The sequence below is a fragment of the Cygnus atratus genome, chromosome 3, assembly GCF_013377495.2.
Source record: "Cygnus atratus isolate AKBS03 ecotype Queensland, Australia chromosome 3, CAtr_DNAZoo_HiC_assembly, whole genome shotgun sequence".
Lineage (NCBI taxonomy): Eukaryota > Metazoa > Chordata > Aves > Anseriformes > Anatidae > Cygnus > Cygnus atratus.
Window position 1 is genome coordinate 11692845 of NC_066364.1, and position 72089 is coordinate 11764933.

The 72089-nt window shown below is 36.5% G+C and overlaps 1 long non-coding RNA gene across 1 annotated transcript; it reads right to left on the bottom strand.

Moving 5' to 3' along the window:
• Positions 1–28077: 28077 nt before the first annotated feature.
• On the bottom strand, positions 28078–49127 carry LOC126913257 (uncharacterized). Its single transcript, XR_007708067.1, has 3 exons — positions 49066–49127; positions 47802–47886; positions 28078–29322 (listed from the first exon to the last, which is right to left on the bottom strand). It is a non-coding gene; the product is annotated as an uncharacterized LOC126913257 (long non-coding RNA).
• Positions 49128–72089: the final 22962 nt, after the last annotated feature.

Sequence of the window (72089 nt, forward strand, 5' to 3'; positions counted from 1 at the left end):
CTCAAATTCATGATAGTTTCGTATTTTAAGTAGATTTTATTTTTATGCTAAAAAAAAAGCATAAAATTTCCAGTCAGTTTTGATTTTTGTTGCTTTTTCCCATATTTTAGTGTTCATCATAGAGATGAGAACTGTAGCTGAATCATCTTGATAAGGAAGTGCATTTAAGAATTTTGATAAGACTTTAACATATATGTAACAATATGTATATAGTACATAGGGAGACCTTTCTTCCCAGTTATCTATTAGGATATTGTGAAAATGATTTGTGCAGTTATTTTAGATTGTTTTAGTTTTCATGCTCAAATTTTCATGGTGTTCCTCCTGTGCAACTTTTCAAATTAACTCAGTAAGAGGTACTGGAATATGTTGTGTTCCACTAGTAGACAGCACACAAGTGTAGTTGCCCTACATATTGATACCTAATATACTAATATATCGAGATAGTTTAGCGATTACTCTTAAATTACACTGACCCAAAGGATGGTATAGCTTCAAAGAGAAAATGTCATTTGGGGTTAGAAGAACTGAAAAGAAACATTTCATACCACAGTAATCTCTTCTGTGTCTACAGATATATATTTCAGATATTGGAGAAATAATAATGACAGGGGCTTCTTCCTGGGTGAATCTAAGCAGCTATTAGAAGGCTAATTCACTCTTCAAATACTCCAAATCTGTTTCGCAAAAGACTTTCCTCTCCAAGGACAAAAACAAAGGTAATAAATAAATAAATAACAAATTTAAAATAATAATAATAATAATAAAAAGACTGTGAATTTACAAATACATAAATTTTAATAATATCCTTGACAAAATGATTGAATTCTGTTCCAAGTTTAAAAGATTTTTTTAGACCTGACGTTCAAGTGATCCAAATGGAAAGTTAAGAATTGATAGAATTTTAAAAGGAAAAATGCTTATGTAGATTATTTTGGATTCATAGCAAAGCAATGCTAAATTGAATTTTGGAGATTATTTACCACAACCTTGGAATAAGTTATATTCCATTGTCTTGTTAAGGGGTATAGGCTATTAACTGTTATGGGTCCGGTCGGGTTCAGGGTACTGAACTATCACAGTCACGGGTTCATCAACAACATAGCACACCCTCACTCTCATCGTGTTCAATGAGAACTATCATGGCTAGCAGCAAAGCAATTAAGTGCAATTTATTACAGCAACAGGTACACAGGTTCTTTGGATTGCCGGCAATAAATTCACTGTCTGCAAAATCAAGCTAGCATGCATAAAATGCACAGGTACACAGCCTGGCTATTAATGCATTAAAAGGCACAAAGACTCTATAGAGATTTCTAAGTTTCCCAGGGAGTCACTCGGTATAACCAAGTGCTGAAATCTTACCCCATGGAGTCCCACTGGGGGGGAAAAGAGACTGAGCCTGTCGACTGATTCCAGAAGTCACAATGATATCTTCCATCACATCCCCTCTTTCTTAATCCAATTTATATCATTTTCTATCTTTTAGGTGGAGCTTGAGTGACTCTAGTCAAGCATATCTTGGTTATGATTGGTAAAAATTTTCTCACTTTCATTAAAAGGTATAGGCTCCGAGAAATTCAGAGCGCGTGCTCAGTGAGGGGTGGTCACACCTTGGAGGCAGGTAGCTTTTGGGATGTAGGTGTGTTTTGGTATTATAATGATATTATAATGAGGAAAAGTTCACTAGAGTACAGCATTTTGGCAAAAACATGACAGCTTGTTGGCTCAAAGCAGCAAATGTGCAGCTTATCGGCCTTGGTGTGCACAAGAACAATTGAGTCCCCACCTGGTCACAGAGCCTAGCCACGGTGTCCCCACTCCTCTCTACGCTCCATACTGTTCCTTAAAGTCAGCATGCCAAGTTCTCCCACTGCAATAGCATCTAAGGTTGGAGGCCTAGGGAATGCTTAGGTAATGCAGCTACATTCCACCCTGAAAGCTTCTTCAATATTGTACATTTTCTCTAAAATGTGAATATCAGTTTAATTTTCTAAGTCACCTTATGCAATTATTCCACACTCATCTTACCAAATACCTACAAATATATTCTCTTATTTTTTAAATTATTCTCTGCAGTCCCCATATATCGGCTATGGCACAATATATGAAAAAGTGTAGCTCAGTCAGGATTTTCATTATATGCAAATAATTTTATAATTAAATTTAAATAAAAGGGTTTCTTTGGTTTGATAGTTTCAGTCTAGACCATCATTTTGATGAAACATCTAGGGAGGTTTCTTTGTGATTGTGTATGTTGTTGAGTGTTAGACAATGCAAAGTTAAAAAAACACATCTCTAGTTTGAAGATGTTAACATCAGTTCTCAACTATTACTCCTGCTTTCTGGAGTTGCATCCAAGAAAGATTTCTCTTTTTTCTTTTTTTTTTTTTTTTTTTACAGATGATCTACTTCTTTCTAAAATGTTATTTTTGACAGTTCAACAGAGCTATGAGATGAATCTTCACCTCAGTCTTTCGAACTGTCTGTTAGATAACTGAATTTTAATCTATAAGGCAATTCAAAGGTAAAAACTGAGAATCCAAAAACTCTATGGGAAGCTGAAACAAGCATTCTTATAGCTTGTCTAGGGGGACATACATACTCTAACTTCACAGGAATATCCTGACGATAAAAGACATCAAGGATATGTATTGCTATGTAAATTTTAGATACCTACAGTCAATAGTTAAATACATATTAGGCTTCTGATGGAGTCAATAGAAAGAAGCAGCTTCCTGAAGGTGCTTCAGACTCTTTCTGATGATCTACTGCTCTTTTTAGAGGTATATATTTCTACTCATTACACACAAAGAACATTGAGTATGAGCTGATTAATATTGTATGCCAGAAACCAGGGTGAATCCATCTCTTTGTTTTAAGCCCAGGTACATCACAATGCTGGGAGGTGATGAAAACATGAGTTACTGAAGACAAACAATTTGCAGTGGGAGTGAAATGGTGTTCATTGTCTCACTGCTGGCACAAGACTGCAGTGTGTCTAGGTTGTAGCTCAGTGTCAACAAGAAATGCAGGCACCTTCCTGTATGTCCTACATGGCACATCTGTCTATTCTGAGAAGGGGAGATGCAGTATCTGGGATGATTTGACTTTCTCATCACTGGTGCGACTTCTACTCTTGCTGTGTTCAGCTTCTGTAAATATGTTAGCCCACAAAGTACTGGGCTATGTTAATTGGATCCATGTCATCATTTTCAGGGAATATTTACTTGGGATTTGTGTGTCATTTACCTCTAATTGCCATTCTACTCTGATGAATTTTTACAGTTATTGCCTTAAAGGCTGAAAAGGACAAGAAAGCTCATTTGTCACTGTGGGGTTCTAAAATTAACAGTTATGGAGATGCATTTTCTCATGTAAGCCCATTAAGTGTGAAGATGTCACCAAAGAATATGATGTGGTCACTATTCTTGAAGATATGATGTATTGGACTTATATGGCTAAGATCTGGTAGCAGGGGGGCTGCAGGGGTGGCCTCTGTGAGCAGAGCCCAGCTGCTGCCCCAGGTCAGATCAGAGCCAGCTCCAGACAGCTCCAAAGTGGACCCGTGGCTGGCCAGAGCTGAGCCAGCGAGCAATGCTGGGTGAGACTCTGGGAAAGCAGACTGAAGAAGAATTAAAAAAGAAAAAAGAATTGCCGCACAACAGCAAATGGGAGAGAGGAGTCAGAAAGTGTGAGAGACCCAGCCCCGCAGCCCCCAGTGTCAGTGCAGAAGGAGGGCAGGAGGTGCTCCAGGCACACAGCAGCAGTTCCTCTGCAACCTGTGGAGAGGCCCCTGGTGGAGCAGGCTGTCCCCCTGCAGCCCATGGGTCCCACATGGAACAGATCTCCACGCTGCAGCCCATGCAGGAGCCCCCGGTGGAGCAGGTGGATGTGGCCTGGATGAGGCTGCAGCCCATGGAGAGCCCCCGCAGGAGCAGGCCCTGGGCCGGAGCTGCAGCCCGTGGAGAGCCACTCAGGAGCAGGGGGGTCTGGGGGGAGCTGCCACCCGTGGGGGACCTGTGCTGGAGCAGTTTGCTCCTGACGGATGGACCCTGTGGTATGTACCCATGCGGGAGCAGTTCTTGAAGAGCTGCTGCGTGTGGGCAGCCCCCGCAGGCTCAGTTCTGGAAGGACGGCATCCCATGGGAGGGACCCCATGTGGATCGGGGGCAGACAGTGACCATGAAGGTGCAGCAGTGACAAAGCATCATGGACTCACTGCAACCCCTCTTCCCCGTTTCCCTGCTTTGCTCAGGGAAAGGAGGTAGAACAGGGTGAATGATAGGGAAGGGAGTGGAGGGGGTAGTTTGTTTTTAGATGTCACTGCTTTATTCTGTTAGCAGTAGGCAATAAACTCCATTAATCTCTCTTATGTCTGTTTTGCCCATGATGGTAATTGGTGAGTGACCTACCTGTCCTTATCTTAATGCATGAGCTTTTTATTCACCATTTTTTTCTCCTCCTGTTCTTTTGAGGAGGGGGAGTGAGAGAGCAGGACTAGACACTTCTGGAGGTCTCATCCAACGATCATGTGATTCAGTGATTATATCATCCTCCGTTTCCAGGATTCTCTCTCTCATAACAAACTAAAACACGTTGTGTCATTCTTTTTTAAAAAGCCACAAAGTCCAAATCTTGGCTCAACACACCAGTAACAGGAGAGACAGTCTGATCTCCAAATAGCTTTTTCTAAACCTCTTCTTCTATCAGATAAAGAATTGTTGTGGTTTAACCTGGCATCACACAACCCTTAATTATTTGAACTTATAGCCATTTAAAGGGTAGATCTTGTGCAAGAATTTTCAAGATTAGGAATATGATTGACTCTAAGCAGGAACTGGCTATAGCAAGCACTTTCATTATGCTAAGGCACATGGAAAATAAGGAGATAATTGGTGGCAGCCAGCATGGTTTCACTAGTGGCAGATTCTGCCTGACAAATCTGGTGGCCTACTACAACAAGCTTACGGCATTGGTGGAGAGGGGAAGAGAACTGACATCATCTACCTGGACTTCTGCAAAGCATTTGACACTGTTCCCCTTGATATCCTTATCAAGGAGAGACAAGAGATGAGGAGAGATATCCTTATCAAATTGGAGAGACATGGATTTGATGGATGGACCACTATGTGGGTAAGGAATTGGCTGGATGGTCATATTCAAAGAGTTGTGATCAACAGCTCAATGTCCAAGCAGAGATCAGTAATGAGTGGTGTTCACCAGGAGTCATTATTGGGCCCAGCACTGTTTAATATCTTTGGTAGTGACATAGACAGTGGGATTGAGTGCCCCCCAGCAAGTCTGCTAGTGACACTAAGCTGTGTGGTGCTGTTGACGAACTGGAGGGAAGGGATACCATCCAGAGGGACCTGGACAGGCTTGAGAGGTGGGCCTGTGTGAACTTCATGAGGTTCAACAAGGCCAAGTGCAAGGTCCTGTATTTAGGCCGGGTCAATCCCAAGCACAAGTATAGGCTGGGTGGAGAATGGATGCAAGAGACCGCATGGTCAAGGACCTTTAAGATATTCAGAAGTTGTTTATGAGTGACTGCACACAAAATTCTTAGAAGGTAGAAGCTTTGCTGGTTGCCAGGGACAGGATGATCTGACAGCTGATTTGAAGAAGTAAAAACAAAACAAAACAAAGTAAAACAAAATTAAAAAAACAAACAAACAAACAAATAAAACAAAGCAAAACACATACACACAAAATGTCCTCAGTATTTCATCTATAAAAGTAAATGGAAGTAATACTGTCATAATAGGCACTTTGTGCCATGCCAGTTTTGATTGATGTATCTTACTAATTTCCTTTTATAAAGAATTAATTCACAGTTTATGGCACATAAATGTCACCAGCTGTGCAGTTGCTCTTTTTTTGTTGGTGTAGTGCAAACATTATTTGTAACTTATGACAGAATGGAGAATGTCTTGTTTTAATACGGAACTAGATGAAGAATGCTTGAAATATTAATCTATGTAAATAATATATAACACTGATCTTCTTAGCAGTCTTGAAATTTAGAAAACAAAAATAATAAATGATATTTGCAACATAAATAGAAGATAATAAAGTACCTTAACTCCTCAAGCTAAGTTATTAGCATATGAAGATGTATGCATATTCTGTATGTGTTCATGTGTATGCCACCTGATTTTATGATAAATTAGGACAATGATATTATTGTGATTCTTGGTTATGAATATGTTGAAAAGATCTAAAGAGGAGCAATTGTACATACTGGGTGGATAGTCAGCATTTGAAAATAAGTGACTTCTAATGGCTCTATTTTGCAAAATTGCCAGATGTCACCATCACAGTTAAATTCATTTGACTAAGCCACACTAAGCCAACAATAGCAAGAACAGAATTTATCAAGTCCCCCTGCCAAGGCACTCATAACCTTGGCAAGACTGTTAAAATCCAATAAATAAACACTAATGGAAACCTCCAAAAATATACCAATAATAAATAAGACAGAAGGAAATCTTGGACAAAGTGCACGTTGTAAAAAGAGGTTGTTTATATAAGCATCAGGAAGAGTGAAACTGTCTAGAGCACTTTCCAAGTACAAGCCTGAGCTTAACTTAAGTCCACAGTCTTATCTCATGTGTGTTTTATGGACAAAACTCCATGCTTTCTAGGCTCTCCAGAGGATACGTTCATGAAATACCAAAAAGGAGAATTTAATCATATTACTCCTTAAAAAAGGTCAAGGCAACCATTCATCCAGCTATCCAGCTCACTGCAAATGTCCTAGCCCAGATTCCTATACTCCATTTGCTCCTATAATAACACAAACTAACCAGAAGTCCCTTTTTATCCACCCTCAAAACAGATGGGAACTGTAGCCCTACCTGAGCCTACAGAATAATAAGACCTACAACAAAACTGCAATATTGTCATCTAATATTGGAAAAGTGAGTACACTGTGCTGATCTCATACGCTGTGCTGGTACATTCACGCCTATTAGACACAATCTTTAAAACAACAACAACGACAACAACAAAATTAAAAAAAAAGTCTTCTGGAAGAGAGGTTGTTTCAAAGTGAGGCAGGCTACAGATAACCAGAAAAGAATACAAAGCCTGATGTGCTATCACATAGCTCTGAATCCCCAAACAAAGCAACACCAGAGAAGAGACTACTTTTATTTATGTTTCTTTAAAGTAATCTTATGAAGTATTTAAAGTAGTGGTATTTATTTTCTGCTACAGAGGATTCCCGGATATTGTGTATGCAATCCCATTACTGTATACAGTGTACCCCATGAAATGGACCCCAGCACTTATTGCTTGTCTAATTATGCTTGACATGAGCAGTTACAGTAGACAATATTAGAAAGTGTAAAACTATGACACCAAGAAAACAAACTAAATTGAGTAGAAGAACCATTGTTTCAACAATTTAATTGTAGATATACATTTTGAGAGGCTGCTGTCTTGTTCCCTATTTTAGCTTAAATTGCAGTGAATAACCCAATTGATTTCATATTTTCCTTAACCATGAGAAAATTACTTATTTTGGATGAATCCTAACCCATGCTATCCTAAGCACTTCAAGGCTACTTTGCTTTTTTTAACTGTTTGTTTGTTTGTTCTAAACATAGAACGTGAAGACAACTGGAAAGAGCTCAGAAATTCAGATACTCAAAAGGGGCCCTAAATAGGATCACATAAGTAGATGTGATCAGTGTGAGTATCAGTTTCAAGGTCCTGTTGTGTTTTTCACGTTAAACTCTGTGTTAATTACAGAAAAAAAAAATAAAAAAAATGAAATAAAATAAAATAATAAAATAAAAAGCTCTTCATGCTTTTCCTGAGCACTTCCACTTACATATTACACCAGTGTAGACTTCCTAGTAAGCTTTAATAACTTGTATTTCATACATTGCAATAACCAATCCATAACATTGGAGAAAAATCTCTTGGGAAATATTTTGCCCATTAGGAGGACAGCAGATGGCACTACAGCCACTTTTCCAAAAGCATGAGATCAGGACAAAGGATGTAGTCTAGAAAGTGACAATCTACTTTCATTGCTGTTATTTTACAGTTGTTAATCAATCACTAGAGCTCCCACCAACTATTAAGCTAAAGCTCATCCATTGTGTCTGAAGTTGGAGTCTCAGTAATGCTGTGACATGTCTTGAGCCAAAAAATAAAAAAATAAAAAAAATCCATGCAATTATGAACTATTGATAGCCATTCGGATCAATTAAATATCCATGAATTTAAGGAGCGAATTGTTTCTTTCAAGCAAGCGGTGTTAGGTGTTTTATATCTTTAAACTAAATGAGATTAGGGGTGGTGGTGGAAATATGTTTATGTCAACCAGCGGAGCCTGTTAATTTTCAAACCTTTCTCTCTCACTGAAAGACTTTGAGTGAAAAGCATTTCGAAAGAATGGATGTTTGACCCATCTTTTCTGGCACTATGAACACTGATTTATTGATCATGTCCAATCCAAAGCTCCTTGTCCTTATCCAATGCTAAACTTAATCAGGTAAAATCCATCAAGACTAGACTGTGCCATTCTTTTGTTTCTGAATAACCTACAATCACAAGCTCAGTTGCTATTTCCATTAGTGCATTGATGTGTTTCATGCAAAGAGGAAAAGATTTGTCTTTTTTAACATAGACACCTAGTGACAGACATCATATGAAATGAATAAGAATCCTGCCAGAATGAGACACAGCTCTGCACAAACACCTTCTGCCTATGGAGAAGATGAAATAGGAAGCACAACACATGCTTTTTTCTGTCATTCCTAAATTTTCTCATGTCATAGAATCAGAGAATCCTGAATCATTTAGCTTGGAAAAGACCTTTGAGACCATCAACTCTAATAGTCAACGTGACCTATGGAGTCCCATCGCTAAACCATATCTGTTAGTGCCACATCCACATATCTCTTAAATAGTTTCAGGGGTGAGTACACCACCACTTCTCTGGACAGTCCCTTCCAGTGTTTGACCACTCTCTGTATGAAGAAATTCTTCCTAATATCCAATATAAAGCTCTCCTGGCACAGCTTAGGACAAACCAAACCTCCTCCAGTCTCTTTGAAATCACTTCATAAATATCTATTCTATGATCTATTCTATGATTCTATCCATTCTATGACTCTATATCAAGAATAATGTCTGAAATGCAGTGTTCAATATATTTCCACCATCCTCTCTTCTCACTCTTCTTGGTGATTCTTTGTTTAAATCTATGTCAAAAATGAGTACATTGTTCCAAGACAAAATTGAAAAATAAGGTCTTCACTATGAATCCACATGCAGACCTCTTCTCAAATTACAGCAGTGTTTCTGCAACCTCCTTTTCTCTGGCAGAAGCCACTCTGTACCGCCACACCCATTCAAAATATTCAGGCACTGCATTGTTCTACTTCAAGCTCACAGATTTTATATTATTGTTTTCATGGAGAAGATTGTTACAAATAACCACCCCTGGCAGGAGAGATTGGAGACATTATTTAGTGAAAGAAACATGAAAAATAAAGAGTATGAGATGTAGTAATGGCAAGCGGTAGGTATACAGTAACAAAGAAAAATGTCCATCTACTTGTCAGTATATTGAATTAAGATTCATGGTATGTATTTGTTACTTGCAGCCTCGGGCTTTGTTTTGTACAATGCAGTGTATAAAAGACACAAGTAATATAATTCAATCAAACAATGATGGTGCTCAATCAGCTAATTGACAATCAAGGAATCAGCTGCTGTTTTTTTTCATGACTTTAAACATAAAAAAGGCACCTGTAACTGCATAAGGTGTGTTTGACATTCTTAGCTGATGATGTGAGCTGTACTTAGCTTCCAGGAGTGGCAGCAGACAAAGTCCGTGTTACACAGTAACTCACAGTGCTGCAACTGTGGTGATGCCTGTCCTGACCAACTGAGCTCAGAAAAATGCAGCAGCTCTTGCTTGAGTTGAAGCCCAGCAACAAGGACTGGAATTAATTCCTCTCCACTTTTCCTCAGTGCTGACTGGTGGGAGAGGTGGGATTTGCCTCTGGCCCTGGTGCTCCTCAGGATTTTCTAGGACTGGAATGACGCAGGATTGGACTCAATGACTCCAGTAACATTAAAAAAAAAATAAAAAAATTAAAAACTTTTGCAGTAATCGGGGAATCAAGGATGACAAAAATACTGCAGTTGTAAGGGGAGATAACCTTTGAGTTTTGTTTTGTTTTCTTTTTATATATATATACTCACCACTCAGTAAACCTCCTGAGAATTTAGTTCTCGTCAAACTGTAATTGCCTTTTTTTGGGAAACAGGAGCTAATTTGTAACTGGAATTACAACAGGATTGTAGCAAGCATTTTTGTGGGCTCTAGTTTAGTTTTAACTGATTAAACCAATTTTCCAAACTTGTCCAAGTCAGTTAGAACATGCTGACAGTACAAGCTGGTTCTCCAGTCTCATCCCAGTATCTTTGAGAAGCATATTGAAATGAATCTGGAAACCAGCCACACTTACCCAGCTGAGAGTGCTACTTGGATAAGACAACTTTCAGCTTGTGGAAAACTGATCAAAACCGTTTTCTGGCTGTTCTCAGCCAGAATGGAGCTCTGCCCATTTAAACTTGTGAACAAGCTCATGCTGACCTCCTAGCCTGTCCTAAACTGTAGCAGGCTGAGGGCCACATGATTTTGGCTGAAAACAGTGATGAAAGTCATTGAGTTGCAACATGTACCAATCCAGCACTGCCTAACAGATAATGTAGTACTAACTTCTGATTTTCAAATAAAATTATTCTTTTGGTATCTCCTTTAACTAGTTCTATTTGTATATTAGTATCAGTTTAAGAAAGCCACATCATATAAATATAATATCTAATTGGCAGAGCCAAATTTTTAAGGAAAAAAAAAAAAAGTTCCAAGAAGTTATTTGATTCATGTGGATCATCAAATGCTTTGAGATAAATGAGAGGAGTCTTTCCAGTCATCTCATCCTTTTCAAACTTTGGTTTTATAGAATACACGGAGCGGTGGAGTTCCCAAACTGATCAAATAAAAACTCTGGATTTGTTAGAATATGCAGAAGTTGTTAAATTTCTATTGACAAGTGTACCCTCCCCAACTCCTATGTGTCAGAAAGTTGACATAAGACTGGCTTTGTGTATTTGTGTATGTATGTGTACATGCATATGTATATACACGCATATATATATGTATAAATATTTATAAACATATATCACATATTTCACCTCCTGTCTTGTCTTTACCACATGGGAAGTATGTAAAAACAGGGAGTGAACAGGAAACAGTGTTTCAAAGTGCAGTTTTGCACTTAAAAGTATTGGTATTTATGTCAAATCCATTTTGACAGTTTCAGAGAATGGCTATAGACAGCCATTTAGATGAACTAAATAGCATGGGAAAACAGAGGTTAAATGATTCCACACATTTATATCTGAAAAACTATAAATGCAGATTAAAAAAAGAAAAAAAAAGAACTCTTGTCTTGAAAAAATCTCATGTTTACAACTTTATCCTAGAGTAGGGTTGTTTGGATTCAAACTCCAGTAAAAGTATCTTTCATAGAGTTTTAAAATGATAATTTTTCTCCTTTTAAACATCTCCTACATATGTTCATAGCTCACTGGCTTGTTGATGAATTTGGACGCAGAATGAGGAAATTATTAAAGTGTTTTCTGACTTTAATTTTCTAAATGCATGTGGTTATTTTAATGACTTGAGTGAAATAAATGTGTTGATGGAGGAAATAGATAGAATCTTCAACTTTTTTTCTCTTCTAATTCTAAATACTCTTGAACTCAAACAGTTTTACATTTCTCTAGCAAAACTTACACAGATGATTTACAATTTATCTAAACATGTTGAGTGATAGTGGTGATTTATTTGTAATACACAAAGAAGTTATTGTCATTCTGTGATTCTAACGGATTGAGCCATCAGAGCAGCGCTGATGTATGTCTGCCATAAACCAGACAGCTTTATTACATCAGAGATTCAGTTCTGCAGCTGTGTTTAGAGGCAATTCTATTTAAAATATGCCTATAACTCCCGAAGCCAAGACCAGCATATTTGTTTACTTTCTTGCTCAGTTTGCCAGCCAAAGACTTTTTAAGCCAAATTGCACCTATACTCAGTCCTGGAATCTGCCAAATAATGATTGTGGAGCTTTCTGCTTGAGAGACATATATAATTGCAAATTAAGATCAGATTCATTGAATGACCATTTCAAAATTACTTTTGACTTAAGGATTTCTGACATGGTGAATTTATTTGTTATTCATTCTGGCACAACCACCTTGCTCAAAGACACATTTGAACTGGCAAAAATTAGGGGTCTGGGCTTTGTTGTTCGAGGTCTTTGTGGCTCTGTGGTTTTCTTTGCTTTGTTTTCTGAACACCTAACAGCTGTCCAATTACTGACAACCGCAAAAAGCAAACACCTACTGGAAAGAAAAGGTGAATAGAAAAAGATGAAACAGTTTTGCCCCTGTGCATACCTCTCATTATAAGTAGAACACAAACACCTAACCTGGACTAGATGCTTCACTTTTTGATGAAATTAATCACACAGATAATGCCAGGGAGTCAAGAACTGTACTATCTGAAAAATTAATGCAAGTAGAAGCTGTTTGAATGTCTCTGCATTACAATTGACTTGGCCAAGTTATGTATCTACAAACACTCCTGTTCTGACGATGCATATCATGAGCAGAGAATGTCTGGGCTGGTGTTCCAAGGTCTCCCAAAACCAATAGACCAAGGATATGGACCCCATCTTAAAACATGAAGTTGATTTTTTTTTTTATTTTGTTTTCATCTGTATGCCTAGAGTACAAGTTTTGCAGAAGGACTAGGTGACCCCAACATTATCCTCTGGCCATGTATATCTATTCAGTGTGAGTGTTTAACACAGCTTGCAAAAGAGCTCTTATAGTGATTATAAAGACAATAACACCTAAGTCTATAAGAAAAAAAAATGGTGTTAAATGCATTCAGTATGTATCTCCACACAGGCACCATCTGGCTTCTTTGTCATTGAAAGCTGAATAAACTAAACAGACAATAAAACAGGTCTGAAGCTTGCCTTTTAGCCCTAAGTCATCAACTTTAATTCAGCCTAGATCCCAGATCAGACATCCTCTTTAAAACATCTCTTCTGTGAGTTAATAACTGCAGATGCTAAAAAAAAATAAAAAAAAAATAAAAAAAAATAAAAAGAGATTTTAGCCCAGCTTCTATTTGGAGGACAACCAGAATACCAAATTTAATCTCGTACAAAAACTAATTAATATTTTTTCTTGAAAGGAGAGACAATATTATATATTATATATGTATATATATATAGTAAACAATAATTAAACTAATTGTAAAATAAAAACACTCAAAAGTTAATGAGTACTACAAATAAAATTCAGTGAAAGGGATAAAATGGAGATAGAAATATTAATCAAAAGTGGGATGTGTTAAGTGCAGTTAATTTAGGAAGCAAAAAATGTCAAGGTCCTAGAAATCAAGTACACATAAAATATAAAACATCTTTAAAAAGGAAATGAAAGTGAAAATTCGGAATAAGCATATATACGACCTATTTTAGTTACATTAAAAGGAGTTTGGAAAAGGTAATTGGAATAAATGAAAAATAAGAATCTGAAGGTATCACTAAAAAAAAAAAAAAAAAGGCAAGAAAATAAAAAGCTTATAACTCTGTAATGCTTACAAATATTTCCAGGACCTTATTAATATATTTGACATTATCTCCTACATTTAAACTATTTTTGAATTATTATGTCCAATACAAGTTATATTCAGTAGCTGTAACTGAGACTGCATGAGAATCTCTGGTCTTTAATGTTTAATTTTGATAATCCTTACAATTTGGGGAATATAATAAAATGTTCAAAGTGTGTTACTGCTTTACAATTTCTGTGTCAATCGGGGTGACCTGGCCAATAATAAACTTGACATCAAACATGAGGAAAAAGGAAAAGGGTTTTAGATTGTGAACTACAAAAGGATGGGAACTGGCAGGAGTTTATAGAGACTATGGTGTAAATCAGGCTCATTTTCAGATGATTTTGTTAGTTTTGTTAAAAAAAAAAAAAAAGACCAGCTGCTTTAGCATTTTTGGTTGGGTCAGGATTGCAATTTCGCAGCAAATCAACATCCAGCCTCACTTCCTGAACTTTGGTTTTCATTTCACAGCAGTGCACAAACTGGATTCCTTTTGGACTGATGAAACAAGAGGATGCCTGGGAGTGATTCCTACTATACACCTTCTGTACCCACAAGTACGAGCTACTCTGGGGGTTCAGTCCACATTAAAAGTAGCCTTAAGTAAAACCACTGAAATGCACATAGTATAGATGACAGGTCCTTAGAGCTGTATCCTAGACAGATTCACTCCTTTTGCACCATGCCAGTTGTTAGTGGAAAAGTAATAAAAGGTAACTTAAAATGATTCCCCCAAAAGAAACATTTCTAGATATTGAATCTCTGGTGAGATGATTCATCTACAACTACATAAACAGGAATCAATGTTTAATGTGAATAAAGTCCCCCGTAAATAGATTAAAAATAGATTAAAAAGTGATTAGAGATTCCTACGTGAAATTATTCATGAAAAAAATATTACAAAATAAAAATGTTTCCCTTGGCTTCCTAGAGAGACTATTTCTGACTGTAGGGGAGTTCCATATGTTTGGTAAATAATCATAAGTCCAGAGTTCATAAATCTAAAAAACGCTGATGAAAGACTAAATAACTGACAAAATGCAGTCAATGTGGCCTGGTTTGTTTGGTGAATTGGGTCCAATCAATCATTTTTTTTTCTATGCAAATTGAAGGGCATGTGTATAAGAAAATAAGGCAGTCATAGTTTTGGATGCAGTACTGTCCCCCAGAAAGCAATGACTCTCAGATGAGTTAGATATGAAAATAGGGAAGTACTTGTTTTGAGATTTCATAACTGGCCTCAGGTATTACTAGGAACAGTAGGGTGATGTTACTCCTAAGCATGGATTAGAAGTGATAAAGATAAGATGCTAAATTTTCCTGATCTGCCATGCAGACATACAAAGCAACAAATGCATAATATTAATTTGATTTCCATTTTCTTTATTTTCATAGAGATGGTACAAGGTATGAGTGATTTCAATGATTTGTATGAGAAAGACTTCTTCAGGAAGACTTGATACAAATAACAGCTATCTATGAAAAATCAATAAATAAAAAGTGTTAATATTTTAATGTTTATTACTTTTTTTTTCAGAAACATAATTACTTTTCTATTTTTTCACAAAACTGTAAAATTATTCTATGACATTTATGATTTATATCCCAAATTACCATTCATTCCCAGCAAATGTAGTAGAAAGCATAGTAGCCATTGCCTCATTCTTTCTCTCAGACTCTGTACGTAATCAGAACTATTGCTCTTGTCAGATTTACAGAATTATAGTTTTCCCATTGCTACTTCAAAGGTAGCAGTCTGGAGACTTCAGAGTGCCAGATCTGCTGCAGTCACCTGCTTGTTTGTCTTCTAGTTCATTAGCAATTTGTCTAGCTACTGAAATGGTGATGATCTTAATTTCTCAAAGACTAATATTTGTAACCAGAGTAACAGCTACCTATAAATCAAACAAAGGTAGAGGCAACACAGAGCATCACACTATGATACCAAGGAAATTACCTTTTAAGCTAGTGTTAATTTACACACACACACACACACTGTCCCTTCATATCTTAGCAGAGAGTTCTTCATGCATTTCTTCAAGTGAATATTGTCAGCTTTCACCAGTGATGCCTTAAACATTTCAATTGCTCAGCAGCAAGGTCTTTTTTTTTTTTTTTTTTTTTTTTTCCCATCGTGGGAACAATCTCAGAAATAATCCAGTTCTTATTTCAGATTCCAGGGAAGATAACAATGTATTACTTAGGTATTTCAGGACTCCCCAGAACTTCTGCAAAGACAAATTTTAGCTGAATCTTTTGATACAAGAAGAGTTGTTTGGTTTATATTATTTTTGAAGAAGGAAAAAAATGAGGCTACTCGAATTTTGGGTGTTTATTCCATGTCATATGAAATAGGAAATTCCATATGACAGTTTCTCATGTAAATAGATATTACACAATTTAAGAAGCATTTCCTTGGGACTACATTTTAATTAGGTGTTCAGTCCCAGTCCTCTTTCAGATCAGTGATATTAGGGCATATATCAGGAAACTTGAATTCCAATTTTAAAACAATGATTTTTTTTTTTTCCATTCACTTGCACTTAACTTGAGAACTTGGTCTGTGGCAACCTTTCATTACCTTCTCATATTCAGAATTCATATTTTGTCTTTATCTTTCCAGGGGATTCATTTGCCAACTCTGAACAAGCCTTTCTGCCCATATTTGGAATGATACTTCCCTTTTGCCCAAGAAAATCCAAAATATTTAATCCTACTGTGCTAAGAGTTAAGTATGAAAACTTCATTTAATCTCCTTTAGAACTTTTTTCCACAAAGACCACTGTAGTCCATTGAAACAGACCACTCACAGAATACATCCAAATGCTGAAAAATTTTGTACAGCAGAAGGCAAGGATTAGACCAGCCTGGAAATGTTTAGAGAGAAGTAACTTAATTTCTAGTTGACAAAAGTATTTCTTTTCCCAGATTCTATTCTTCTGATGCCTGAAAATTTATTCCTCAGATGTTTTGGTGTCATTTTTATTTTTTTTTCTCCTTTTCTGGGTCTTTTATTTCCTTTATTATTTTTTTTCAAATTATGTTTTGATAAATTTGATTTCTGTCAAAGGTATGATTGCTTGCAACTATTCCTAAACACAAACACACAAACATAGATATATAAAACCAAACATAAAAACAAACAAAATGAACAACAACAACAAAAGAACAAACAACAACAGTAACAAATGCCACCTGGATGATCCAAAAGCCTCCAAAAGGAAACGAGAAGATCTTCCAGGTACTTAATGAAGTATTAAGTAATTAGACATATTTAACAATTAGACATGACACAACACTCACTCAGATGGGTAACAGGAGTTTCAGCAGAATTTGAAGGAAGGAGTAGAAATCATCTCACAGTTTCTTCTGAGGTTATGAAACAGCTTTCCAGTCTCATTAAGACCACTATTATAGACTCAATACTGTAATACCAAAGTGATTCCTCAGCAGTGCCTATTCAATCATGTAAATCCCAGGTGTGCTCCACATTGAGACTGCAAATAGCAGAGGTCACTTAATTTCATTATGCTGCAAATGCTACAAGGCTTGCTGTGGTGTCTGGAAAATCCCAATCTCAATTCTCCATGGAATTTTAATGTAAGATATGCACCTGTCAAGCTTGTATTGCAACTCTGTATAAAGCTGTCTGGTCAAATATTTGTCTGTACATATAGACATGAAACAATATCTCTCATTTGTTCTGTTCTCCAACCAAAATAATAATAATAAAAAAATAAAAATCAGATAACTTGTATTAATTCTTACATTAGTAACATACTGATATAAGTAGCATACTGACATCCTGGCCAAGCATAAGGCACCATTAAAAGCTTACAGTGGTAAAATTAAAAAGACTAATGGCAAACATAAACCACACATCAAAACCTTTTTCATTATATACATTATCAGAACAGGTAATTTTCTTTAGTATCCAACAACAAGAAAGAAGTGGTTAATACAATTTATGACAGATTTTCTTACACCTAGTAATGCATTTCCTTGCTGCTATTTTTCTCTCATTAAGATGTATTATATCTGATACATATATTTACAATATCTGATCTAATCTAATTTATGATGAAATAATTCCACCAAAGTCTTTGCTAAAGGTACTCTAACAACCGTGTTTTAGTTCCCTTCATGGTTAAATTAAGTACTTTTAGCACAATACTTAACACACAACAGAAGGCTCTCTGGGATATTAATAGTTATTTTGGAAAGTCTTAGATAATAAATGAGGTTTCAGAAGCCTTGAAAAGAGTGAACACAGTGCCTGATTTTAAAAGTTTATTAAAGGGGATTACAGATAATTCAGTATAACTTTCTATTGTAGAAAAAAATACTGAAAAAAAAAAAAAAGAAATATTTTAGAAATCACCTAAAAGGAAGTAATAACAAAGATGGGTTTGTAAAGAAAAAATCATGTCACACAAAATTAATTTCCTCTGTAACAGGAAATAGTCCTTGGAGATATGAGAGAGACTAGAGGATATTTATTTTGTGCTGGGTAAAAGTTCAGGCAATGTTCTTCCAAGGAAACTAGGGGAATACAGTCTTGATAAGACCACTTCAGGATGGTTACACTATAAACAGTGTTGGAAAACTCTGTTCAGAGAGTATCTGTAAATATATCTTTATTAAACTGGATTAACTACTAAGTGGAGATCGTGTCAATCTGGACATAGTTCAGGGCAACATGCTGTAGGTGTCATGTGTCCCTGCTTGAGTAGAGGGGTTGGACCAGAAGACCTCCAGAGGTCTCCCCAACATCAATCATTAAGTGGTTGTGATTCTATCATTGATTTCAAAAGTAATTTCCAGGGTGAAACAAGATTTCAGATGATCATACTCTACTGACTTTATGTGGCAAGGGTTTGGAAGTGTGGGGGCTGCAGGGATGGCCTCTCAGAGCAGAGCCCAGCAACTGCCCCAGGTCAAATCAGAGCCAGCTCCAGCCAGCTCCAAAGGGACCCTCCGCTGGCCAGAGCCGAGCCAGGGAGCGATGCTAGTTGGGCCTCTAGGAGAGCAGACTGAAGAAAGGGAAAAAAACTGCTGTGCAACTGGAAGAGAGGAGTGAGAACATGTGAGAGAACCAGCCCTGCAGATCCCAAGGTCAGTGCAGAAGGAGGGCAGGTGGTTCTCCAAGCACCAGAACAGAAGTTCCCGTGCTGACCCATGCTGGAGCTGTTCTCAGGCTGCTGCCTGTAGGCAGCCCCTGCAGAATCAGTTCAGGAAGGACAGTCGGTATCCCTTGGGAGGGACCCCACACTGGAGCAGGAGCAGAGAGTGACTGTGAGGAAGCAACAAAGTTTTATGGACTGACCGCAGCCCACATTCCCTTCACACTCAGGGGGAGGAGGTAGAAGAGGGTGGATGGGGTGGATGGTGTTTTTAGTTATCTTTTAGTTTCTTACTGTTCTAGTCTGCTAGTGATAGGCAATAAATTATAGTAATATTCCTATGCTGAGTTTGTTTTGCCCATGATAATAATTGGTGAATGATCTCCCCGTCCTTATCTCAACCTTGAGCCCTTTTCCATTGTATTTTCTCCCCCTCTTCCTTTGAATACAGGGAGTGAGAGAAATGCTATGGTGGAGTTTAGCTGCCCAGCAGGGCAAAAACACCACATATACATAAACGCATCTTGGAAGACAGTGGAAAGTTTTTAAAATTCTTAACTAAAAAAAGAACTATCTTGGAAAAGCCCTTGGATGAAGATGAGCAGAGCACTTCCAATGTCTATACATGCAGTTTCTTCCAAGTGTAATATAGAGAACACCTACTGTGCTTATATATAAAGTTATATATCTTTATAAAGTAATATAAAAAGTTTATATGATAGTTATATAAAGTTATATAGTTATATATATCCGTGTTTATAGATAAATTTCATATGTGGATCACAATCTGAAAATAAGTTTACAATGTAGAACTTTTTTTGTTTTTTTTTTTTTTTACAGAAACAGTTACTCTTACTAGCAGTAGAAAGTCTTCAGATAGAATATTTCAGGAAGCATGGAGAAAATTTTATGATTCAGGAACAAATAAAATGTATTTGATGTGTATAGAATGGTTAGAAGATGTGTTGTCATAGTTTTTTTCTGTGTTTGCTATGTAAATTTTGTCTCAGGGAAGATTGCAACTAACTGCTCTTTCGGTCATGAATTTACAGTTTAAATTGCAGCTAAAATGATTTAGCTGAGTTATGAGTAAAACCTTTCAAACAGTGATGATATTTATCTGCTGGATAAACAATTCTGATGAGATATAGCATTTCTATCCTTTGAAGTTTTCCAGGAACTAGACATCTCTTAGAACAGTTTCAGAAGTTCTTAACTCTGCTTTGAGATAACCAAAAGACTAGTTGATTTTTTCCATCTGATCTCCAGTTTCAAAGATTTGGGCAATTCTGGAATTGCAAGATACAACTTCATTAACAATTGTATACAATTAAGTCATCACTATCATTTTCATTAAAACAGAAGCCACACTGCAATGTTCCTGTAATACAAAGCATCCTTTAAATAACTATACTTATACATAACATTATTTAAATGGCAGGAAATTTCCCTCCTCTAAGGATGGCATACGTAACAAGACTAGATGCAGGATCTTCTACTGCTAAATTTTAACAGTACCAGAGAACATCTCCTTAGACATAAACTGATATGACTTCTGATTTCCAAGGACATAGGCTAGGTTAATACTTGCCTGTTGGGATTTGAATTTTGAATTGACAAACATTGTAACTAAACTCAAATACTTAAATATTTAGCTACCAGGTTAATGATCCTCAGAGTCTGGGTGATCTTAGAGAAGTGTGTTTTCTTTGTGCCAGTCTCTGACATAGAAATTCGTTCCTTTCCCAACAGTTTCAGATAACTGCTAGATTTAGCTGTTTTAAGGCTTTACTTGAGGTATTCAGAGGCATTTTAAACAGAAAAGAAGAGTGCCATCAATCCTGTGCAGAGAGTCTTATGTTCATTATTGCAAGAAGAGTTGCAAAATGGACTGAAAACTCCCTGATAAAGCCAATAGTAATTTTTGCATTTAGGTGGCTAAATATCCTGTTGCCTGTAGCCTCTTCCCTATGAAAAATCCAGATATTTTGTAGTAGTAATACAATATGATGTTCAACAGATAAAATACATCTCTGGCTTGGGCAGGGGGGACGTAGAAAACCAGGGAGGCAATAATCAATTTTGGCACTGAAACACACTGATGATATCGTCACTGCATTAAAAAAAAAAGATCTCTCTGTGCCAAGAAACAGTACAACCTCTCTGTTTCTGATTAATATTGTTCTCCGTTGCTTTATGTCACAGAATCAAAAGGACAAACTTTCTTAAGACAGACTCAAAACTGGTGAAGGCATTGCCAAAGTACAACAAAGAATCTCAACCAAGATGAGCATTAACAATATGCTTGCTTTATTAAAGCATCTGTGAAATAACCCAAACTATGTAAGAATGCTTTGAAACAAACTCTTATTAGTTAGGGAGTTTTTCCTCAGGAAAGTATGCAAAATGAAATTATGGAAGAGTGACCATGGCACAAAAAGATTGGAAACTCAGTATATCAGCACCCTTATCAACATGGAGGAGTGGAATGCATTTTTTACAAGAAATTGTTCTTAGTGCTGGTAAAAAGATTAGTGGAAAGGCTTACACAATTTTCTAAAATGCATCTACAATACGTGTCTAAATCTAACTACATACTTACACATTTCAATCCCCTTCTCTCAACCTTCTTCCACATTCCCTCTCACAAGAAGGTGTCTTAAGGGAACTCCTAGGAAAACAGAGTACAGGCTGGGAGATGAGTGGTTAGAAAGCTGCCTGGCAGAGAAGGACCTGGGAGTATTGGTTGATAGTCAGCTGAATATGAGCCAGCAATGTGCTCAGGTGGCCAAGAAGGCCAACAGCATCCTGGCTTGCATAAGAAACAGTGTGGCCAGCAGGGCTAGGGAAGTGATTGTCCCCCTGTACTCTGCTCTGGTGAGGCCGCACCTCAAGTACTGTGTTCAGCTTTGGGCCCCTCGCTACAAGAAGGACATGGAGGTGCTCGAGAGAGTCCAGAGAAGGGCGACGAGGCTGGTGAGGCGTCTGGAGAACAAGGCTTACGAGGAGCGGCTGAGGGAGCTGGGATTGTTCAGCCTGGAGAAGAGGAGGCTCAGGGGCGACCTCATCGCTCTCTATAGGTACCTTAAAGGAGGCTGTAGCGAGGTGGAGGTTGGTCTATTCTCCCAGGTGCCTGGTGGCAGGACGAGGGGGAATGGGCTAAAGTTGCGCCAGGGGAGGTTTAAGTTGGATATTAGGAGGAACTTCGTTACTGAAAGAGTTGTTAGGCATTGGAATGGGCTGCCCAGGGAAGTGGTTGAGTCACCATCCCTGGAGGTCTTTAAAGGTTTTAGATGTTTAGATGTTGAGCTTAGTGATATGGTTTAGTGGAGGACTTGTTAGTGTTAGGTCAGAGGTTGAACTAGATGATCTTGGAGGTCTCTTCCAACCTAGATGATTCTGTGATTCTGTAATTATGAAGAATAAATTTCTGTCTCAGAAACAGGCCTTCATTGGTAATATTTTGATTAACTTTAATTTTTGATTGGCAAAATTCACATTTACTTTTGTGTTTCCTTGAATGCATGAGAATAAAAAAGTGCTCAAGCTAACGTAATTTAGAGCTAATGCTCTCAGATGTTGAAGTGGCAGCTTTTTAAAAATTCTGGTATTGAAAAATCACTCAAAGATCACACTGGGTAGCTAACATACTAAAACTCTATTTTGTATTTAGGAGCAGCATACAAAGTGATACTCAAAAACGTATCAAACTTGAATATTTCCAATAAAACTACAATATTGAAAGAGGAAACAGTTTATAAACCACAAAATGGACACTAATGCAAGGAGGAATTCATCACTCTTCTGATCCTAAATTTTCATCCAATTGCTTAGTTTTATGGTCTTTTCTTTCTAACATGAATTGAATTAGCTTTAGTTTAGAGTTTTACAGAGGGAAAAATGGTGTCTTTGTATTAGCCATAGAAAGTGTTCACAATTTACTTGAAGTAATGAGGCAATATAATTAAAAGTTGCTAAAAAAAGACCATAAAACATTATCACATTTTCTCTACTCCTTATTGTTTTTAAATTATTAACTTAGAAAGCCTTTAACACCAAGTGTAGACAGATTCATAACTTTAAAAGAAGTGTATGAAGTGTATATCATTAATGGTTTTCAGAAGTGGGGTTTTTTGTTTTTTTTCTTTTCTTTTTTTTTTTCTTAAAGCAGTGTTTGCTGTGAAGTCACTGCAGAAGTCTTCTCTCTTGAGAACTAAAACATCTTCATCTTTTGGTTCACTAATATCTGGGTGCGACCATTAGTTTATGAAACATGCTTTTCCTAGCTAATACATGTTTTTGTAAAAAACACTGAGAATAACTCGGCAAGACAGGCAAATTTCACTCACTTAGATGGAGAATGCATTTTTGTCGCTTCAGCAGGTAGTAACAACAGTGAAATCAGAGGGCAGTTATTGAAACTATACACTTAATGCCTTATATTCTCTGTAGCATGCTATCAGAGAGTTTTACATATGATAGCTTATCTAGAAAGATTTCATTAAAGTTCCCTACTAATATTTTTCTTCTGCTCTCTCATGATAGGATATCAAAAATAGCTTGGCTTCTTCCCTGATATATAGATACTTTTTCAACTAATGTGTATCTCAAGGGATAGCTATAGACAGACAGCTCTGAAGAAACTTATCTAAGGCTAGCATTTATAGAACAAGATAAATATAGCTTCATTCATAATGCTAAGTATGGAACTAATGCTTAAAAATAATGCATTGTGACCTTGGTTTCATCATATGATGTAGATTAATCACTAACAACTACCAGAGAGTCATCATTCTGAGAACAAAGCTAAAAACACTCAGCACTTACCTTTTCACCTTTTCAAAACATGGTTCAATATTTGAGCTTATTTGACAAATCTGTTCTATTTTGCAATTTTTGCAAATTTGCAAATATTTGTCTCAGTCATCCAGCCAGCATTTAGAAAAATTAGCCATCATTAAAATTTCATGTCCTTCAACACAAAAAAGTGCATGATAGTTTCCTGAATAGTCACACATACAACTAATTGATTTTATATTTCCTAAAAATAGATTTCCTTAAACCATCTAGAATGCACTAATCAAAAAACTGAATTTTAAGGGACTAAGTCCTATCATAAGCCTATGCTATAACAGAAATCGAATCTGATATTGTCTTATAATTGTTACCATACATTTACCATGTGTTGTTTAAAGTTGTATAGATATACAGTAGGGATGTTCTTCAAAGATTTGTGAGCAAGTACTAGTAAAAGTCACTGGGAGTGTTCACCAAACTTACACATTTTCTCAAAATTACTGCTTTAAAAGCTCTGTATTAAATGTGATACATTTTCTTGACTGTATGTCTACACATGATATATTTGCAGAGTCTAATTATTTTCATTGCAAAAGCCACTAACTAAAAGCCATCCTCAGTCAGTAGCCTAAGGGAAGAGTGAGTCTGGACAGAGCTAGCATAGTGTGGGGAACCTTACCTAGTTGTTGTATCTATAGTACCCTTGTTTGTCCTTTTTTTTTTTTTTTTCCTAACAAAAATAAAATAATTCACAGTAGCAATGTTGTTCAATTTTTGCCATTTTCTTTCTTCTTCTATTAACTGTTCTGTTTATATATCTATTTCTACTACATGCTTCTTGTGACAGGGATTCCCAACTCTAATATATATGTTGACAGTTTTTAAGTAATATTGATAAACGTTGTGTACATTTGGTCTTTCACAACTAAAATCTCTTAAAATTTGCATCAGCTATGCTCTTCATCAAATATAGCTTTCTAAGTAAGCACAGAAATATATTTATCCATTATAACTGTGAATGCACATTCATGTAAAATGTTGCATATGTGAAAACATAAAGTGAATTAATAATAAAAATCATAAAAAATGATAACTCAAGATTCTCTTTCTTAGTACTCTCTCAATGAATAGCTTACTGTAATAAAAAATAATTATTTTACTTTTCCTAGATGTAACTCAGTTCAATGTCTAGCATGAGAGAGAGCTTTAAACATTTGGAGAGAGCAATTTTATATGTCCTTAAAATCTTTTTTTTTTTTTTTTTCCCAAGTGTCTTCTACAATTTGTTTTTGATTTTCAATAGAATTAATGGGAAATAAGTGTCAGTTTGACACTCAAGGTAAAAACTGAAGTCATGCCATTAATCATATTTATGACCTGCTCCTCCTCTTGTCTGTCTTCATAGCAATGTCAACCATAGACTCCTATTCTGTTGTTGTTTTTATACATACATATTGTTTTGTGACAGTTATAGCTCTGTGACTGATACACAAAGTTGAGAAAAATAAATGGAAAATGTGAACTGTTTTTTTTCTGAAGTGGAGTTTTATTGACTTTTTTCTTTTTAAAACACTAGTGAAATTTTTACTGACAGAATATGTAACAACTCAATAGTAAGGTACAAATATGTCATGATATAAACAATTCAACAAAGAAATACTTCTGGGAATCCAGAAACTTAACGGGTTCAGTCTTGCATTAAGCTTTTAATATGTCAATTCAGCATCCAGTGCAGATGTGCCTAACCTTAATGCCTGCACAAGTTGTTTGTCACAAATAGTAAGGATGAACCACATGGGTAAAAAGGCATTAATGTCATCTATGGATGTTCTTATTTTACAGGTAGCAAACTAAAGCACAGAGGTACTAAGCATCCAACAACACATGGAGATAGTAGGAACTAAGTCTAGGAACTGTTGACTTTTCCTCTGAAGTCTTAATGAAGGTGTTAAGTCAAGATATCACTTTCTGGTTTCTAGTCCTATGTTCAAACACACTGTTTTTTAGCTCTGACAGGTTATTGAAGTATGAAGGAGAATATATTATTATGCCTGGAAATAAACTCTTTGAGAAAATGATAGGATTTCAAAATGACCAATAATCATCATGACCATCTATTTCTCTCTGTCATATGTAAGGTCAAGGGCACCACTGATCTTAATGGGTCACCATTAAAATTCAGAATTTACCCATCTTTGGCTCACTATTTCAGAGATATTCACTGGGTATTGCAAAACTTTTACTTAGAAGTTGATTGCTTTTGTTTTTGCCTCTGTGTTTTCTGATTCTTATTCTTTTGATTCAAAGATGCTTTGAGACAAGCATAGTTTAAAAGGTATAGTCAAACAGGTGCTGTTATCTATGGTTTCCATTGTTTTTTTTTTCCATTCTTTTTACTTCTGTGATACTAAATAATATCTGCATACACATTATCTCCAAAGTCACCTGACTACAAGTGTCTGCACTGCTGATGATTTTTTTTTGAGGATGAAGAGGGTGGCACTGGCTGTCCGCACTGCAATGATTTTTTTCCCTTGCTATTTAACTTCCACTGAACTTTAGCTTTGCTCCTGCTCCCTGCCTGCACAGGAAGGCAGATGACTTACATATGGCAGTGTATAACCATGGGCAGCACAAATGTACTGGTAGAGAACTCAGACTATTGCTTATATATTTTTTATTGCTTTCTTGGTGCTGCTACTATAATTTTTTAAAATTCCCACCACTCCTGGATCATGTTTTCCACCCCTGCTAGTCACTGAATAGAAAAGGACTGATAATATAGATATGATGCCTTGAAAATGTCTCAATAACATCATTCAAACTTCTGAAGAGTTCACTGCAAATACACTACAGCCAACTTACAATTTGGGCCTGGTTTAAGCTTAACCACTAGCCAGGTATGTGTCTAAACATTCCCATTTATTATTTAGCATAGCCATCACAGTTTTCATACTGGTATAAATATTTTGCTGAAAGATATGATATCTTCTACCAAAACAATAAAATTCCAGTTCAGGTTCTGCTCTCTCCATGTCCTGATACACATGCACACTTGAAATATAGATGCATTATCAGTATAAAGACACTTAATTCTAGGGTATATCACCACTTTTTCTAACCTAGGGACAAGCTATACTCACATTTCATTCCATTGAATCGATGATAGGGGAGCTGCCCTGGTTTAATACTAATGAAGTGCAGGAATTTCAGCACTCCAAACCTAATGAATGCAATGCTGAAAGTGCTCACACTGAATCTGTCCTGCGATAAATGCAGCTCCACAGCTTTCAACAGCAAGAGAAAATTTCTCAAACCCTGCCCTGCTAGAGATAAGGTTGATGGGAATTCTGCCACCACTTTCAACAAGGCCAGAAGTTCACCTTGGGTAAACACGCTTTCAGGAGAGAATCTATTCACAGAGCCATGAGCCTCCCCTTGCTGTTATTACTTTATCTCATGTCACTGCAGAGCTAAGACAAATTGCTGTGTGCTTTAGGTAAGCTAACAGAGTGGGACTCTTTGATACCTTTTATGGGCTAGGTCGTCCTCAGAGATTTATGCCTTTGCTCTGATGGAGGTGGTTGTTTACCTCATGCAGATGAGGTTTATTCATCTCAACTCAGAGACTTACTGCTTAGGGTACACACACAATGTCTTAAACTCTGTGGGACTGTCATGAGAGCTTAAGATACAATGTGAATGCCATAGATGGAATTCAGAATCAGAAGAAAGGAAAACACTTAGATCTTATAGTAAGATTCCAGAGCAGTCAGTAAATATAATTTTTATTCTGAATTAAAAAAAAAAAGAAAGAAAGAAAAAAACACCTTTTAAAATTAATAAAAAAAAAACCAACACATTTGTTTAAAAAATGTCAGAGAATGTCACAGAGCTGTTTCCTTTTTTTTACAAATATTGTTTTTAGTTGAAACAAGCAATAATTTATGAATAGTTCAGATAATCTCAAATTTTTATTTATTTATTTATTTTTACTTAAAATACTAATAATTAATATGTACTGAACCAAAAAGGTAGATGGTGTATCTTGGACATGTTACTTACCAAAATTGCAGAGGGATGTATATAATGTAAAAACAGAGTAATTTTAGACCTGTGCATTTCTATATCTCAAGTAATGCACAAATACTGCATGCAGCTGAATGAAAACTGCTGTCTACTTTTCAGTGAAATTACAACAATCATTCAGCGATCAAAGGTTTATAATTACCTAATAAATTCGCATACTTAATATTATCTGTGTATTTTCTTTTATTTTGTTCTGCCTTTGCAGTGCTAACCCATGATTAAGGTCTTCACCAGCTGCCAAACCCCTCCTCTTGTGCAAAATTTCCTTATTCTCTGATTTGCACTTCTTTGTCAAGAGAGAATTTCAGGTTTAACACATTAGCTTGGTACAACTGCTGTGTCAGTAATTGCCCCCACTGTAGTTGTAATGGGAGAAACAGTATTATGGTAAATGGGATGATTTAAGGCTAATTTCAAGATAGGTCTGCAAGAAAGGTAAAACTACTGCACATCATATACACTGATTACTAGAAAAATGTATTTATTTCTTTTAGTAAAAAAAATTTCCTTTCAAAGTCCGTGAATAATTCTTTTAAGGCTTGAAGTTTATTTCTGTTTCAGATCTGAGAGGTGTTTTTTGTTTTGTTTTGTTTTGTGTGTTTGTTTGTTTGTGGGGTTTTTTTTTGGCCCAAAAAACTTTTTCAACTATATTAATTGTTTTAATATAAAATATTTGCTTTGCACTGTATTTCTTGGCAATTCTGCTGTGGTCACTCCTTCATTGTACCCACACTGTGACAACATGCAGCAAAGCTACAGAAGTTGCATAGGAAGTGACAAATACTTCTCAGTAGTGACGTAAAATTCAAGCTGCCTATTATTTTTTTGCTGCGCTACATTTTCTTAACAGGATAATATGGGTAATAGACTATAATAATTAATTATGAAACTTGTGAAATATTATATCATATCTAGATATTTCTAGAAAAAAAATCTTCTTGCTACCATTGCTGCAAGGGGATGAAGGAACTTTAAATCAAAATGAGTCTTTGTCTTGGATAGTTATCAAAACAGATAAAGGTTTTAAGAAAGTAATCTATGGAAAGTCCATTCATCATCATTAAAAACATGCATTACCTGATCTCCTCCCTTGTGTCTTTAGGAAAACTAATTATCTTCAGCATAACATTCACAAAAACATTTCTTCCCATCATGTTTGTTAGCTATTTTTTCAAAAATAAGGACTTGCCAAAATATTTGGGTCTCGTATTTCTTTCCCCTTTACACATGGTCCTCAATTTAAGGACGATATTGGTTTCAGTTTTCACAAATATTTTGTGTTCAGATATCTGCACTTGATCAAATCCACAACTACCAGCTCAGGTGCAATTTAATTAACACTAATTGTCTTGCATTAACTTGAGACAGAAGGAAATTCTATTTTCCAGTCTTTGCCCATGGAAGCCTGTTTTCCTGATGTCACTGTTAATCACCTAAACACAAAGTAATGTTTCCATTTTTAAGACAATGATGGTGTGTTACTCAGTTCACCAGGATGATATCAGAGGCTTTCATAAGTTATTTGCAAAAGTATCCTTGCTGGCCCTCTGGAAGGTCCATCTTCATGTATTTTGGGCTGCTGACCTTTGGTGTCATGGAAAAAAAAAAAAAAAAAAGTAATATTACTTGGAGTTCTCCAAATCCTAAGAGCTTCCTCCTTCTCTCCAGTTGCCTTTCAAATGCTGAAAATAAAGTTTAGAAAAACAAGCAATTCAGTAAAGATCCCTATGAAGTAGTATAATTAAGTCAGTTTCATACATTTTTCTTCCTAGTAGTGCACAGAAAGATGACAAAATAACAGGAGGGGATATTTTTACTAATATTTTAGCAAAGAAAGAGTACTTATGGAAAAAAAAACAAAACAAAACAAAACAAAACTTCTCTTTAAATGTAACGTGAAAAAAATTACAGAAAGAAAAAAAATGTTATCCACCTTTAAGCTTCAGCTGCATTTACAATGCATCCTCTTTATTTCTTACCACCTCCAGTGTCTACAGTCTATATTTCCAAAAGCCATGAGTGATGGTAAAGCAGAAAATGAATAACATCTGGTTGATGCACGGTATATTTCTGGTACTTTCTCACCACACTTATGACAGTTCTTTGAGCATAAAGGATTATAAACATTTTCACTTAAAGAGAATTATTGCGTAGCATACATCTTGGCCAGGCAAATGCCTTATTTCAACACATTCCATGTGCTGCCCAGTGACTCCTGGTAACGTAGTGCTAAAATCATAACACAGTTGTAGCCCCAACCAAGAAAATTGCTCAGCATGGTACAAATGCTGACTATCACCTCGTCCTGAAGCCAAAGGCCTTATAGACTAAAGAAATACCCTGAAAGGACTACAGTGTTTAAAGAATGCAGCAAGAATACGGGACTAGATGGAGAGAGTAGGTTGTGAAGGTAGGAAAAAGTTGCTTGTGAAGAAAGAGATGAGTAACTGGAGAGGAATGGAGCAAATGAAATGTAGCCTAGTCCTGTTACTTCTCCTGGATTCTTTATCAGCTTCTAAGATCACATTGTGAGGTGTTGCATGATATTTGTTCTGTCTAGTCACCTATTTGATCTGTGAAGATATTTCTTGGGGCAAGAATAAAGGTTCTGTTTTCATCCCAGAAACATTTCAATTTAGACAAGTATAAAGGGAAATCAAGTCTGCCTGAAAACAGCATTGCACTGGCAATCCGTACCGTGGTTAAAAATTAATTTCAGTGAGGGGACATATGTTGCACGAGGTGTGTTGGGAAACTTGTATTGTTACCTTGATTCTTCATGCCATCCTCCATTTGACATGTTTCAAAATAAAAGAAACTGAATGTAGATTTCAAATACATAGTGCATGCCTTAACGCAGCTTTACATTAACTTGCAGAATTTCTTGTCCAATGTTAAAAAAGATTAACAACTGGCAGAAATGTAGCATTATTCAAATCCAGCATATGGGATATATTATATAGGCACTCAGAGACATGCTTTAATTTTATCTCATCTGTTTTATAGTAAGCTGAAAAGTTACTAATTCAAATTGTGCATTAATTTGATCAGTGAAACAGGTACCATAAATCTAGATGAATAAGGAAGGTGAATATATAGGGGAAAATAAAATAAATAAAAAAATATTAAAAAATATAAAATAAAATAAAATAAAATAAAATAAATAAAATAAAATAAAATAAAATAATAAAATAAAATAAAATAAAAAATACTAAGGTATCCATATGCTGAAGAAAAATCAGGACTGACTTTAAGTTCTTCTATTTTTTACACTTCAGGAGAGTAAAACTGATTAATTAGCAGTAAAGATAAATGGAGAATCAGCCTCTAGAAGAAAACAGTAGATTCCTAAAAGCTCCACCTGCATGACCAACATGGTGTTTTGATGACTCCCGAAGGAATGTGAAAGAGAAACATCGAGAAAGATGGAGCTATTCTGGAAACAGCTGAAGATGAGAAGAAAAAGGTAAAAGCAGAACTGACATATAAAAAAATATATATTTTTAAAGTGTTCCACACAAATTAGTATTGGAAATTAAAAACATAAAAGTAGCTACTCAAAATAAGAACTAAACCATACTTCAGTGGTATGTAGGACATTCAACTCATTCACCCACAAGGTGATGGGTTTCACACTTAAGTTTGCTTGCTGTTATTCGCACAGGAAGTTTTCATCAGAGTCTGGAAGATGGCTTTGTTCACAGGGATGTGGATCAGTACCCAGTGGAATGACACTGGTGTGAAATTGGGGTAGGAGCAGAAGACAGCGTTTATGCATTGGCTCCAACCCTTTGTCCTACAGGACGAGATTCTCACTGATAGCTGATAGGGATGTTAAATCCTGTCAGTAAATGTACTGCCCCCCAGCTCACAGGTCACAGAGGATTGAGAAAAAAGGAATAATTTAGGAATAATTAACAAGAGAATACATATACAGTTAGTTTTAGAGTTTGTTTTTAAATCAGTAAAGTCTCAATGTGTGTGTTATACTGCTGATAAACTCTCAACAGTATGTGAATTCATCAACAACTTCAAAAGGTAAACAACATGCTAGTGATGATATCAAAACTTCGCTGAAGTTTTAGAATAAGATCAATTACCAGGATAGATTAACTTTGAGCAAGAATCCATATTTTCAGGCTATTTTTTTGCAGTGGGGTAGATTAAATATGAGGTTATATGTGTGCATTGTTAGTTTTTGCCAGTTTTCTTGGTTTTCATAAACTTTCACATCTTTTGTAAACTTTCACTTACTATTAAACAATAACATAAATGATTACAAATGAAAAAAAAAAGTGCAAAAAAAATGAGATATCTAGAACTACACTTTTTAGATCTGTGACCATCTTTTCCCTTTCAAAATACATTATTCACAACTAAAGCTAAAACTAATAAGTAGTTTCATTCTTCAAACTGCCAATATGAATGGAAAAAAAATCAAATGACAAACCAGTGTCCGTCGTTTCAGAATATATTATGTGGCACTCTATCTTTTCCGTATTTCTAAAATGTTCTACATCTTGCCTTTTAATTCTGGCTTTCATATTTGTGGTATTGGATGAGGATTGATTTCCTGACATTTTATGTATTTTGCTGAACATTAAAAATGGTAAGGAGGTATATTCCCTAACTTTGTCACTTGATAAATCAGTAACTTTTTAAATAATGCATTTCTGACCTTTTAAAAGTTGAAGATGTTAGTAAAGGATTTTAAAGGATGAATACTTTCAGAAAGTATTTGGTACTACATTTTTTTTCATTAAGAAAATGCTTTTCCTAAGAATTAGTCAAAAATGAAGCAAAGAAGGAAACTTCAACAACCCAGCGCTGAAAACCAGAATGTAATAATAATAATAAAACTCTTTATTTTTTACACATTCCCTTTTTCTTATTTTATCCACTTTACTACTTTCTTACTCTTGAAATCTGTATCACAATATTAAAGGGAAAAAAAACAAAGTCACGTTTTTCCTTTGTCTTGCTGTGAGTTGTTTTTTTTTTTTTTTTTTCCATTTTCTACTTTTCATTGTTTTGGAAAAAATGTGGAGTGGAAAAATAAATAAAGACAAATAAAATCTCTTTTTTTATTGCATTGTCTCCTGGAGTGAGAAATGGTTGGAGAGTATTCTGAAAGACACTTGAAAATTTGGTGCTCATGAGCAATAGGGCAAATGCAGTTAGCAAAAATATTTTGCTTCTCTCTTTCTCAGGAAACAACATCTTTCTGGCAAACATAATTGTTTTGACTAACAGCTTTTACTTGAAAGTTGTATAACTGAGAAAAGTTCTGTCTCTAGTGATGATAGAGGTTTTCAGAAAAAGCTAACACATGGTAATAAAATTGTATGTATGTGAAAGACAATAATAAATTACAGAGATGTAATTCTTTTCTTTTTTCAGTGAGTTTGTTCATTGAAGAGTTCATTTCACATTCAATAACAGTTTAAATTCTGACTTTTGGCTTTGACTCTATTGGCTTTGTTTACTGCTCCCTTTCAGTTTGATGTATGCACTTGTGAAATATGATGTCACCTATCAAAAAAGCCTTGTGAACTTCCCATCTTCAGTATGTGGTAAACACACATCTCCCACTGGAGAAGCCAGGGAACTGGACTCACAAGCCTTGTGAACTCTGATAAATTTTCTAATAACAACAATAATGCTAATGAAGTTGTCTGTTATAAATAAAGTTGATAGTAAATTGTGGTCATAAAGAATAAGAAATAAATCCTGTTGTCTGGAAAAATGTTGATTCTAACTATTAAATAATATTAAATAATAAAAGAACTTCAGGACATATATAGGTTGACTCATAAATGTCATGCTGCTTCTACAATGTTGAATCCAATGCAAAATACAACATTTGGAGGACAATTCCTCTGATCATATTATCAGGTACTTTAGTTTATCTCACTACTGAATAAATGTCCTGAAAAATCAATTTACTTTGTTTATCAGGATAATAATAATACTGGAGCTTGAGTTCTGCTTCTACTTCCATGTGTTTATTTCTTTTTGTCTGCTCTGTCTTTAATGTGTAATTGCATCAATATAACATTTGTAACCAAATCTTAACAGACTGTCTGTTCTCAAATCCTGAGAGCATGCTACTTTAAACTCCGAAGAGAAAGATAAAGAACCTGTTTGTAATTCTGCAATTTACTGGTTTGATAAATATGTGAAGGACAATAGAAGAATTAAAAAATCTGAAGTCATATTTCATCTAAATGAGTCACTCCCTCAGCTAAGAAATTACAAATCACAATTTTGTTTTAAAAAGTTTATATATCTGTATGCAAATGCATATATATATATATATATATATTTATCAAAGGGCAGTGGAATGCTAATTGCTGAGTAAATGCATGTTATACATTTTTTATTTTTCATTGTTTAGATCATACAGAAATGCTTTTTGGTTTCAGCTAATTCAATGTACAGCTAGATTATGAGAAGCTCAGAGAGATATGAGAAGTATACTTGAAAATACCTTACTGGTTATGATGCCTACAAGAGGATTAACATTGCATTTATATATATATATATATATATATGTATATATATATTTATTAGGACAGTTACATATTCTTTAATATAAAGCACACAGAGTTCTGGGTCATGGGACTCTAAGACATGTCACTGTAACTATCTTATGATGCTTTAAATGAAAAATGCAGTTCTGCTGCTAAAATTTGTGACTAACTTGAATAAAGCAGAAAAATATATAGATCCACTCACACAGACTGAGAAACAGAAATAGTTGACCTAGTTAGCAACTGCATAAGATATCTTCTCTGATAATTTATGTGGTGAACAGAAGGTTACAAGTGACCTCTGTAAGATATGAAGGTGGTTCATTTCCATTCAGCATATTTCATGGATGTTTTATAGGCAGTTCTGGTGTGCTATAGACTTAAGCATATACTTAAGTACTTTACTGAATGATATACCCTGGTGCAGTCCTCACTTTACATCGTGGGAAAAACTGAGTGTTTCACATAGAGGGGAATAAATTAATGATCTATTTCTGGGAGATTTATCTGCTGACATGGGGTACATAATGTGGCTGGTACTACCCAAAGAGACCTCACTGTATCAAGACCTGTTATGCTCTGCAAGGACATTTGATATCTTTTAGCACTGCAAGTTCTGCCTTGATGTCCTTGTCCCTTCCCTTCCCAGATGTTCATTCCAAATGTCCATCTGGTGCAATGCGTTAATGCTACCTCCTTGAATCCCTCCAAGTTGGCTCTGGTTCAGACATGTTGCACACCTCCATAACCTGCCAAGGTAGGGTGAACAAGTGACCGGATGGAGGTTGGATCAGCTTCACATTTTGGAAAGCATTTTTTTTTTACCAGATGAAAAGTCCCATAAAATGATGCTGAACAACATCCAGATGGTCTGGGTGTCAGAATGTCAGTTCAACATCATAAACTTCGTAGTTCTTATATTTTACACTGTGTTTGTGGTGAGTACTGAAAACATTTAAAGGGATGTATTAAACATTAATACCCTAGTTTGTGTTTCTGGTGTGGTTTTAAACACTAGGTCTGTGCTAAGAATGAATATCTAATTTCTTATATTTTATAAATGAAAAGAGATGATCTATTTTTATATGTTTTTTTCGCATGGCTAGCTTGCAGGTGCAAAGTGCAAGTGTATTTGGTTGATGATCTTAGTTAAGATTTATTTATATATCACTCCTCAGAAAAGACCTATAAATGTCAAGGCTGTGTGAGCAGTTTTTTAAGCCACTTTTAGTGTGCTATTAGGCACTTTAAAAATAGTTCTTTATTAAGAATGTGTGCTTAGATATTTATACCTGTGCTTGTTAAAGTAAAATCTTGTATCTTCAACATTCAGTCTGTTCTCATGTCCTTTTTGACGGACCTTTTTGCTTGAATTTGTCCAGGAAATTCTTATATGAAATACAGTACCAGAATGAGAGAAAATTATCAAACATGAATAAAAAAGCTGAATCGGACCCCTTAGGAGCAACTATGTGCTAGCTGCAAAAATTTCAGTTATTTCCAGACACAGCCTAGCAATTAATTACCATTCATTTTCCTGCTCTCTTTCAGCTCTCTCTTATCAGAAGAAGTATTTCATAATCTGTCATAGAAAGTATAGGTTAATCTAAAGATACAAAGACATAGGCGCAGCCCAGATGGCTGAGCAGTTGGCATTACATGTACAGAAGATAAAAGCCTTTTTTTTTTTTTTTTAAAGAAAAACAGAAAGATGCAGAGTTGAATAATGAATGGTACTCAGAGGCTGCTGGATGCAGATCTGTTGCATTCACCCACCAGCCCCGCCAGCACCCTCACTGTTCCTTGGGGCTTCCTTGCATCACCTGGGATACACCACTTGAGTTCAGAAGACAAGAATAATTTCAGTCTTTGAAATAATGATATTTGAAATAAAGCTTAAATCCAAAATTGGACTCTAAAACATCTCTTCTAAGAAGCTGCCTATATTTAGAAAGAGATTTAAAAAAGAAAAAAAAAGAAAAAAAAAAAAACTTTCTGCACTGAGCAGTTGACCTTTAAAGTTGCAAAGCACTTTTTGCAAACATACCACTGCTTTTACCAGAACCAAACGATACCATTATAGTACATTTGTAACTAATTACAATAAAGACAGAGATAGAAATAGAGATGATAGAGGTGATAGAGAGAGGTCTTGTCTACAAAAGTCTTTTAAAATATTTCTTACAGAATAGCCTAGCTTTGCCTTGAGGGGGAGGGAAGGGCGAGTGGGGGACAGATGCCTGCAGCTGAAGGGTGGGTAACTGCAATCACTACCCAAAATTTCCAAGAGTGGGAAGAGAGATGGTAAAAGCAAACTACGGTGATGATTGCTTAGGTTTCTCAGTTAAGACCTGGGGAATTCTGATTTCCTATCCCTACTTCCCAAATCCTTTTTTATTCAGTTTGTGTCTTTTCCCTGCCCATGGCAGAGGGGTTGGAATTAGATGATCTTTAAGCTCCCTTCCAACCTCAACCATTCTATGATTCTAGTGATAGTACTCAATAACTAGGTAAGCATGATCAGCTGTATAAATGAAACGTGGAAAAATGAGGACTTAGTGTCAATTAAGCTGTACCTAAAGACAATTAAAATTACTTTTCATTCAATCAAGGCATTCAGTGGGCAGAAAAAGATGCTAAAGCCAAAGAATACAGTGTAGAAACCAAGAGACCAGAAAGGGTGCACGAGACTTGGAAAAGCCACCTTAATATTTTAACTTAATGCAAGGGAGAGGACTGATGAAAATACACCACCCCAGCTTCACTGAGATTCCTCTCCTTCAGCAACCACAGTCAGTCTCAGCACAGAGTTTTGCCCTCTGATATGTAGTTAAAGAATACATGGAATGTTTGATATTAAGCATATAAGATAAGCAGAAATGTCAGGGTTAAACACATTGCAATATAAAGTTCAACTGATTTCATTCAGCTCCAAGACAGTACATCAGGTACCTGTCAGTGAACACGAACAAAGGGTCTCTGTGTGTGACAGCCTCCATCATTCTACTGTGTTTCAGACTTCAGTGACTTGTTTTCAAGAAACAAATATTAATTCTTTGTTGTCAATGCTTCTTCCAATATGACATAATTCATGCCAAAATAAGGTATACAACCAAAGTCATAAACTTTTTCCAAATAGGAAATAGCTGACAGAATTTATTTTGCAGTGCTGTTACTAACAGTCTGTTGCTAGCATTATTTCCTTAGGGTTTAAGTCAAACTCCTAAATATGAGGGTAGACAGGAGTGCAGCCATATCCTTGTTCTCAGAGCCTCAGAGCTAGCCCATGATTCCTGTTTATTTATTTATTTATTTATTAAAATAGGGATTCCAGATTGTCAGATTCTCATCCCGTGTGAGGATGTGAACTGCAATTCGTTTCTCAATCTGCAGATAGCCAACTCTGCAATTCAATTTCCCTGCAAGCCAGGGGTCTAAAAGTTAGATGCCTCAACGCTTAAAATCATTATTTGGCCTGGACTAAAATGCTGTGTTTTTGTTTGGTTGGTTGGTAAGTGTTACACAGTGTGATTTAAATTAAACCTCTGTTTATGTGTCTGCAGAGTAAGAATAACCTGTCAAGTGCAGGTCAATATCAGTCAAAACTGCTTCAAATACATTTTGAAAAGTAATTGCAGTGCCACCGACCAGTAAACATTACCAGTTAGAAATGTTTCCATAAATAAACCCTGGCTGAGAAAGCTTTACGGGAACAGGATGCAGAGTTAATTTAGTGATACAGCTGATGGAATCTGGACACATACGATGGGGCTGTCAGTGGAATTTCATAAACTGCAAAAAGATTACTGTGTTCATCATATAAAAATTAATATAATTACCTGGCATACCCCCATTACCAGCACTACAGTTTCAACATATGGAAGGATCAAAAAATACAGTTATGTTCAATTAAAACAAATGGGTATTAAATATCGTTACGCCTCTGGCACAAGCAAGGCTGCAGTCTACCCAGCTGACTCATCGAATGCCAGTCACATATAGGTAGGTTTCACACTTGTGTAGGCTCTGCTCCATGGAAGGCTTTCATTGCATATGTCCCACAGCCAGTCTGAAATTCACCAGACAGCACAGCTCCATTCTTTACTAATAATTAAATATGCTTCCACAGCGTGCTCAGATTAAAAGTGCTGTGACCTACATGGCCATTTAGGGTGACTATGAATGCCTTCAGTTCTTACACCTTTTTTCAGACTACAGTGAAGTTCGTGAGAACTAAAACATAGACTTCAATGAGAGCGGACTTGCTTCATAAGTTGAAGTCTGCTAATATTGAATATTTATGGTTCATATTTTCACTGATGCTCCCCATTGCTCTTTTAAGAATGATGAATCAGTTACTTTTTTTCTTTTTTTTTTGAGAAACGTTAATTTAGCTTATATTGTAACACTTTTAACTGAAATTGCCCAATCATTACCTCTTTATAGAAAAAATGTGTTCAGATATTTCAAAGGAAATCAAATACAAGCATGCTATGAAAAAAATCATTTGTTTTGTTGCTCATAGAATCATAGAAATGGAGGTCATGTAGTTCAGCCTTCCACTTGACGCAAGACCAGTGCCAACATTAGATCAGGTCAGTTATGGCTCTGTCTATACAAGTCTTGAAAAAATTCCAAGGGTAAAGACTACACAGAAATCTATTCCAAGGCTACTCTACTCTCCCAGTGGAAAAGCTTTCCCTAATGTCAAAGTTTGGCTTATAGTTCAGTTTGAAGGGCCCTAAAAAGTTCATCCTGTCCAACTGCTTGACCACTCCAAGGCTAACCAATTGTTAAAGCGTGTTATTGAGGGCATTATCCAAATGTTTCTTGAACACTGACAGCCATGGGGCATCAACTACCTCTCTAGAAAGCCTATTCCAGTGTTTGCCAACCCTCATGGTAAAGCAACTTTTCCTTTGTCCAGCCTGAAATTCCCTGGAACACCTTTGTGCAACTGTCATGTGTCCTACCATTGGGAAAGAAGCACTCACACAACCCCTGAGAACCGGCAACAGAGTTCTTTATTGCCGGGACATCTTGCAGGTAAGCCTGTGGGATGTCCATGGTGTTTGGTGGCTCCAAGCTAATGCTTGAGATGGAGCCTGAGCGACGAGTAGGGAGCTCATCGGATGCTCCTGTGATGCTGCTGGTGCGCTCTGATGGCAGAGGGCAAAGACATGCCAGGGTAGTCCTAGGTCTGATCTGGCAGAAATGGATCCACTTCATTTCCTCCACATCTGGTGGATCCAGCTCCATGGGCTCCACGGTGTTTGGCAGAAGGATAAGCCAGTCCTTGCCCAGGACTGCCCAAACAGGATGCCTTCTATCCAGAATGTTTTCAGGCCAGGGTGCTGAACCAGGGGGTCGCCCAGTTCCACCCCTAGGTCCCGTGCCACTGTCCGGTTGATTTCCATGCGTGGGTTTAACGCTGCCATCTGGTTTACAGCTGTGGCTTGGTCCCACACTGTGTTCCGGATGACAGGCATGCCTCTGCTCCACACGGCTGTCTGTCTGATGCTCCTGCCTTCGCCCCATGCCACCATTGCACCAATGTTAAGGCCCAGGCCCCCTGCCACTGTATGGTTGACGGGACAGCCTATTCCCCGCATCGTTGCAGTGCCAGTGGTACCTCTTATACGTGTCTGTGGGCTGTGCACCAGAGGTCCCCTGAGCACTGGTGTCTGTTGTGCCGCAGATGCTATCCCTCTGCCCATGACATGTCTCCTTCTTGTTAGCTGCCTTCCTTCTCGGTGCCTCCTTGGACTGCATCACTGTCCTCTCACACTGAGGACCTTCCCTTCATCCACCAAATGGGTGACTTTATCATAGAAAGAGACCAAATTACTAATGCATGGCTTTTGTTGATGAATCCATGTTGACTACACCTGATAATAGCTTTATTCTGTAAGTGCCTTTCAGTAACCCCCAGGATAATCTTCTCCACAACTTTTCCAGGGATAAGTGAAATTTGCAGCTATCGGCCTTTGTCATAATATCGACCCACCACCAAGAATCATAGAATCATTTAGGTTGTAAATGACCAAGATTATCAAGCCCAACCATTAACCTAGCACTACCAAGTCTACCACTAAACCACGTCCCTACACATCTACATGTCTTTTGAGTACCTTCAGGGATGGTGACTCAACTAATTCCCTGGGCAGTCTGTTCCAATGCTTCACAACTATTTCACTGAATAATTTTTTCCTAATATCCAACCTAAACCTCCCCGGCACAACTTGAGGTCATTTCTTTTTGTCTTATTGCTTGTTCCTTGGGAGAAGAGACCAACCTCCACCTCACTACCACCTTTTTATTGCAGAAAGCCATAAGGTCTCCCCTGAGCCTCCTTTTCTCTAGGCAAATCTTCTTTGTTTTGTATTTTTTTCTTTACCAAAACAGATACAACTTACACATTTTATCTTTTCAGCCCTGTGTATCACAGTCTGCTTCACTGGAAAAGACAGTTTCTTTTTAGAAAGGTTATGGTTTATGAATGGTCATGAAGGTCAGTGTTTTCAACCTGGGGTCCTAAGATTTCTGAAAATATGTTTCAGTGGTTTGGACTGGTGGACTCTAGTTCTCAGTCTTACTAAACATTGTTAGATCATGAGCAAATCACCTGAATTCTGTTAGAACTGTTCTTCATTGTAAAATTAAGCTAAAAGAAAAATGTATTTCTTTTAAGAAGTCTTATAAATTCATAAATTTCACATGTTAAGCCAAGTAACAATCTAAGCAGGATAGGTAGAATCTCTTTACAAGTATCTGAAAGATAAAGCAGCTGGTTCTGTTGTTTTGGGGTTTAGGGCTTCTTTTTTTTTTTTTTTTTTTCTTGTAGGCAATAGGGCTTTCACATTTGACTTCACTAGGAACAATTGAAAGGTGGAATAGAACAATACAGAACAATGCAGTGAGTCGTGTTACAGTGGGAATGTACTGGCTAAAAATTAGCATTTGGAAAGCATAGAGGCACTTCTCACTTGTGACGTAAGAAATAGCCTTGAACAGATCATTTCTCTGTCCTTTCCCTCATGTTACTGCAAAAGTGGAATAATACTATTCACCTCTTATATAAAGTACTATGTGGAGGAAAATTGTGCTGTAAAAGCTAACAGCATGACAAAACCACCAAACAGAAATACAGGCAATGACATTGAAATACTTAGCTTTATCCAGTCTTTTTTGTTTTTTTTTTTTCCTTCTGTAATGACATATGGAATAATGACTACAAGATGTCTTGTTCACTAAGTTGACATTTCTGTATAAAGGGGCTGAAGGGTATCGTCAGACTTTTTCTTTTCCAACTATTTCTGGAAGGATTTGATGGACAGATCACCGACGTTCACTTGAAATATTACAAAATACAGAAACTGTGAATACTGCATTTATGACTTCACCAGACCCCACAATATACTATCTGAAGGAGAGTTAGGACACTAAGTAGATGTGTTATTTTCCTAACTTCAGAACAATATTGTAAAATGCTTTCATGAAAAATAAGACTGCTATTTAATCAGGATTGCACTGAACATTCATATAGGTTTCCTAGGACACCTTCCAGCATTTTTTGCTTGTCAGGAAACAAGAATAATTTTCTGTACTTTCATTTTTAACTCTAAGGAAAGCTTAAGTGGATTTCCTTTCTTGTCTAAATGCACTTCAGTCAAAACTTTTGTAAAATGTTTCCCTTGTGGCATTAAATTCAAGATTTTGTTCCTCTCCCATAAAGAGATATAAAACTTTGAATATAATATTCACAGTATAGAATAGAAAGAAAAAGTAGTAACTACCCTGAATATTTAGGCTCAATTTTTTTTTAGCAATTTTGAAGAAACAATGAAACAGTTGCAGCTGGCACTCACAGGCAGATTGAAAGCTATCTTTACATTTATAAAGGACTGATCCATTTTACATAGATTTATATTCTGTTAACTCTTTCCAAACAGTACTTTTTGCTGATGCCATAAGGAAGGTTAGCCTAGATGGTCTTCTAGAGAAGAGCTCTTCTAGCTCTTTCTCTTCTAGAGAAATTCTTCTAAACTATACAATCATGAAACAACAAAAATACAGTTCTGTATCTGACTTTATGATCAGGTTTAGTCAAAAGTCATTATGAATACTTTGTCTTAGCCAGCCCTTCAGCAAGATAACAGAATAGTGAAAGGTACACTCTGGTCTGACTTTGATGTGGTTCTGTGCAGGACTGCACCAGATCATTTTTGCTATTGAATGAAAATATTGTTCTCAGTATCAAACTAAAGTATCTGAGTATCTGGAAGGAAAAAGAAAGGGGAACCTTTCTAATCAAAAAGATGGGAAATGAAAAAGAAGAAAAGAAACCAAAAGAAGAAACCCCATTTAACATGGCATCTTCTCTTATGGTTAAAGCAGAAATGCATGAAATATGACCAAAAAAATTATTTTTTCATTTGGCTTCTGCGAATAGCACATGGCTTGATTGCCCATAACTTCTGAGTTGTTTAAATCTGCTTTTTTAAAAAATAAATCTATTAAGATCTTTCCTGTATGTATCTGTATTTGCCTGTTTGCATTTCATTTTCTCAGAGCTCTTGAATACAGAAGACAATTTGAACAAAATAGTGAAAAACATACATCAAAGATAAGAAAATCATACTACAGAAGGGTAGGAAATGTATTTCTGCACTAATTAAAAGGTTGCAAATTTTTTGGCATCAAAAAATCCACATTGATTTTCAATGTCATATTCTGACAGAGGATACAATGTTAGATTTATTTTACTCATTGGGGTTGAGAAAAGGTTGATATTCAATTAAGTTAATTTGTCAAACAATTTCTACTTTTTAATAAATCACTTGAAATTTGGAAATAAATACCTCTGTCATTGAGTTAGAGGAAAAAAAAAAAAAAAAGACATTACTTGACCATCTTAGTCCTATGGATAGCACCAATAACACACAATAAAACTAACCTAAAAATCAAAACTTTTTGTTCCAGGAATGTCAAAGTTGAATCTGTAACTGTGTTGTGAGACAGTAAAAGCAAGCTAAAAAAAACTAAACCCCCCATCCATGCTCTTCTACCTCCTCCCCCAAGCGGCACAGGGGAACGAGGAATGGGGGTTGCAGTCAGTCCCTAACACTTTGTCTCCACTGCTCCGTCACAGTCAGTCTCTGCCCCTGCTGCACATGAGGTCCCTTCCATGGGATGCCGTCCTTCCCGAACTGAGCCTGCGGGGGCTGCCCACACGCAGCAGCTCTTCAAGAACTGCTCCCGCATGGGTACATACCACAGGGTCCATCCGTCAGGAGCAAACTGCTCCAGCACGGATCCCCCACGGGTGGCAGCTCCCCCCAGACCCCCCTGCTCCTGCATGGGCTCCTCTCCACGGGCTGCAGCTCTGGCCCGGGGCCTGCGCCTGTGGGGGCTCTCCATGGGCCGCAGCCTCCTCCAGGCCACATCCACCTGCTCCACCGCGGGCTCCTCCATGGGCTGCAGCGTGGAGATCTGCTCCATGTGGGACCCATGGGCTGCAGGGGGACAGCCTGCTCCACCAGGGGCCTCTCCACAGGTTGCAGGGGACTTGTGCTGCGTGCGTGGAGCACCTCCCTGCCCTCCTGCTGCACTGACCTTGGAGTTTGCAAGGCTGGGTCACTTTCTCACTCCTTTCTCTCACACCTGCTTCACAGTGCGCTTTTCTGCATTTTTAGAAATGTGCTATTACAGAGACCCAACCAGTGTTGCTTACTGGCTTAGCTCCAGCCAGCAGCAGGTCCCTTTTGGAGCCAGCTGAAGCTGGCTCTGATCTGACATGGGGCAGCTCCTCTGTTCACAGACATCCCCTTCATCACCACTCCACCCCCCCTCACCCCTCACCCCCCCCCAAAAAAAGCCCTACAGCTACCAAAACCTTGCCACATAAACCTAATACAAACTACTCCTAATATATGTCTGGGGACATAATGCAATCAAACTCTTCCTAAATTCACGAATATTTTGGCCTTTCTGCCTTGTTGTTACATTCAAGATTTGCCAACAAAAAACAAAAATATTATCAATTCTTTTTTCATTTAAAGGACTGTTGTAGAGGAAAGTATAAATTTGGCTTAAGTGTTGCAGGAATCCATGAGAGCTTCTGTTAGTGAACCAAATTCATTTTTACCGGCAGCCTAAACACTGTCATATGTCTCTATTGCTTGTTTCTATAATCTCTAAATTGAAGCTCTGTGTGTTTAACAATATTTGTTATACAAGAGACAAAATATTTACAGATCAATAGCTGCATTCTTGAAGTTATGTCAACTTTGAATAATGCAGAGTTAAGACATTAAAAGTTTCTAGGTTTTATTCTTGGAATACAGTGCCATAACACCTTAGCTGGACAAACCTTCATGCATATGTTAAATATTATTGATTGATAATTGTGTCTAAAATGTTATCCTGCTGTTATAAAACCTATGGTTTATTGCCTAAATTGGCCTATAAATGTAAACATGTCTGTGAAATTAATCTTAGGGTATTGTAATAAAAAGTATTTTCTTACCAAAATTTGGAATACAGTGAGAAATTCTCTTCATCCACAGTGCTATAGAATTTCAGCCTAAGATATGCCAAATATGACAAATTATTTTAAAGTGGAGCTTTGTCCCCTCATCCCTATTGTTTTTGGAGTGATAAACAATTAATTGTAAACAATTGCTGAATAATCCAGTCCCTGCTCAGTTCTTCTGTTGAGTAATTTTCTTGCAACTTCTCAATTATTTAAGGTAAAAAGCACTTTCAAGCTATGCACAGTGAGGGCAGGTACTTGCTCACTGACTGTTACTGAACTGCAATAATTTTGCTCAGATGGTGGCCCTAACTCCTGCTAATTCCTGCTCCCACCAGAATAAGACTGTTGACTTCAGCAGATTCAAATGCTGCTCCCATTCCTCTTCTTATTGTTATCTCAAGGGGAGAGAGATGTTTTTAACATGATTCATGGTAACAAAGAACATAAGGGAGTGAATTCAAACTGTATCCAGGAAAATCCTCAACTGTTTGACACTATATCATGTACCAAATAAATAGGTGTTCCAGTGATTTATTATTGCTTTTTCATTATTATTCCTTTGCTTGAGTCCTAAGGGACACTTTTTTTTAATGTGAACTTTTTTCTCTGTTCCAAACTTCTAGTACTTCCTACATGAAGAGAGAGAATTTAAAATTAAATTGGAAGTCATAGTCAATGTCAACACAACAGGCACAACTCAGTTAAGTTTGCTATTAAAATTTCTGACTGTAAATCAAGTATTTTGCTAAGTGAGATTTTATTGAAAATGAATCCTGCAAAGGAGTCACTAACTAGGGATGATGAGAGTCTGAATTTATTGACTTTATTTCCAAAGTTGAACCAGAACATAAAAATTATTATTTTTCTTTATAAAACCTGTGCAACTAAGGTGTTGACAGTCCCACAGGCTTATGATATGACAAACTTAATCAAACTGATAATTAATTTAAGAGCCAGATTCTTCACTCAATTTGTAATATAAATTAAGTGACTGCATGAATAGTCTCATTGAAACCCACAGGGCTTCTAGAGTAGGGAAGCACTGCTAACTTGTCAACAGTATGACTGCCTGATTTCAGTGTTTCATCTAGAGCACATGTGGATTGCCACCAGCCAGCCTGGAAAATCAAAAATCTCCCTTCTCATTACCAAACTTCTGTGGTAATACTGTCACTGTATTATCTTGCGTTAAATGAGTTGGATGTGGGATCAGATATGTTAGTTATTTAGATTACTTTTAGCTATTTAAACTTCATTCATTTTCTTCACAAATGAAACTCCTCTGTGAGTACAGGGGAAAATTTTCCATTCCAGCTGCAATAATATCTGTAAAGACTTTAAATATGGCACGTGCAATCATCAAATGAGCAGCTGCATTAAGAAAGAAGCATTTGTGAATATATCAGGATAGCTGAGAAATATAAATTGAGAAGTCTCTATAACTCTTAATTCTCATTTATTTTAGTTTATTTATTCAGTAAGAATAAAAATTCTGGTCATGCATGGACTAATTCCTGATCTCATCAAATTCTGAGAAACCAAAATAACTCTTTTTTTTTTTCCTTTTTTTTTTTTTTTCCTTGATAGGGTGATGTAATTGCAAGCTGGAATTAATCCATAGTCTTAGTATTGCTTTAGATATTTTTTTTTCTTAGGATGGCAAGACTTTGCAGCCATTAGTACATGAATGCAACAGCCCAGATACCCTAACAAATAATGCTGTTATTTCATGTCAGCTGTGGTGATATTTCATGAATATTCATATATATTCATAGTTCTCAGAATCTGCAAGGCTTAGCTTAGGGTGCAATAAAAGAGGGTTAAATAAAACCATAATACTCGGTATCCTGTCAGGATAAGATCGTGGCCACGCACAGTTATCAAACGTCTGCTGATGCACACTAAGTCATTACTTGCTCGTGTGTTTCAGTTGCTCTGGGATTTATGTCTTCTGTCTTTGCTTCCTTCCTGAAGGCAACACAGTTAACTACATACTATATATGAAAAAATACTCTGAATTCCATTTCTTTTGTATGTATGAATGCTTCCAGGGAATGCTGAATATTAGAAGGAACTTTCAGTGACTGTAGACACTACAGTAATACCTTTTTATGCTCCAAAGAATGGTCCCCAATTTTTATGCTTTGTCTTAATCAGCCCTCAGTTGTGCAGTCAGAAGGAATACTGCTACAACATTGATTTGTTACATTTTGCTCAAGTAAAATCAAACAATCCACTGAGATAATCCAATATTTGCCTCAGATGATGCCAAAATGATGAGACTGGTGTGTTCCATTTATCACAGATAAGAAGAGAGGAGTGTTCCTCTTCTCTGTAGAGATATCATTCAGGATGAATGGAAATAATACCTTTGCTCAAGTCAAAGTGTTGAAGGGACACATATGTGTATGTAGGGATGTGACATTAAGCTGATGAATATTTATAACTGTTCTTTTTTGTTCAAATAAATATCTTCATGGAAGGTCATGCCTTTGAAATGTTACTTTGCAGTTTGAATGTGTTTTTAATTGGTTATGTAGTTTGCAGGGATTAAAAAAATGGAAAATTTAATTCAAATTAAAAATGATAAAAATTACACTTTTTGTGGAGTTCTGCTGGTGTTTTCAAATTTAAATGTTCTTGATATATAAATATAATACCAAAGCCAAATTGAAACAAGCTAATAAAGAGTGCAAAAATGTGAGCTCATTTTAGATTGTTCTGTTCAGATATTTCTGGTTTTGATTAAAGATGTTTCTGTTCTCCTCATTAAAACCCTAGCAAAGTAAGCTAAGAATTTCACATACTCAGCAGACTTGACTGATCCTACCTAGTCAAATTCAATCTATACCAGAGGATTATCCTACCAGACTGAAAGAATACTTTTTTTGTCACTTCAAAGATACTATTACATCAGTAAATTTTCTGCCACCTCCCCATGTTTTTACAACTCTCTAAAATAGATCTGAAGATCACATAATTATTTCATGCACCTTTTATCATGACAGCGTTTCAGAGCAGGATTCTTCTTAGGTTTAGACTAATCTTGAAGTTAAGTAGTTCATCTTCACTTGGTACCTACATAGACAAAGAGGACACATTATCTGCGTAAGACTTCTGGTTCACATATGTACTCAGGAGCATATATATACATCAGGTCACTAGAGGCACATTCAGACGCCCTACATTATTTTTTCTCTAACAGACTGACAATCTGAAGTAGTGCAAATGACTAACTTAGACCAGATATCTAACTTCAGGGAAATAAACTTCCAAGAGCTAAATCTGACTTTACATATCTATTTTCAGTCAATAGCTATAAGCAGTAACAGATTCATAAATTTTGCCTTACAGGAATATAGGCAATAGGAATATAGGCAATTATTCTGTTTAGTATTCCTCATGTATCTTTCCTCAAAGTTAGTTTCTATCTATATTAATTGATTCATATTCAGTCTTATATACAAACCAGCCACTCAGTTTTCTTATTTGGAATTATATTTACTGCTTGTCAGTGTAAGATCTTTTCTGGTGTCCAAATTGTGATCCATTCTATTTGTTACATTTCTCCTCAGGAATAAAAAAACATGTTGAAAACGCATGAGTATCATCGGAGAATGCTGTCTTTCCTCATTTTGCCTCTTCGATATTAAGTGAAGTTAGGGTCGATTTGTGCCCAGCTTCAGATAGACACCTGTTTGGGTTCTTGTACAGGTAGGCATTTTTACATCTGCCAGCTCCAGTTCTCAGTGGCAGACCAAGACTCTGTCTGGAACAACATTCACTCTGGTGTAGGAGCTCTGTTAGTCAGTGTCTGGTTGTTGATGCTTTTTTTTTTTTGCAATTCGGATTGTCCCAAGTGGGGAGGAACTCCCAACTGGAGGAACCAGTGTGGTAGCAATTGATCACAACTTAGTTCTTAAAAGAGGCAGATTGAGAACAACAGCTAGTATTGCTAGCAAGATGTCACTAGGAAGCCACACACTAACAAAGGTGGAAAATACAAAATGTTGGAGCAAAGTTAGACATCCAGCTATATTGATAAGCCAGGAGAATCTTTCCAAATTTTATGTCAGGCTTAGATGTTACTCTGCTACCACAATAAGGAGCCACAGACCCCTTCTTTCCTTCCCCAATTTCTTCTGTCCCCATCTTCTCCTAGCCCTGTGTTGTAAATATAATCACTTTGCTCTCTGGAGCACAAGGACAAAGCAGTGCTGTCAGTCCCAGCTCCCACAGGGGAACTGTGCTACTTACCTTCAAGCAGCCATTAGCTGGAAACTTCAGAGTTCTCTCACCATGTACAAAATAAAAATTGTTTCCCTGAAAAATAAACAAATAAATAGTTTTGTCTATTCACTATGACTGGACAAAGTTGGCATCTTGATTTTTAATACTATAGAATTGATATATATATTACTGCTTCAGTCAGACAATATTTTGAATACGTTATGGTACTTACAGTAGTCAGTATACTTACATTTAGCCAGATATTAGTGAATTTTAACTAGAACTGGATCTAAATTAATATGTGAACCTTTACACGTTACAAGGGAGACAATGCTAAGAAAAGAATTTTCAAACTTTAGAATACAAAGGCAAAAAACAAGTCCCCCCATTGACCTCCAGTCTTTGCAGTGGAGTAAGATGAGGTTGCCGATAATGTAAAGCCTGAAAGCTTCAGAATGTGAATCTGAACCTCATAGCATATCTTTGGAGGGTTTTGTTACAGACACAGGAAGGAAAGAGGTTTGAAGAGTGGGCTTTGTCATGAGTAGGTGGGCTGGAAACATACTTTGTTCCCACTGCAAATGTGGAAACAGCATGTTTTTCACTTACATTGCTGTACTCCTTCCATTAATAAAAGGCATAAAAATCACAATTTAAGTCTGCTTGTACCAGAAGAATATGTACAAGAGCAACAATTCTTGAGGTAGCGAGAGTTTAAGCACTGCAGAATAGGAATGTAGCACATCACATTGCAAGATTAATTACACTTTTCAGAGCACTTCCACCCATCATACAGTTTGCCAGCAGATGGAGGTGAGGGACAGGTTACTTTTCATTTTGGTACCTCACAATGGAGTACATACAGCCAAGCAGCCTTCAGAGAGCTCTGAAGCATTGTACTCTGCAGTCATACCTGTGTGCTGGAGCACTACTCTGTGCCACCTCCATTTATAGTTTAATCATATTTAGTGGCACTGTCTAAAAAAAGTTTTTTGTTTGTTTGTTTGTTTTTTGTTTGTTTTTGTTTTACCCCCACCCAGATAATTACCTCTAATTGATAGATTTGTACATAAGGAACTATAGGTTATTTGTTCTTCAGAATACAAAGATAAAAATAGCCTCTGTAGAAGTCTAAATGATTTTAATGTACATATGGTTAACAGACTCATGTAGTCAGAAAATATTTGCATATAATTATCTTACACATATACATGTGCACAGATAGAGGTGCAGAGAAAGTCAACCTGGATTTTCAAAAAGGTTTTTGCTATTTTGTCGGGTGATGAAGGAATGTGCTCCTCTCTTCAAGCCTAGTATTGGCTTCCAAAAAGGAATAGAAGATCCATGGCTTTGCCATTTTTACTGAGTCTGTAGAAATCATTTGTCTACTCCCAACATCAGGTGGTGAATAGGGAATGGCTGAACCTAATGGATTCGGTGTGGTCTGTAGAACAAGTCTAGGTAAAACATTATGTCCCTTCTTCATTCAGAAGAGCTTAAAAAGAGAAGGTGCTTCTTTTATTGGCTCCCCAGAGGTTTAACAAGGCTGTTCCACAAGGCTCCTGAGAGCTTAGCTGGAGCAACACTGCTGGGATTAATGCCAGTAAGGCACTTACAATAGGGCCAGAGTACAAATACAGGGCTGTGTTCCTCCTGCAAGAGCAGAGTGAACCATTGCAATCTGTATGGCCATTTCGTCCAGCAATCCCTTTGTAGAGAAACAAGTGCTTGATTTTGAGTAAAAATATCTGAAGGGAACAGCAGTGAAATGCTCTCTTTTTGTGTGTGTTTTAGTGCAGTAACAAAGACTCTCCCCTACTTGAATTTTGTAATGTATTGTTTCTTATAAAATATCTGCATAATAATTCTTAACAACCCAAGAGTGAGTACCTCCTTCAAGATGAATTAGTATGAGAAGGAAGCAGCACAGAGTTGAAAATATTAAGCTGTATGGAGAGTAGGTAGCCTGATAAAAACTTCCTGGAAGAGAAGTTGTGTTCAGATGTTTTACATGTCATCTTCAATTTTAATTTTGACTAATAAATTAAATGCTGATTTTTATTTTTATTTTTTTCCCATAAGTCAACCAAACCTGGCTGTGTTCTTTTCACTGATTAAGATGAGAAAAGTCTTACATCATTTTTATGAGATTTTCTTTATCTTTTACCCAAAGAAGGAAAAATAAAAAATATGTTGTTATGCCAATTTTGGCCAAAAAATAATCCTCAGTCCTAGAAAATTTATCAGGTCCTGCACATGAATTTACTAGATATTACCATTCCATTAAAAAAACATACATGTTAAGAAGCAAAGAGGACTATTTAGGTCCATTATAATTGTGTAGTGCTATTTAGGATACCATAGATCCTTGGAGCAACAGTCCCTGGCAGAAGTGTCAGAGATCCCTGGGGAGATTCCAGCCCTCTGTAAAGTTTCCTGCAGGCTAGGTAACTAGGCCAGGATATTCTAGGGTATCCAGACATCTCCAGTTGGGTGCTTGAGTCCCACCCAAGACATCCTTATCTTTGTGAAGACCATTTAAGAGATGAAGGTTCAGCTTTGCTAGACCAATAAAATAGATGCTAAATTAAATCTATATATTGACGTTGGTACATAACCTTAATACTTGGGTTGGAAGAACTGCTGAATCTATAGTGTTTATCACACTTCATAGTAAGCTAAAAGGGTTCATTAAGAATGAACGTAAGTGCTAATTTTGCTTTAAACGAAAGCAGTGCCAGCAGAAGATCAAGATTTGTGGTCTTTTCTTGTATTTAGGCTTCTAAGTTTTACCTTTCGAAAGAGAGGTCAGAGCTACTCTGCTTTGACAAAAGAGAGTGAGGACATTCTCCCTTGTATTCAGTAAATCACTGGGTATCTCATTTACTCGGGATGAATTTTTATACTTCAGGATGGTTTGCATATTCTCTTGGTTTTCATGGTTCTTTAGCCTAAAGAGGATGCCAACTTGTGTTTTCTAACTACCTGAGGAATATGCAGCTGTTTCACAATAAAAGTGCCACTTATTCTGGTAATTCTCCTTTGCAAAAAGAAGCTGAGGTTTACCAGGCTGAGAGCACAAGCATCTGGCAATAACAAATAGCAAGACATGGATTCTAGCTTTTGTCATGAGGGCTACTCTACTTTTTCTCCCCATATGCTATGCATAAGCAGTCTTACAAATAGGGATCATAAGCCATAATTCCTTGGTCAGATTTTAAATTACCACACATTGCATTGGCAGGGTTTCTGCTCTGGGCACAGAATGTGTCATAGGATAATTTATTGGAGAATTTAATTGACTGGCCTTAAATTGACTTTAATAATTTTTAGGACTTCCTTTTAAAACTGTTGAGCATTTTTTATTTGGGCTTTTTGTCACATTAATAAATTCTAAAGATAGTCTTAATCTTATGTTGGATTCTACCATAGTATTTCATTTGTTATTTCTTTCAAGATTAAAATAGAATAAAGAGTAAATGGACACAAACACATGGTGAAAATTAGACTGTTAATTGGTTTATGACTCCTAGAAACACTGTAGAATATTGACTCTTAATGAGTTTTGAGGTGTAATTAGTTTTAATTGATGTTAGCTGCTATATATTTGCAAAAGGATAAAAAGATGGATAAAGATATACCACAGCTACAATACACCACTTCTGAATTAAATTATGATGGTTAAACAAATATATTTTTCATTTTATATTTTACGTAATATGTATAAATATATATGAATATATTCTTAAATAATATATTGATTTATTACCATGTATTTTATATATTATTTTATTTCTCACTATAAGGGACCAATCTTTAGTCTATAATTCACACTTATTACCTTATCAAATTTCATCCATAAGTCAAGCTCATGAAGTTTTATCTTCATAACAAATGTTTATGGGACAATGTGACAGAGTTAACAAAACAATAAAATGTTTAAGTTAAGGTTATTTTTATGCCCATATAATTTTGTAAGTGTTTTATTTTTGACTTTATGGAACAATCTAGATATTTTAATTCTGTATGTTGTTTTTAAATATATTGCGTACTTGTAACTCTTTCTAACTACCTACTTAAGTTAACCACTCCCTCTGTGTTTGGAAAATTGTCCTCTGTACAAAAGCAGAAGTTAAGCTTAGTTTGGGTTTCCTTTGCTGGATCTTCTACACCTATAAACAAAGCTTTGTTCTGACTGCAGGTGAATGCACTGTTAGTGATGCCTGTATGTAATAGGATAAAACTTTACAGCATTGAAGTTTTCACTAAATTTAAGTTTCTGTGTTTGATTCTGCTTCATTACAAAATCAGAACTGAGCACAAAGTGAGAAGACAGGAGAATCTTCTTAGTGACTTATGATGGCAATTGGAAGAAGGGGTGTAAAGAAGTATTTCCAGGGCAGTACTCTGAATTCACCTGTTCCCTCCTTAAAGAACACTTAAATGTTGTTTACGTGATTAAAGTTATGTCATGCCCTTAGCAGGCAGTATGATGCTGAGCAAATGTCCAGATTTGTGGTCCTCGAACCTCTCACTTGGATGTTACATGATTCCTAGTATTGGAGGAAAAAGAAATCCTATATTGTATTAATTCTTCTAGTGAACTAGAATCATAGAATATCCCGAGTTGGAAGGGACCCACATCGAGTCCAACTCCTGGCTCCACACAGGTCTACCCAAAAATCAGAATTCAGACCGTATGACAAGAGCACAGTCCAAATGCTTCTTAAACTCCGACAGGCTTGGTGCCGTGACTACATCTCTGGGGAGCCTGTTCCAGAACTAATGCAGTTCTTCCTCTTTTCCGCATTAAATGGTGAATCAGATGTTGTTAATCAGACAAGTATTGCTGACTTCCACTTAGCACTGCCAATTAACTCTAAGTATAGATGTGATTTGTATTTTAGACCCTTGTAATGTTTCCCTTCTTTAAGAGGGCTTCATTCCTAGTACTGCTATTTTTCTACAGCTGTGCTGAAGAATTACTGTGAGTCTTAAGCACTTGGACATATTCTCTTTCCCTCTTTATTCATATCATTTGGGCTCAACAAAAGCAGAACCAAATGCTATTTATACCATCTGAGGATCACAGACTGTTTTGTCTTGAATCCTAAATAAAATTAATAAGGAAATACCAGAAATCTGTAAGTATGCTTTCACTTCCTTTTCTATGCTTGCACTTCCTGGAAGAAGAGCATCTCATAAGGGAATTCAGGTGTCCAGCCTAAAAAACCATCGTCAGTGGAGGGTGCTCTTTTGAAATTAATGCTCTCAAATTCGAAGTACAGATTTCCATAAAGAATGCTGACTACAGCAGACTAATGCATCACAAAAAATAATCCCAATAAATGATTATATATGTACATGTATATTCACATACAAGATTTTCTTTCTTAACTCTGTCAAAAGTTGTGTGGAACAAGTATATTAGAAATCTTGCTCCTTTGCATGTATTTCTAATTTCAGATGAATTATTACCACTTTTTTTTTAATATGTTTTTTGTTTAGATGTGTTCCTTTCCAAGGAAATAAATTTGTATCCACAACCAATCTTGAAAAAAGACACCTGAATAAAGTAGATAACTGTAATTTAAATGAATAAGGATGACATTTTAAAAGTCTTAGAAACTTAAGGAGAATGAGGATTAAATTTGATATAACTTCACAGAATCACAGAATGGTTGAGGTTGGAAGGGACCTCCAGAGATCGTCTAGTCCAACCCCCCTGCTTAAGCAGGGTCACCTAGAGCATGTTACACAGGATCACATCCGGAAGGGTTTTGAATATTGAATATCTCCAAAGAAGAGACTCCACAACCTCTCTGGGAAGCCTGTTCCACTGCTCTGTCACCCTCACTGTGAAGTTCTTCCTCATATGGCGATGAAATCTCCTGTGGTTCAATTTATACCCATTGCCCCTTGTCCTATCACTGGCCACCACTGAGAGGAGTCTGGCCCCATCCACTTTACGTTGTCCCCTCAGGTTGATAAGATCCCCTCTCAATCTCCTCTTCTCTAGGCTAAACAGGCCCAGCTTGCTTAGTCTTTCCTCATAAGAGAGATGCTCCAATCACTTTATCATATTTGTGGCTCTATGCTGGACCCTCTCTAGAAGTTCTACATCCCTCATTTCTTGGCTTTTAATGAAATTTAAATGCAGTTCTATTGTTTAAAGTGACTTCTGCTTTTGATAATAACCATCCTCATAAGGATTTAGTAACACTATGTCAGAATTTAGGTGGGCAATTAGTCTCTGCCCACATTTTACACCCTTCTCCAAGTTCTCAGCTCTGCATTAAGCTGACATCTGATCTCAGTCACACCAGTGTCAAACAGAAATAATTCCACTGATCTCAGATGGCAGACACCAACCAACTGTAAACATCATCTCAGCTTTGTGTGCTATTAGTTTAGATATAAACATCTCCACACCTAGCAATATCACAGAAAAACATTTTCCACTTGCTTCTTGTCACTCTAGGGATATACCTACAGGTGAGCCAGGATGACTGATCCTGAGCTTGCTTTGCCCATGTTCCAGACCAGGAAGGTTAGCCAGGTCTGCGTGGCTGCATTAGTTCAGTGATGTGTCCATGCTGCTACTGACAGTGCCTGCTCTTACCTGACATGGTATGCTGCTTTCCATGGAGGCTTTCAGACCTAGAGTTTGCATACAGCTACCCCTATGGAAAGCTACTAAGGCTTTTTGAGTGCATCTCCATTCACAAATTAAACAGAGACAGGGCAGAGGTGTAAGAGCAGCAATTTGACCATTGCATTTTAACACTGATAGAGCAGTTCCTGAGTAGTTTTGATATGAACAGTCTCCCAAATCACCCCTAGGTTCAACTTGGAAATTGGCAGAGACCAAAGACCATTCCTATAGGCAATTTGTGTTCAGTCACCCTGTCTTGGGATCCAGAACAGTCAATATGTGATCTGACCATGTCACCTCTGCTCACAGAATCAGGAAGCATAATCTATCACTCTACAAGAAGAGATTGAACTCTTGATATCACTCTGCCCATGAATTACAAGTCTTGAAGCAGCCAGCCACATTCAGAAGATTTCTCTATCCTTCCAAATTTGCAACATGGTCCAAGAGTGACTCTGCCATGATCTGCTGGTTTTATGTGTGCTCAATTCACTTTGAGCCTCAGCAGTAGGCTGCTGCACTCAGCTCTGATTTAAGGAGGTGATGTAACACTCACTAACATCAATAGCAAGATTCTCATGGATTTCTTAACAGTGGAATCATCTCCCAGATAGTACAGCAAGGTGTACAGCTTGAGGAACTCTCCAGAGGAAATACCTTTGCTGCTGATTCCAGCAGGAGAAAGCAAGTCCTAGTAATACATTTATAATAAAACAAGGTCTAAATTCATGCACGATGAATTGGATGCCTCAGGTCGACTTATTGGCAGAAGCTTTTATACCTCTAGTCTAGTTCAGAACATAGCCATAATAAACTTTTTTTTTTTTTTTCATTTTAAACTTTTCTGTCCTAGTCACAAATCATTCCAGCTGAGTAAAATGAACTGATAAATCTGTCTCTTTTGTTATTATACTCAATTGATTAGTTCTGCTTCATCTCACAGGGGATGTATATGAAGAAGTACCTTTTCAGTAACTAGGTGAAATATATTGTAGGTTGGAAATAATATTGAGTGCAAATGTAAATTTATTTTTTTATCGGATTCATTTCAAAAGTAAAATAAATGATATTTTCCAGGTGCAGATATAGTTATTACCATTAGAAAATGACTTCTCATCATTCAACATTTTTTAAATTTTCATGCATTTTCTGTGATGTTAAGGGCTGTTTTGTTTTTTTTATTTATTTATTTTTATTTTTTTTAGTGTACATCAAAGCCAATTGACTCATAACCACATTCTAGGTGGGATGATTATTAGGACTCTGCAAGAAACCTTCTGAAAATAATGAATTAAGCAACAGGGCAATTTGTTATCTGTAATAGAGACAAACTTGTGCTTTCCCATGATAACTTCTCACTGGATATTTGAAAAACTGAGGCATATGAGAAGCTGATGTCAGCAAAAACACTCGTAGAACAGCTCTGTTGTATACGGCAGAAATTTCCTTGTAGGAATGCCACAGCCTTAGAATTTGCTTCTGTCCATGAAATCGAGTGCTGTGGATGCACTATTCTTCAGGACATGCTACAGAAATCATTTTTTCACCAGACATTTCTGGTGAGGAAGGTTTTGAAGGTACTAGAGAGAACTGTAATTATTAGAGTAAAGAATTACTGTTGGGGTGGGAAAAGGGAATGAGGTTTTTGATGGATTGCCTGAAATTCCTTCACTCTTGAGTATAATTGGATTTTCTTGTGGATGCATGAGCCCTTTAGGGGGCCTTTATAAAATCAAAGCAAACACAGAGAAATAAAACCAGGGATGGGCTAGTATTTTTTGCTCACAATATCATAGATTGCCAGCAGCAAATCTTAGAAAGATTTTCACTTGCAAAGCCAAAGTCCAAGCTAATGTCGTGTGTTGTGATGAATTTCATTCTCAAATTTCCACTTGCACTACTGACAGTACCACTTTTTGAAACCTCCCAAACACAGTTTCAGAAGTAATTGATTTTGCCAAACTAAAAGATTTTTAAACCTCAGCCGAAGCCCCTAAAAGAACCACTGAAAAGAAGGAACAAGTTACCAGACAAAGAAGGCCTCACATATTGCTGTCTTGGGGCTGCTCTGAATTACTCCAACCTTTAACCCTTCCAGGGTCCCTAGAAGTCAGAAAGTTTAAACTAATATTGCCAAACACAGGGACTTCCCAAGCCTACTTTCTTCAGCAATATGGCTGTGTTTATGACAGATACCCTGTCCCATAATTAACAGTGACTGCTGTGCGGAAACCATAAATCAAGAATTAAATGAGAAATTTCCTTTTTGTCTTTGCTGCCGAAGCAGGGTGGTTGTAATGGACAGGGGAGGAAGTCTCATGACAGGACATCATATGACTCTTCTGTAGATAAATGCTGTATCAGTACTGAAGACACAAAATGAAATGAGTTTGTTTTGGGGCAGAAATCCTTTTTTTTTGTTTGTTTGTTTGTTTCCTTTGTTGAATAAATATCACCACCCTCATGCATGAATCTAACATCTAACTAGGGCTAGAAGGAGGCTGTCAGCAGTGTCTCTCTCTGCCCTCATGCACAACAGCAATCCCCATAAACAGTGTGGGGGAACTGACCTCCCAGTCCCAGGCATCACCTCCACTCCCTGCAGCCTGCTGCATGCATGGTCAAGGAGATAGGTGTGCAGCACTGGCACTCTGCTAGCAGCATTTTGTTCAGATCAGGAATGAATTTTTGAATAAAATTTCTCCATCCTCCCCATTTACTCAGAGAGGTTTCAAAGGATACAAGTTGGATTTCTTTCAGATTAAACCAGGCCAAAAAAATGAGAAATATATCAAGACTACTCCAGACATGAATGGGCATTCGATGCAGGCAACCAGAGAGGGAGCTAGTCTGAAGGAAACCCAGATGCGCATATCAGTTCACCAGCATCACGTCTCTCCAGACATACTCCCATTGCACTGTAATCCTTGACAATACCAGGAAACATTTGTTAGTAATAAGCATACCCCATTTTTCTGTCCCCCTTTCTTCTCTCCTTATACATACCTACAAAGATAAGCCATAAAACATCCTCCTTTACCCCTTCTGTCATTCACAAAGTACCATTTCTTCTGATGAAATCCACCAATAAACACATATGGACATTTTTACTCCAGAACTGATTTCACCAAAATATATATTACCTCTCAAAATTGTTATGTTTAATAAGAAACATGTTATGTTTTACAAGACAAGCTTAATTCTGATGATTATTTCTTTTTTTATCATTTGAATGGCAAAGTTGAAAAAGTAGAAGGTATTCTGATGTCTTACTTCATTCATTTTTACATACCAAATCCCTATTTTTACAAGTAAGAGTTATGAAGAACATTAATAATAACAGTTTAAAATACACTTTAAAAAATGAAGAGAAATCCCACAGAGTTAAAATAAATAAATAAATAAATAAATAAATAACTTTTTAAAGTATTCCTTTCCTATTTTGTATAAGAAGACTTAGTTAAAACTGTATATTTCTTATCCCAAATACTGTATTTTCAGAGAACAGAAATTTGTATTCCATTTAGTTAACACTAAATAAAAGCTTTAATATCACCTAATTTAGCCATTAATTTCATTTTATTTTTATTTCAACTACATTTAGAAATTTCAACTCTCACAACCTCTCTAAAGCATTTATTTTATCCTGCACACCTCCTACTGAGCAATTAATGCACCATTCAGTTTCCTTCATTGAGTCCTACAAATCCAACACTTTCATTTCATTCTCTTTTTACTAGTATTATTCAGGGGTACTACTGACACAACATGAAGTGATGTTCAACTGATAAAAAAAGATGAAACATTTAGATCTGAAAGGTAATTTATTATTTTGAATGTCTAATAAAGATGTTTATTATTATTTTTATTTTTTCTGTCAGAATTATCATCAAACCCAAAGCCAGTCTACAAGGATAAATATAGTTTTAAACACTTCTTTTCCAAAATAAATTGTGCTTTAATGATAATTTTTCTTTATTCTCCAACCTTATATCAACTTTGTTGACTTTGCAAGACTAAGTGAACTTCTCAAAAGAAATATTCAAATAAAAGGAGTTCAGAAGACAGAATCCCTCCTATGAAGCAATAAAATAAGCATATGCTGACTGTTTTCAAACATCTGGCTTTTCTACAGCTGCCTGATTGGATGTTGAGACTTTTTGTGGATGCTGAAAAGAGCTGTCAGATAGGGGACAGTTTTATTTGCAACAACTTTCAAGGTTAGAACATTTGTTCTATTCTACATTAAAACTGACTGAAAACTGTTCATGCATTTATTTTTTAAAGTAAAACTGCTATTCAATATCTGTTTCCTGATGGAGATTTCAAATTTCCAGCCTTCTGGTGTTTGCAACTTGGCATTGATAGCACATTTATATTTCGCAGCTGAATGCAGCTAAGGAGCTCATTTTCACTACTAATATTTGGGCTATTACTCAAATACTAATTCTTTGATAATCAAGAAACAGTATTCTTCTTCTAACATGGAAGAAATTTGTCCACTTGAAAATGATATTTTCCTTTGAGATTCACCCAACTTCCAACAAAGTATTATGTCTGAGAGAGAAGAAACCAGAGTAAGAAATAACACATTTTATATCTCCCCCAAAAGTCTGTGACTCTTACTCATGTTGTCAGATCTAATGTAATTGCTCTCTCCCAGGCTTATTACTATTTTTCCACTGCTGAATCTGACTTTGTCATATATTATCCAATCTTTGTGTTTATGAAAGAAAACAAAATTCCACTCACTAGAAAGACTGATATTTACATTTTGGGAAACTGTAGACATTTATATTGTGCTCAATTATTAGTTTCTTATTCATAAGATTTTTCGGCAGAATCTTTGCCTAGGAGGAGAAATCCATCTAACACAAGGCTTTGAGTTTCATCCAATGCGAATTTTCTTTGAGTCCTTTTCATTGTCACTCAACCTTATGTAATGTACTATAACTTTCCAATGGTAAATAGAGATAAACCTGAACATTTGTGAAGACCTCTTAATGACTATTGAGATGTATATCATTGTATGTTAAGACCTTAAGAAGCTCTTTATGTTTTGACTGTACAGGAAATCAAGGGACCTTATTCATTGCCTCTAACTTTGGGCATTTCAAAGATGCACCTAGATCAGAAGCCCTGTCACCCTCAATAAAAGACAAAGAAGTAATACCATAGTATAGTGTAGACTTCAAATGGCCTGATACATGTTTATCGAACTTCACAGTCCTTATAACAATCCTTAAGGCTCCTAAATTAACCTCAAGTTAGGTCTAAACTGGAAGTGATGGTAATTTGCAGCTGGAGCCTTCTGAGAGTCAGTGGCTCAGTGCAGCTGCAGAGAACACACTGAGCAAGGAACTACCACGGACTTCCCAACAGGAAAAATGTGTCTCAGATACGCCTGAACGGGCTTCCAAATCAGTGGCGGGAATACAGCTATGCTATGTTATGGATACATAGTTTTACTGGTCTTGATATTCACAAAACATTGCATTTATATTTTTAGAAACTCGTCACTACCTTCAGGATTGTTTTCTTTTCAAATTTCATACTAGAAGTGAGAGACCTGGGTTCAGCTGGAGACATGTCACCTGTGGAGTTAAAACCAGGTTATTCTGCTATTGGACCAGCATTTTGGAAACAAAACAATGATGTGTACATTTTTACTACAGGTGTGATTACCAGACCAGGACTCTCTGGGGACACAGGCTGAGTGTGGGGTCTCTTTCCACCAAACTCTAGAATGTAGTGGAATTTAGGCAGGTGACTTCTCTCTCTAGGTAAGAGGTGTGCATAGCACACAGTTTTAGGTACAGAGACAAGTTTAAGACTGATAAAGCAGATACCCAACACATGTAGACAGTTGTGAAAGGAGAAGACCAGTAGCAGATGTCTGGCTAGTCTAAATCTATGCCTCAGATTCAAGGACTTTTAGTACTAAAAGATCCTGTTTCTTTTGTCAACACTGTCCTCTTAAAACATAGATATTTAAACTGACAGGTCTTTAATTAACTTTAAGTCTTGTAGAACAAAATGTTTTGACCTCAGGTTCATTCTTCTTTTAGTTTATATTTTGTTCTGCAGAAAGATTCTTCAAGCTGCCAGTTTTGTTCACCTTTTTAACCTTACATTGTGGTTGTCTTGTCATCTGGTCTTTTTCTTTCTCCTTTCCATAATTTCCCCTGCTTCTTTAGAGACTTTTTCTCAGGAGAATTTACAGCTGAATATTGGATGGATGGAAGCTTGCATAAAGCCAATGTTCAGTGTTAAAAATTACATGTGAATCTACTCATGTCAGTTGCCTCCTCTTGCTACTGCTATTACTGCTATTTTGATTACTGGTTGTTATTTTGTTTCTTTTTTATTTAATACTTTTTGCAAAAATATCTATACCCATACAATAGAGAAAACGATATGCTTCTTGTAGGCAAGAGTCAAAAAAAAAAAAAAAGTTTTATTCTCCAGTGGACTGTGGGTTAAAGACTTCTTCAGGTGGATTCTTTGCATTTGTAAGTGTTGGGAATTTTTAGAGGTCCTGCAGTTACAGTTTTGTGAAGTCAGCAGACCAAAACTTTATTGCAAAATATACAGATTTAATGCTGTTGAAGTAATTCATTATAGTGTTTATTTATATAAACATTGTTTATTCTATATTTCTGCTTTTATTGTTTGCCTAAGAAAACAGAAGAACACATACAATTCCCCCCCCCTCCCTTTTTTTTTCCCTAATAATCACCATTGGGATTCAAAATATTTTTTCTGACTGGAAATGACGTCTTTTGTCTTGGGAAGATTTCCTTGTGCTTAAAAATCAATTGAATGAATAAAATAAATTAATGTAAAATAAAATAAAATAATGTAAAATAAAATAAAATAAAATAAAGTAATTAAAAAGTCAAATGACTTTTAACTCAGAGCTTGGATATTTTGCCGTTATTCTCAAGCTTAGGATCAAGAGCCTTCAGTAAATAATGAACAATTATTTACAAAATGTCTTTTCATACTGAGCAGTAATTTGTCTATCCAATCATTTGTCATCATGTTTACAAGACTACTCTTAAGATGCATCCCACTCACAAAAATCAAGTATGCTATGTTATGGATACATAATCTTACTGGTCTTAGCATTCACAAAACATCGCATTTTTTCCTAGACTGAGGTAAATTTAGATTATGGATTTCAAAGGGAAAACAAGCTCGTCAATCATAGGAAACAAAGTTTTCCTCGTGGTGGCAGTTCTGGGTTGAAGTGGTCTCTCCCTTATCTCAGTGTCCTTATTTATTCACAGAATATGGCGGGAAATAACAATCCAAACTGTCACTTATGAATCTGCTCTATCTTTTGTCCCCTGCCAATGAGCCCAGCTCTCTGTAATTCACCTCCATCACGTCACTGTTTTGAACTTCTCAATCACCTCCATTGTTTTCTCCACAAACTTACTCTCCCAATGCTTTTTTTTCACCCTCTACCAATCACTTCTTTTATCCATTCATTCCTATTATATTTTTTCTTTCCCACATGCAGCATTAGTCTTTTTCCTCTCTGTGTTGTAGTGAGTGCCATTCAATTTTAGGGGAGCCAAACAGAACTTTCTATGAACCTTAGCCACTTTAGAAATCTGCAGTCTTCTGCACTCCACTTAAGCATTTCAGGGAAGACATAAGGGTGTGACAAGAAAGGGAACAAAGCAAAGCTAAAAAGGTGCCTCATATGGTATCCACAAACTTGGCTGTAGCTTTAGCTTTTGAAATGACATGTTTGTATTTGATTTGACTGTTTTTGATCCATCACAGTAATAGCAGAACAATTTTAATGTACTAGTAATTACAGAATTCTCCTTCCTTCCGCTCCCCAGTAGCATAGCTGTAGTTTATAGTCTGTCAGTATTTCCATTACAAACTCCATTTTTCAGAGGTCAATAACTCAGCCATTTAAGTCTGCATCAGCTCAAAACTTGATATACACATTGTCAAAGACTCTTAATTCACTTTTTATCTCTGTGATGGAAGGGAAACTTTTTTTTTCCCCTTGGGGGGTGGTACAATTTATGAGATTTTTTTTTCATATTTGAACCAAAGGTTGGCTTTGTCTCTGAAACTGAAATGTTGCAGATTGTTGTCACTAATATGGGTAAAGCTTTCAAGATTTTTTAAAGTAGAATTAAACAGCCAAAATATCCAGAGAGAAAGCACAGCTACCAAGCAGCCAGTGCAGATAATTTTTATCCTTTTTTAGACTGCATAGTACATTAGTCTCAGCTGCTGACCCGCTAGTAAACAGAGTGTCATGAGTTTTCTAAGAGTGTGTTATGTAAACAAAGCAAAGAAAATAAAAAGCCTCAGATTCTCAGCTTAGGCCACTTGGTTCACTTCAATCCTAGTGCTGGACCTGTGCCAGTTCATGCCACTGGAGATTTAATTCTATGCAGTAAACAGAGGTGAAGATGCTTCTGTCAAATTTTCAACTGCAGCAACTATTTCCAACTGCATTAAAGACCTGCAAAGTCATGAACTCAAATGGAGACATCATTGAGGCCTATTGCACAAAGGTGTACTTTGTATTGCCTTGCTTATGTTTTTTGGTTTTGTTTTTGTTTTTACCATATCTGGAGAGTGTAGTCACTGTTATTAGTTACTGTTATTAGTCACTTTTAATATGGGATTGTTAAGGACTCTCTGCAAGCCAGACTCTCTTGAATAAGCAAACATTTTAATCCAAAAATACTTTCAAACACAAGATGGGGACAGGGGATATAGCACAGAAGGGTGCTCTATGCTGATAAATAAAAATTTGAATACAAACAGACAGTCTTCTGTTTCTATGAAGTAATAACATCGACTGTCAAGTTCTGAAAAAAAGGGCAGAAAAGGAGTGACCATCCAGTTTTCATAGCAAGGATAAAGTCTTCGGTCCATGTGAATGGCCCAGGTGGAGTTCTGCTCCCCACAAATCCACACCACAGCCTGACAATGAAAGATGAACAAGCACAGGCAAGGAGAAAACTGACTGAATAAACTATTCTATTTTGTCACAAAGTTGTCCTCAGTAATTAAATGTGTCTGTATACTGTATTTGTTGTTATAATAATGACATTAGACAATAACAAACTACTTAGTACCGTGAAACCATTAAATAGGTATTTATTTTGCATTTACTATTGCTTCCAGAAAAATAAAACTGAAGATAAAGCAACTCCTTGATAAATGAAATATAACAGCATGAAGTGCAAATAAACAGAGAATGCATTCATACTCACTAACTGCTAGGAAAAAGCTCATCTGCTCAATTCATAATCCAGTGTACTGAAGGCACATCTGGTTTTCTTTACCAAAAATTAGCTTGGATATACAAACACTACAAGACCAGGTATTTCTTTCCCAGCTGATTTTAGCTATTTTGTTCATCCATGAAGGGCCAGTTTGCACATGCACCAATGCACCATTTTCCAGAGGAAGGCCAACAAGCATAAGGAAGAGTGTGCATCTGCTTCATGAGCCAACCTGAACGTTTTGTATTCTACACATCCTAATTGCAGTAATGTGCTGCCATACAAGCGCTATAGGACTTCAGGCAGCTGGCTGCCTTCCTCAGAGTCCAGCTGCATGTTCTGGAATAGAATATATTAATGCACTGTCAGCCAGCCTCACCCTGTGACGTATGCTGTAACTCACAGCAGAGATGGAGGTGTATGTGAACAATTCACAACATCGTGCAGTATACAATGAGCAGTTACATTTTACCAAATCTTTGTAACCCCCATAGCAAAATTAGACTATCAATACCAGATGTGATTTAGCTGTCATACAGCTTGATTTCAAAAACAGTGTAAAAATTTGTACTCGTGTTTACTTGTGGTTCTCATAAAATTTAACAAGAAATAATCTTTAAAGTGATCTCAGTGTAAATGACTTCATTTTTTTAGCACTTTTTTGGGAGAAAAAAAAAATTACCTTTCTTATAACACAGAGAAAACAAAATAAAATGCCAGTAAAACCAGTGAAACACTCACTTTTAAAAAATACTACCAGAAAAATATCCTACCTAGCTAAAATACTATCAAAGTTCACATAAAACCTATAGATTGTGCCACAGAATGCAAACTATCAGTTTGTTCAGTTCAGTTCAGTTGCAAAATCCTAGTGAAGTGTCAGAGCAAATTTTCAAAACAGAAAATACTCTTTTTGTACAGAGTTAAAGAGGCAATTCATGTTAAAGCATTGTGGGCAAGAATTTCCATTCTTAATGGGATGTTATTAGTCTTTATAGTCCAGATTCATGCTGTGCAGAATATATCATTGTGGAAAGTATGGGCCTCCGCTAAAACTGCTAACCAAAACTATTTTCCACTTACAATAAATTCATCTCACTCATCATTAGCATCTGGAAATGTATCTATTTAATCTTAGGAGTTGTCTAGTCTTTTTATTTACTTCAGTGGGCAAAAATTGAAATACTTAAGTGTTCTTTATTTTAGCTGCACAAGACCATTCCCTTATGAAAGAATGCATTTTCCTTTATTGGTATTCATGTTCACTACAATTCACAATTGGTATTCATATTCAGTAAGCAGAGAGCTTAGATGCATGCTTAACTGTAAGAGGTGTAGTTAGGTGAAGTTAATCACAAGTGTCTAATTATCTTGGGTTTTCTTCACTTCACTCTTCTGATCACTACCTGGAATGAACCTGAAGAGCAAACACAACCCCCACATTAGCTCCATAACACAGACTAGTGGCCAACAGGTAGAGATGTATTACTACTGCTTCACCACTTTCATACCACCTTCATCACTCATGCAGGTAAACCACCATATCTTATTTAAAAGCTTGTGGTAGACAAAACTTGAAGATGTCCAATGGCAGTGTCTCAGGTGTATCCCACACCACAGACTTATTCTGCCTGCACAAACGATCCTGTTCATTTGGTTCCTGGCAGTTCATGCTTCCTAGAAGCAAGTTATTCTACACGTGCAAATAAATTATATATAATAAGTCCCACACGTCCAACGTATGTTGGACTCACTGAATACAATGCTTTTGAGATGCTTTGCACATGCATTGTACTAATGATATGAGATTTTCATGTATCTAGCCCCAACTGTCAGAAACCAAGCTAACAGAATCAACTACCAAAATGATATAGCAGTGATTTTTTTTTATTTTTATTTTTTTTATCTCTAACAGAGATATTAACCAGCAGAAAGGACAGGGTGGGCAGTTCCATGTGTATACATATTCATTAGCTATATTTTCTTGCTCAAAAAGTACTAAGCCTATTAAGAATATATTAACTAATGCTGTTGCTCTAATGTGGGCCAAATTTTCATATACAGCTTTAAATAATATTTATTTCAACACAAACAATTTTATGTGACACTAAATATAAAGATTTATAAGATCCACCGTTCCTCAAGTTGAAGATCATGTCTCTGAGCATGGCCACCAATGTTTAACAAGCCATATGAAAGACAGGTCAATTAGATGGTGTAGCTTCACCATCGTGCTCTCCCACCTTCCAGCAAGTTGTGGCTCAGTGATTTTAGCAGAGGCAATATCCCCATCTTTTAATGTACACTTCTTGGTCAAAGCATGACATAAAAGATTCACAGAAGTTATGTTGGAGGATTGCTTTCTGCACTCATAATTCCTCTGGAGGGTTTTCACATTTTGCAAAACACGTAAGCTGTAGTTTCTGAGAGTTTGATAGCAAAGATCCCATCTGGGGCAAAGAATGCAATAGTGCAGCCTGGCTCCAGGGAGCACTTGCTGACTTATGGCATGTAAAATGCTGTCCCTGGGAGAGTGAGAGCATCCATTTCTGTAAATTCACATGAAACTTATTGCTTCTGTCCTAAGATAAAATATGGTTTCAGACCCCCTGAGACAGCAGAGGGTTTGCATGAACAAGTGTTCTGACCTTTGGGCTATTGGAAAAAAGAAAGAAGAGGATTCTTCCAGATTTTCAGAGGAGGAGAGATGAAGGGCTGTGTTTAAGTAGCTGAGCAATACCCAACACTAAGATTAAAGCTTACAAAACAGTAGGAACTTCTTGTATAAATCTGTCAGTCCATTTTCAGCTCGTAATGCATTGTCTCTGCAACTTCAGCAGTCAAGAGCTGCTTTATACATCAGTCAAGGAAAAGCTTTGTTGTGTTTTTGTGGTCCAAGTACAAATTCTTGCTTTCATACTGACGTGCAAAACCCCTGTCAAGATTCTGAACCTATTGTACTCAAATCTATAAAAACACACATCAGGACCTTTCCTGTACCAAGGATATTACAAAACTCTTTGCTTTTGAGACCAAGGTTATATTTCAAGGCTTCTATAAGCAAAAACATTCTTTCAAATTAACTGTTTTATGTCTCTCTCTTTATTCTGTGCTAAGCAGCAATTATCAACTTACCTCAGGTGCTGGCTCTTACTTTGCAAACATGGTGGATGCAGGAGGTACACGGAATAGAAATGAAAGTTTACTGAAATGGTCAATTGCTACTAGGAAGGGTAAGCGACTTGCCCCCTGGTATAGGAATATGGCTACCTATGGAGACCTGCAATATAAACCAAAGCAAGGTAGCAGGGCAAAGGTCAAAGGCCCTGTGTTCCTCAGCCTGTTGCTGCTGCTTCAGATCCTTCCTGAAAGGTCCTTTTTATCCTTAACCCCATTAAAAATTGTTTGCCTGGTGTATGGTAACTGTCATTTCTCATCCTATACATAATGTTCTTCTTGTTGCTTTTTGTCACAGCCATGCTTTCCTGCACTTCCCAAGGCTCAAATTGCAAACTCTGCCATGAGGGCAGTGCTTTTGTTACGAGCTAGTCCCTGTCACAGCAGGGCCCTGATTCTAATTCTGGCTCAGCAAAATCACTGACAGAAAGTTACATTTTGTGTTGGTCTAGCTGTACTTGAAATGCAGGCCTGGTTTCACAAAGCAAACAACTTAAAGCTACATTTTTTGACCCACACTTCTTTCACATCAGCTGTACGTTCAAATCCTGTTCTAAGGTCTCCCTAAGCCTAAAAGATTGGTTTGGTCCTTCTCCAATACATAACTGAGCAGCAGGCAGAGACAAATGTTCATTGCCCCCTTTTGTACATCTACTTGATATATTGACAGAGTTATCCCTGCATGTACTCATATTACATAAATATTGATGGCAGCATTCACTGCTTCAGACTTTATTTACACGTGTAAAAAGGCCTATGACTTCAATTTACTTGTGAGGCTCTTTCTGTTGTGCTTATTTAGTAAACATACAAATGGCAATGTTATAAGCAGGGGAAGATCTGTGCTTTCAAAGCTAAAGAGCAAAGGGAGGCTTGCTGGAGAATTAGCACCACTGCACTTCACTGAATAGATGAATGTATGTGATAGATATAATAAACATATACATCTTTCTATATTAAAAGGGGATATCAATTCCATTTTAACATAATTTTCAGTACAACAGAACTCTAGCACTTCATCTAAGATAATGATAATATTGATCCCCATTTTGCAGTAGGTCAGGGTTAAATGTTAAGTATTGATTGCATCCCACAAGGAAAAAAAAAAAAAAGTATAACAGTATTTTTCTTTGAAACATCTAAAGGAAAGAGGCCTTTGTAGTAATAATTATGTATATTTTTACATTTGCATAGTTTTCTAATTGTACAATACTTGGCACTTTGAGAAAATATGCACTAAATAATAGTAACAGAGTAGCTGGAAAAATCAGTGTGAACCAAACCCAATTAAACAAATAAATTTTAATTAAAAATCTGACATAAAAAAATGGAGATGGGATCAAAGCTGAAAATGAAACCACTTAAATTTCATTTCAAATAAACTTGCTAATTAAGTGCACGTTTCAAATGCTTATCATTGTAATCATTTGTAAGGTACTGTAAAAATCATCTAGTGCAAACATTTGCGTTTGATACTTGCATCATATTTTCCTGGAATAATCATCTGGCTTTATGGCCTTTCATATAATATAGTTTTGTCTTTTTGTCAGAAAAAAAGACAGAACTATATTATATAGCTATATTCTACTTGTCCAGACTAGAATAATTATTGTTCAGGTATAATTTCTTGTTTTTAAAATGTACAAATCAGTGTTTGTGAGTAATACGCAGCCACAACATATGTATTTTTAAAAATATCTATGAAAAATAGAAGTTCTGGAACTCTATCATTTTTAGTTTTGTGTTCCTTCATTTGATGTAATGAAGAACGGTAGCAGTTTTTCAGCTCTTCCCTTAATATCGATTACAGTCTTTTCTACTAAGAACCATCTTCTCTGTTCTTTTGAACTCTCGCTTCATGCAATGACTTTATCTCTCTCTCTCATGGCCTACTGTACTTCTAATGTCATCCCTGGTATCTAAACCTTTTATGCTTCATTTTAAATTCTGGTATTGCATATTCAAATTCAAAACAAAACACTAACTGTTTTTTTTTCTGAACTTCCCTCCCCAGGGTACTTATCCATTCCTCGCTATCAAAAAACAATATCCACTGAAATCACTGGAATAAAGAGAGATTCTGCAGATTTCTAAGAACTGTTTTACCTTATAGAGCCGAGCAAGTTATTGATGTCAAACACATAAATGACAATGTCTTTTTATAAAATGACAGTGTCCTTTTAGCCATGTGGGGATCAATGGCAACTATCAATGGTCTTCAAATATTTAGGATTTCAGAAATAGTATTTTTCTTTGTTTGTCTACCATAGTTGCTGCATTTCAAACACCTAGGGCATTGAAAAGTAAATTTCCTACTTCATTATATAGAAAAAATAACCAGTTTTGCCCAAGGTGAGGTCAGAGCTATACTGCCAAAAGTATTTGACTGAAAATGCAGAGAGTCTGTAGATTTGCCATGCAGTCCCAGTCAGGGGCAGGGAGTTCCGGATGGAAAGAACTATCCTCAAAGTTATCCACAGGCAATATGATTCTTAAGACGAGAAGGCAGGAGCCGAAGAGCCAGAGGGCTGGAGACAATTTTTAACAGTGGGTCAGAATCCAATTTTGATTTCAACATCTGATTTTAGCGAAGGAGAAAAAATCACCTCAAATAGTGCTGAGCAATAACATCTTAAATGATATTTGCCAACAGAGAACTTTATACTTCTTTTAGGGGAAAAACAAAAAGTATACGTGTGTGTGTATATATATATGCATATATATATATATATTAATATTTAGCTGTAAAATGTCCCAGTCTTGATTACAGGCTGTGGTTGCTACTGCAGTGGAGATATCCCACCCTAATCTTAATCACTGTTCCACTGGCAGCAGATGAATGCATCTTCAGTTCCTCCTTGATTACCAGACTTTCAGTTCATTGCTTCCTTTTCTAGAAAATACTGAGATACACAACCGGAATATTATTATTCTGCAGTGAATAGGCAAACTTATTATGCAGAGCATGAATGTACTGAACATGATTTTTGCTGCTGCTCAGCAAACATCCTGTAGGACTATACAACTGGATATTAGAGAAAATGTTAAGTCAGCTCTTAGGAAACAAACTGAGGAATATTTGCAGACTTAGGAAGTTCAGTTTAGCAAGTACTTAGCACCTGCTAATAACAAATATGCTATGACAACCATTAGAAAATTACCAGTTGCCTTAGGGCAGTACCTTTGCTGTACTCAGATCTCAAATTTCAACATAATATTTTCTGCAACTTGTCTTAAAGGAAGGTGATTTTTTTTAATGTTTAATTCATAAAGAAATGGAAGATAGCTGTAATTTTCTTCCCCCACATACCCAGAACTGTCAACCTTTGAGAGAGATAGTCATGTCTTAGAGAACTTTATCTACAGAAGAACTTGATAACTGTGTTAGATTTGCCCTAACCATCTAGACTGAGAATAACAAAAAGCATTCAGCAGTGTACTATGTTACAGGGGACCCTGAATACTGATTCCAGATTCCGAGCTATACTAAATTAACATAATTTCATTTTTATTGCTGTTATTACCAGTGTTTACAGAGTAAAACTAGTTCAGATATGTCTATACTAGGTACAGCCACAGCACAGAGTGCAGTACTGAGCAATGCAGAGTACTATATTATAACATATTCCTCTACTACTTTGTACCAAGTTCTGCTCATTGTAGTGGAGACTACAGCACTGATAGTATCTGCAGACATGCTATATTTAATAACACATAAAGGGTATGTAGGGAACTCTTGCCAAGATAACCATATCTTCTTCTAGTAAATAAAAAACACCAACGGTCTGTTCATCTTTCTTTTTCATCCATGCTGTTAAATAATTATGTGATCCTATCCAACAAGATAGATCAATCTGGAGGGGAAGATGCAGCTGCTCAAACTAAAAAACAACTCCTTTACGATCATTGTTGAAATTTTACATCCCCCAAAAAAGCTGTACTCATAG